This window comes from Papio anubis, chromosome 18, assembly GCF_008728515.1.
Source record: "Papio anubis isolate 15944 chromosome 18, Panubis1.0, whole genome shotgun sequence".
NCBI lineage: Eukaryota > Metazoa > Chordata > Mammalia > Primates > Cercopithecidae > Papio > Papio anubis.
The window spans coordinates 46258580-46328788 of NC_044993.1; the positions used below are offsets into that span (position 1 = coordinate 46258580).

The window sequence follows — 70209 nt, forward strand, 5'->3', positions numbered from 1 at the left end:
ACTGCACTCTAGCCTGGGAGAAAGAATGAGACCCTGTCTCAAACAAAACAAAACGACAACAACAAAAAACCCATACATAACTACATAAATAAAGTTACAAAAGCAACTTTAGTTCCTTACAAAGGACCTGAAGAGAGGGATTGAACTGCCCTGCAATGTGGAATGGGGCTGGAGCAGGGCCAGTGGGTCAGACACTCACCTATGAATATGCCGGGCAAAATGGATACATGGAGAAACAAAATTATAGTATCTCCATGTAGTAATAATAATAATAATAAAAGGGGCCGGGCGCGGTGGCTCAAGCCTGTAATCCCAGCACTTTGGGAGGCCGAGACGGGCGGATCACGAGGTCAGGAGATCGAGACCATCCTGGCTAACACGGTGAAACCCCGTCTCTACTAAAAATACAAGAAAATTAGCCGGGCGAGGTGGTGGGCGCCTGTAGTCCCAGCTACTTGGGAGGCTGAGGCAGGAGAATGGCGTGAACCCGGGGGGGCGGAGCTTGCAGTGAGCCGAGATCGCGCCACTGCACTCCAGCCTGGGGCACAGAGCAAGACTCCGTCTCAAAAAAAAAAAAAAATAATAATAATAATAATAAAAGGAATAATGGAATTAGCACACTTTTTAGGAATGTGAACCCACCAGTAGAATTGAGACTAGGAAAAGTTAAAAGCATTAGAAGTGGTCTCTTTCTGAGACCATGACTTGGTGGGGAAAGGGAAAGCTTATTGTTCATGAAAAACACTTCTGTGCTTATAACATGCATTAGCTTAGGAAATAGCACTTTTCTGTTTTTTTGAGACAAAGTCTTGCTCTGTCGCCCAGGCTGGAATGCAGTGTTGTGATCTCGGCTCACTGCAACCTCTGCCTCCTGGGCTCAAGAGATCCTTCTGCTCTGGGCCCTGGGATTACAGGCATGGGCCACCGTGCCCGGCCTGGTGCTTTTCTTTTTTTTTTTTTTTTTTTGAGACGGAGGCTCCCTCTCTCTCCCCGGCTGGAGGGCGGGGGCGCGATCTCGGCTCACTGCAAGCTCCGCCCCCCGGGTTCACGCCATTCTCCCGCCTCAGCCTCCCAAGTAGCTGGGACTACAGGCGCCCGCTACCGCGCCCGGCTAGTTTTTTGTATTTTTAGTAGAGACGGGGTTTCACCATGTTAGCCAGGATAGTCTCGATCTCCTGACCTTGTGATCCGCCCGTCTCGGCCTCCCAAAGTGCTGGGATTACAGGCTTGAGCCACCGCGCCCGGCCCTGGTGCTTTTCAATGAATAAATAAGTATGTAAACTTTTCTGACCAGACGGAAATTCCCCAGAGGACGAGGGTGGTGTGACTTGTCGGTGCTTTTTATGGGAAGAAAGGGCCCCTGGCCCCAAGCAAGCCCCAATCCCGTGGCCCTGGAGGATCAGAAGGGGTAACTGAGTGTCAAAGAAAAACATAGCCAGACATTAGTTATGGTGGTGAAAACAGATTTTATTCAGTAACTACCCGCAGTAGGGGAAAGAGCTGAGCTCCGTTCTGATTTGTGCAGAGGTGATTTGGGCATTTAGTTAATTAGTTTTTTGAGGGACAGGGTCTCCATCTGTTGCCCAGGCTTGTGCCTGTTGCTCAGATTGTGCAGTGGCACAATCACGGCTCACTGCAGCCTCGAACTCCCAGGCTCAAGCCAGCCTCCTACTTCAGCCTCCTGAGTTAGCTGGGACCACAGGCGTATACCACTGCACCTGGCTGTTTTTTTTTTTTTTTGAGACAGAGTCTCGCTATGTTGCCCAGGCTGGAGTGCAGTGGTACGACCTTGGCTCACTGCAACCACCACCCCGATTCAAGCAATTCTCCTACCTCAGTCTCTTGAGTAGCTGGGATTACAGGTGCGTGCCACCATGCCAACTAGTTTTTGTTGTTTGTTTTTGTTTTGTGAAACATGTGGTGTTGGTGTTGGCCAGGCTGGCAGGGGTCTCAGTAGGCAGGAGTCAGCTTTCAGGTACCCTCCCTTCTGGCCCTGCCCCGGGTTTCTGCCAGCTCCTGTGTCTACCTGGTGTGAGGAGCGGCCCTCCTGGGGCCGGGCATGATGACTCACGCCTGCATTTGGGGAGGCTGGGGACAGGGCATCAGGAACCAGGAGTTTGGGACAGCCTGGCCAGCATGGTGAAGCGCCTGTCTCACTAAAATACAGAAATTAGCCGGGTGTGGTGGTGAGAGCACCTATAATCCCAGCTACTCAGGGAGGCTGAGGCAGGAGGATTGATTGAGAACCCCCAGGGTCTTGGGTTGCGGTGAGCGAGGGTCGAGCCACTGCTCCAACCTGGGCGACAGAAGCTGAAAACTCCATCCTCAAAAAAGGCGGTGGCGGTGGCTCAGCCTGTAATCCCAGCACTTTGGGAGGCCCGGCGAGGTGGATCATGAGGTCAGGAGATGAGACCATCTGTAGCATGGTGGTGGAAACCCCGTCTCACTAAAAATACAACAGCAGTGGTGGCCTGTAAGTCCTGGGAGGCTGAGGCAGGAGAATGGTGAACTGGGGCTGAGGAGCTTGCAGTGAAGCCGAGATCGGCGCCCTGCACTCCAACCTGGGTGGCCTGGCGAGACTCGTCTCAAAAAAAAAAAAAAAACAAAAACCTGTGGGAAAGGGAACTGGGGCCTGGGGAGGTACAGCTGTGTATCCTCTCAGGAAACAGAGCAAACCTCTGGTGACCTCTGGTGACCTCTGATGACCTCAAGGCGGGGTGGGCAGGGCCTTCACAGCAGCTCCAGGCACACCCAGCCTCCCCGTCCCTGGCCTCATCACTCCCCTCTCTGCCCTCCACCCTTTGGCCTCCTTGCCTTTGTCCACAGTTCTGCAGCCTGCTACCCTCTTCCTTGTCTCAAACAGAGAAGTCTTCAGTTAATAAACATCATCCAGTGCCTACTGTGTACCAAGCACTTCGTGGGTGCTGGGGCACTGTGCAAGCACACACGCACAGCCGTGAGGCCATGGGGCTGGCGCTCCAGTGTGGGGAGAGTGACAGAAGCAAAATAAGAAAGTTCATTACATGGCGCATTAGAAGGCGAGAAGTGCTACGGAGAGAAAGCAAGGATGGGGGTTATAGTCCAGAGGGAGGAGGTGCGATTTTTTTTTTTTTTTTTTTGAGACAGAGTCTCACTCTGTCACCAAGGCTGGAGTACAGTGGTGCAATCTTGGCTCACTGCAACTTCCGCCTCTCGGGTTCAAGCGATTCTTCTGCCTCAGCCTCCCGAGTAGCTGGGATTACAGGCGCATGCCACCACGTCCGGCTAATTTTTTGTATTTTTAGTAGAGAGGGAGTTTCACCGTGTTAACCAGGATGGTCTCGATCTCCTGACCTCGTGATCCACCCACCTCAGCCTCCCAAAGTGCTGAGATTACAGGTGTGAGCCACCATGCCCACCGGGGGTGCAATTTTAAATAGGGTGGCCAGCTGGACTCGGTGGCTCACGCCTGTAATCCCAGCACTTTGGGAGGCTGAGGTGGGAGGCTTACTTGAGCCTAGGAATTTGAAACAAGCCTGAGCAACAAAGCAAGACCCCATCTGTATAAAAAATTTAAAAATTAGGCCGGGCATGGTGGCTCATGCCTGTAATCCCAGCACTTTGAGAGACCTAGGAGGGCGGATCACTTGAGCTCAGGAGTTCGAGACCAGCCTGGCCCACATGGTAAAACACTGTCTCTACTAAAAATACAAAAAACTGCTGGGCGCTGTGGCTCACGCTTGTAATCCCAGCACTATGGGAGGCCGAGGCAGGCGGATCACCTGAGGTCAGGAGTTCAAGACCAGCCTGGCCAACACGGTGAAACCCTGTCTCTACTAAAAAAAGAAAATTAGCTGGGCTTGGTGGTAGGCATCTGTATTCCCAGCTACTCAGGAGGCTGAGGCAGGAGAATAGCTTAAATCCAGGAGGTGGAGGCTGTGGTGAGCCAAGATCGCGCCATTGCACTCCAACCTGGGCAACAAGAGTGTGAAACTCCATCTCAAAAATACAAATAAAAATAAAAATACAAAAAATTGGCCGGGTGTGGTGGTGCGCAACTGTAATCCCAGCTACTTGGGAGACTGAGGCAGGAGAATCGCTGGAACTCGGGAGGCGGAGGTTGCAGTGAGCCGAGATTGTGCCACTGCACTCCAGCCTGGGAGACAGAGCGAGACTCCATCTCAAAAAATAAAAATTAAAAGTTAGACTGGCATGGTGGCACGTGCCTATAGTCCCAGCTACTTGGGAGGCCAAGGCGGGAGGATCTCTTGAGCCCAGGAGGTCGAGGCTGCAGTGAGTCATGATTGTACCAGTGCACTCAAGCCTGGGTGACACAGTGAGACCCTGTGTCTAAAACAAACAAATAACTAAGTAAATAGGTTGGCCAAGCAAAGCCATCCTGAGAAGGTGACATTTGAGCAAAGAATGAGAAAGGAGCCAAGTAACATCTGGGTGGGGAGCCCTGGGGTAGCCGCCACAGATGGCGCAAAGGCCCTGGGCTTGCCTTCTCCAGGGACACATCAGAGGTCCGGGTGGCGGACGTGGATGGCAGGGCCTTGGGTGGAGGGGCAGAAGCAACGTGGGTAAGAGAGGTAAGCAGCGGTCAGATCGGATGTGGCCGACTTGGCTTCTACCCTGAGTGGAGTGGGCATGGTCTCAGTGTTCCGAGCAGAGGAGGGGTGGGGTCAGATGTTTCATCCGGGTCCCTCTGGCTGCTGTATGGAAAACAGCCCGGAGGAGGATGAGATCTCACACAGGGAGAGCAGTCCAGGCCAGGGAAGACGGAGGGTCAGGCCAGCAGGCAGCAGTGAAGGGGCGAACAGGGATCAGATTCTAGATCTTTCTCTCTCTTTCTTTCTTTCTTTTTTTTTTACAGACAAGGTATCACTCTGTCACCCAGGGTGGAGTACAGTGGCGAAATCATAGCTCCCTGCAGCCTTGAACTCCTGAACTCAAGCGATCCCTTCTGGGTCTCCCAAAGTCCTGGGATTACAGGAGTGAGCCACTGCACCCAGGCAGGTTATACATTTTTTACTGGGAATACTACAGAAGCCAGGCACAATGGCTCATGCCTGTAATCCCAGGACTTCTGGAGGCCAAGATGAGAGGATTGCTTGAGCCCAGGAGTTCAAGACCAGTCTGGGCAACACAGCAAGAAGCCATCTCTAAAAAAAAAAAAAAAGAGAGAGAATACCAGCATGAGCCACCACACCCGGCCTGTTTTAAACTTTTTTATTATGGGGAATGTGAAAAGTGCAAAACACTAAAATGGATGAATACATGCTCGTGTAGACATAGACACTGTTAGGAATGTTTGTCTGGAGGTGATGGGTGTGGAGTCTTTTTGTGTGATATATTGGGTGTATCAAGAATGCCAGGTCCTGAGCACTTTTTTTTTTTTTTTTGGTTTGTTTTTTGAGATGGAGTCTCACTCTGTTGCTCAGGCTGGAGTGCAATGGCACAGTCTCTGCTCACTGCAACCTCTGCCTCCTGGGTTGAAGCGATTCTCCTGCCTCAGCCTCCCGAGTAGCTGGGATTATAGGTGCCCGCCACCATGTCCAGCTAATTTTTGTATTTTTAGTAGAGACGGGGTTTCACCCTGTTGACCAAGCTGGTCTCGAACTCCTGACCTCAGGTGATCCACCTGCCTCAGCCTCCCAAAGTGCTGGGCTTACAGGCATGGGCCACCGTGCCCAGTCGTTTATATGTATTAACTCTTAATCATCAAAACAAACTATGTGGTATTACCATAATTTATCCCCATTTTATACAAAGCAACAGAGGGATAAGGAGGTTAAGTCCTTTGCCCAAGTGCAAGAGGTAGGACAGGAACCCAGAGTCCTGTGCTGGTAACCGCTTTTCTGTGCACTTGACATTATCTCATTTAATCCTTGCAGTTACTTGATGAAGAAGGTGGTGGTCCTAGGGCATTGGAGAAGTTGTGTGACTTGTTCAAGGTCATGCAGCCGGAAGATGGTGATGGTAGGACAGGAAGTCCGTTGGGCCTGATGATGCAGCCCTCTAACCTACCCTCCTTTGCTCCTGCGTCCCTCATCCCTTCTGCAGAATGGGCACCCTGTTACCATTCCGAGCCACTGTGTGCAGAAAAGACAGCATGTTGGCCAGGCTGGTCTCGAACTCCTGACCTCAAGTGATCAGCCTGCCTCAGCCTCCCAAAGTCTTGGGATTACAGGCGTGAGCCACCTCACCTAGCCTCTGAACACTTTGTACTCAAGCCATTTCCCAGTGCTGTGTTTGCAGTGAGCACCCCTGAGGGATGAAGACATGTCTCCCTGTGGGACACTGGGCTTACCAGGGGCCCTAGAGGAGGGGACTCTCTCAAGCTCAGAGCTCTGTGGCTGCGATATAGGCCCACTATGTGCGCGGTGTCAGTCTGGGTCCTTCCATGTTGCCTCTGTGGGACTTGGGGTAAGGGGAACTGACGCAAACATCACGCTGCTGTTGCTTGGTGTGAGCAATTAATTCCTGCGGCTCTCACCCTGGAGTCTCATGTCTTTGGGTCAGACAAACTCATCAGCTTGTGGAAAGGGCACAGTCCCAAGGACCTGTTAGAATCTTCTATTGTGCACATGTTGCTCTTAAAATATACAAATCAGTTTTGATTTTAAAAACTTATGCATTTTTTTTTTAGTGACAGGGTTTCTGCTGTGGTGCCCAGGCTGGTTTCAAACTCCTGGGCTTAGGGGATCCTTCCGCCTCGGTGGGACTACAGGCATAATGTATCACCACGCCCGGGACTGATTTTCGTTTTTAAAGAACAAAAACCAAAGACATACACAAACCAAGAGTCAAAGCTTGCTAATTAGAGGAAAGTCAGGAAATGGGAACCATTCAAAGAAGAAAATGCCTCGGCCTCCTACTCTCACCTATCCAAAGACAATTAGGTGAATCCCTTAGTGGATATCTTTCCAGACACTTTTCCATATAGAGTCCCACATCTGGCCGGGCGCGGTGGCTCACGCCTGTAATCCCAGCGCTTTGGGAGGCTGAGGTGGGTGGATCACCTGAGGTCAGGAGTTCCAGACCAGCCTGACCAACATGGAGAAACCCCGTCTCTACTAAAAATACAAAATTAGCCGGGCACAGTGGCGCATGCCTGTAATCCCAGCTACTCGGGAGGCTGAGGCAGGAGAATTGCTTGAACCTGGGAGGCAGAGGTTGCGGTGAGCCAAGATCATGCCATTGCACTAAACTCCACTTCAAAATAAATAAATAAATAAAATAAAATAAAATAAAAACTAGAAAGAGTCCCATATCTTTACTAGTTTGCTGAAATAAGATCCGAGCATATGCAGTGTGTAGGAACCACCTTGGTTTAGCCAAGCCTCCCTGACTGGGGGCCACTGGGGTGACCCCCAGCTCCCCGTGAGGGAGTCAAGAGCTCACCAGCTTGCAAAGGTTTTCACGGCCCCCAGCCAGACTCGGGGGCTTCCTCTTGCCCTGCTACTTCCTGGGAGCTCTGAGGGCAGGAAATGGCACCACTCAGCTCCTGGCCTAACAGCTTGGGGACCACAAATGCAAAGGAAACCACCCTCCCCTCCCACCTCCTCCTCTACACCCTTGAGTTCTCAGGCTCATATTCCCACCACCCACCTCTGAGTCCAGCCATCCCTAGCATCACCCCTTCCATCCCATTCCTCAGCCAAGAGCCAGTAATCCAGATTCCAGATCCCGCACTTCCCTGCCTGCCTCAGGTGAGCCCCAGACCCCCAGACACCCCACTGGCCCCTGAAGGAGCAGGTCATGGTGCTGTCTTCGCCCAGCAGCTGTGGGAGCAGGGCGGGTGGGGCAGGATGGAGGGGTGGGTGGGGTGGGTGGAGCCAGGGCCCACTTCCTTTCCCCTTGGGGCCCTGTCCTCCTCAGTCTTGCCCCAGCCTCGGGAGGTGGTGGAGTGACCTGGCCCCAGCGCTGCGTCCTTATCAGCTGAGCCGGTAAGAGGGTGAGACTTGGTGGGGTAGGGGCCTCAGTGGGCCTGGAAATGTGCCTGTGGCTTGAAAAGACTCTGACAGGTGATGATGGGAAGAGATTTGGAGCCACTGGGCTGCACAGGGTCAGGGAAGGCCAGGAGAGGGTGGCCACTGCTGGAGTCTGAGCTACCGAGGCTGGAGGGAGCCTTGGGATGGGGCTGATGGGGGAGCTGCCAGCATCTGTTCCTCTGTCATTTCTGATAACAGTAAAAGCCAGGATGGAAAAAACCGTTAAACCGCAGGTTGGGCCTGGCCGTTGGTAGGGAAGTGGGCAGAGGGGAGGCCCGGCCAGGTCCTCCGGCAACTCCCGCGTGTTCTGCTTCTCCGGCTGCCCACCTGCAGGTCCCAGCTCCTGCCTGTTTGCCTGGAAATGGCCGTGCTTCTCCTCCTCCTTGGGGTGCTTGTGGTAAGTCCAGAGGCTCTGGGAGACACGACAGCTATGCAGACACCCATGCCCGGAGAGACTTCTGGTCCTTTGGTCTCTACTAGCAAATACCTGAGCATCGACTCAGAGATGTACACCGCTTCAATAACAAGTGACCCTAAGGCCGACAGCGCTGGGGACCAGACCTCAGCCCTACCTCCCTCAACTTCTGTCAATGAGGGATCCCCTCTTGGGACTTCCCTTGGTGCCAGCACTGGTTCCCCCTTACCTGAGCCAACAACCTTACAGAATGTTTCCTTCGAGATGTCATCAATGCCCCAGGAAAACCCTCATGCAACCAGTCATCCTGCTGTTCCCATAACAGCAAACTCTCCAGGATCCCACACCATGACAGGTGGAACCATGACAACGAACTCTCCAGAAACCTCCAGTAGGACCAGTGGAGCCCCTGTTACCGTGGCAGCTAGCTCTCAGGAGACCTCCAAAGGCACCTCTGGATCCCCTCTTACCATGGCAACTATCTCTCTGGAGTCCTCCAATGGCACCTCTGGACCCCCTGTTACCATAGCAGCTGGCTCTCTGGAGACCTCCACTGGGACCACTGGACCCCCTGTTACCATGACAACTGGCTCTCTGGAGCCCTCCAATGTGACCACTGGACCCCCTGTTACCATGACAACTGGCTCTCTGGAGCCCTCCAGTGGGGCCAGTGGACCCCAGGTCTCTAGTGTAAAACTATCCACGATGATGACTCCAACGACCTCCACCAACGCAATCACTGTGCCCTTTCGGAACCCAGATGAGAACTCAGGAGGCATGCTGCCAGTGGCCGTGCTTGTGGCCCTGCTGGTAGTCATAGTCCTCGTGGCTCTGCTCCTGCTGTGGCGCCGGCGGCAGAAACGGCGGACAGGGGCCCTGGTGTTGAGCAGAGGCGGCAAGCGTAACGGGGTGGTGGACGCCTGGGCTGGGCCAGCCCAGGTCCCTGAGGAGGGGGCCGTGACAGTGACCGTGGGAGGGTCCGGGGGCGACAAGGGCTCTGGGGTCCCCGACGGGGAGGGGTCTGGCCGGCGGCCCACGCTCACCACTTTCTTTGGCAGACGGAAGTCTCGCCAGGGCTCCCTGGCGATGGAGGAGCTGAAGTCTGGGTCAGGCTCCAACCTCAAAGGGGAGGAGGAGCCGCTGGTGGCCAGCGAGGATGGGGCTCTGGATGCCCCCGCTCCTGATGAGCCTGAGGCGGGAGACAGGGCTGCCCCTTAAGTGCTGGCGAATAGTAAGGCTGGAGGCCGGAATCTCAGCCAGCCTCCAGCACCTTCCCTCTCACCTTCACACTGCCCCCTCACTCCCACATTTCCACCTGGCATCCTGATCCTCACCCGAATCTCTCTCTCTCTCTCTCTCTTTTTTTTTTTTTTTTTGAGGCAGAGTTTCGCTTTGTTGCCCAGGCTGGAGTGCAATGGCATGATCTCAGCTCACTGCAACATCTGCCTCCTAAGTTCAAGAGATTCTCCTGCCTCAGCCTCCCGGGTAACTGAGATTACAGGCGCCCACCACCACGCCCAGCTGCTTTTTTGTATTTTTGGTAGAGACGGGGTTTCACCATGTTGGCCAGGATGGTCTCAAACTCCTGACCTCAGGTGATCCACCTGCCTCGGCCTCCCAAAGTGCTGGGATTACAGACGTGAGCCACCGCGCCTTGCCTCCTCACCCGCCTCTTCACTCTGAATCCTCATCAGGCCTCTCAGCCCTGGATTTCCTGCTGGCATCCTCACCCAGCACCTGCAACCAGCACCTGGGCAGGGCAAGGCCGGCACCTCTCAACGTCTGTGGACTGAATTAATAAACCCTCTTCATCCACCCCTATTTATCTCCATCAGAATTTCCCCCTCTTTCTTGTTCTTGGAAACGGCTGCTGAGTCTCCATCGGCCAAATTTGTCTGACCTGTGATTTCTTTGAGAATTCTCCTTTTCCCCTACACCCCACCCTTTTCCCCTACACCCCACCCTGGGTTGACCAGAGTCTGGGAAGAAGAAGGACAAGAGAACATGGCAAACTCCCTCCTAGGATTAACTTTGTAAAGCACCCTTGCCCCGTAGCTGCAAGGGCTGTGGAACCTGGGCAGCCCGCAACCACCTTTGGCTCTGGGTCCCCCAGGCCAGCCAGGAGCATGGCTGGGTGGGGCCACCGGCCCATGCTCTCAGGCAGGCCTGTGATCTTTCCCAGGGCACCTGGACTCGAGGCTGGCCCTGGCCCATGCCACCACACTCTCCCCACCCAGGGACAGAGGCAGCCAGAGGCTTCGCGGTTTCTCCTCTGAGTTTCTGTCTGGGTGTGTAGTTCTCAGAAACCCCAGTGCCTGCGTGCGTCCACTCATGGGTGTGGTTTGTGTGCAAGAGCTGAGGATTTGGCGATGCTTGGGAGGGGTAGTGGCGGGTACAGACAATGTGGGAGTGGGAAGTGGTGCAGAGACTGAAAAGGGTCAACCTGAGCATGGGGGCACAAGGACTGCTGAGAACATGTGTGTCATCTTTGCTCTGATGGGGTAGACAAAGCAGAAAATCTAATTCTGTCTATAGCCCCATACAGCACGCCAGGGTGACTACAGTGGCTGGTGCTTTTAATCCCAGCACTTTGGAAAGCTGAGTCAGGAGGATCGCTTGAGCCCAGGAGTTCGAGTCTGAAGTGAGCTGTGATTGCACCACTGCACTCCAGCCTGGGCAACAGAGCGAGACCCTGTCTCAAAAAAGAAAACAAAAAGGAAGCCAGGCTTCCTAGAAAGATTGTATGTGTGACCCAAATGTGAGTTCTTCAGCTCAACCATGGTAATCCCTTCCTTGAAGTCTCCCTTTCTGCAGTACACATGCATGTGCTCACTCTCTCTCTCTCTGTCACACACACACACACCCCCACACACCTACACATATACACGTGCACGCGCGAACAGAGGCAGGGGGCGAGGGGTCTGCCCTGGTCGTGGGGACTGGCCTTGCTGGCGCTTCTCCCCTGCACATTTCCAGGTTTAGTTTGTCTATCTCTCCTCTTCCATCCCAGGGGCTGAGCCCCTTCTATCCTCCAAGAGGAACCAGTGAGAGTGAGTGAAGCGGGCAGGCCCAGAGCCAGGGACTTCCCCTGTGAGGCCTGGGTGGAGAGGAGAGGACCCAATGGTGCTGCCTTTGAGACCAGCCCAGCCTACAGCCTGGGAGCACACATGGGCCAGGGCAGTTGGTATTTCCTGAGGGAAAGAGGAAATTTTCAAAGAGGAAGTTGTTGAGTTAGAGGTTGCAGTGGCTGAGAGCAGACAGGTTGACCTGCAAACAAAGACAGGGGAAGCATGTGAGCGTGACATCCTTGCTCTGTGGCCTGAGCAGGAGATGGGGAAAGGATCAGGTGGGAGATGGGCTCGTGCAGTGGGAGAGGAGAGGGAGGGAGGCGGCAGGAAGGCGCTTGCTTAGTGGGTGGGAAGAGCTGAGCTGGGATGGAACCGGCTTCTATCAGCCAGGCTGGGCACCCACTGGGCTGCATCTAGTGGCCTTTTCTGATTGCTATTTGGACTCACTGCAGCTGCAGAACGACAGAGGCCACGTCCAAAAGTCCCTTAGAGACACTGTTGTCTTAGAGTTGTTTAAATAAGTGCCCCCATATCAGGTTTAGAAAATACTGTCACTGAACGCCGCTGTCCTCAGTTCCACCTCCCTTTCCTTTGACAGATATGGTTGTTTTCTGAGCCAGGACTGGTTTTAGCCAGGTCCTGGGCGAATCCTGAAAAAAAGAGGTAGGGGTAAGGAAGGCACCCAACAAGGCTTTCACAATCCAGAAAATACCAAAATATAAGTGTTAAAAGAGAGGCACAGGCCGGGTGCAGCAGGTCACACCTGTAATTCCAGCACTTTGGGAGGCTGAGGCAGGCAGATCACGAGGTCAGGAGTTGAGACCAGCCTGGCCAATATGGTGAAACCTCGTTTCTACTAAAAATACAAAAATTAGCCGGGTGTGGTGGTGGGCTCCTGTAATCCCAGCTACTTAGGAGGCTGAGGCAGGAGAATCGCTTGAACCCGGGAGGCGGAGGTTGCAGTGAGCTGAGATCGTGCCATTGTACTCCAGGCTGGGTGACAAACTGACACTGTCTAAAAAAATAAAAATAAAAATAATAAATAAAAGAGAGGCAAAAACAGAGTGTTCTGAATGCACCAAGGAAAATGGTACATTCATAACTCTCAGGTGAAGCCTCCCAAGCCATGCGTGTGTGTACATGAGTATGTGTGTGCGTGTGCATGTGCGTGCGTGCGCATGCATGTGCCTGTGTGTGTATGTGCGTGTACGTGCGTGTGTGCATGCTTGTGTGCGTGCATGTTCGCACATGCATGTGTACTGCAGCAAGGGAGACTTTGAGGAAGGGATTCCAGCGGCCGAGAAGGACTCGCATTGCCCTGGGGAAAGGTTGGAAGGCTTCACCTGAGAGTGTGTCGTGGCCTTTGTCATATCCACTGCTTGATTCCTCCCTTTAAAAAGTATTTTTATTGGCCGGGCGCGGTGGCTCACGCCTGTAATCCCAGCACTTTGGGAAGCCGAGGCGGGCGGATCACGAGGTCAGGAGATGGAGACCATCCTGGCTAACACAGTGAAACCCAGTCTCTACTAAAAATACAAAAAATTAGCCGGGTGCAGTGGCGGGCGCCTGTAGTCCCAGCTACTCGGGAGGCTGAGGCAGGAGAATGGCGTGAACCCGGGAGGCGGAGCTTGCAGTGAGCCGAGATTGCGCCACTGCACTGGGCAACAGAGCGAGACTCCGTCTCACCAAAAAAAAAAAAAAAAAATTATTTTTACTTTTTCCTACAGATGAGCACCACCACATCTGGCTAATTTTTGTATTTTTTGTAGAGATGGGGTTTCACCATGTTGCCCCAGCTGGTCTCAAACTCCTGGGCACAAGAGATCCACCTGCCTCAGCCTCCCAAAATGCTGGGATTATAGGCATGAGCCACTGCATCCTGCCACTGCTTTATCCCTGGTGGCTGCTGTGCCTGGCATGTTGCAGATCCTTCATGAATATGCATTTGAATGAATGAATAAATGAATGAATGAATGAGATGACGTCTCAGCGATCCTTTTTTTTGAGATGAGGTCTCATTCTGTCACCCAGGCTAGAGTGCAGTGGTGCAATCATAGCTCACCACAGCCTCAGCCTCCTGGGCCTCCCAGGTAGCTGGGATCACAGGTGTACACCAACATGCCCAGCTAATTTTTTTAAAACTTTTTATTTGTAGAGACAGGGTCTTGCTGTGTTGCCCAGGCTGGTCTTGAACTCCTGGGCTCAAGTGGTCCCAAATGCTGGGATTATAGGTGTGAGCCACAGTGCCCAGGCTTGCCTCAGATATTTGAAGGCTGGGAAGGATTTTGTCAAGCTGGGAAAAGGAAAAGGCATTTCCAGCAGAGGGGATAGCAGGTGGAAATGCATAATTAAAAAAAAAAAAAAAAGTGGAGCACATCCGGCGCAGTGGCTCATGCCTGTAATCCCAACACTTTGGGAGGCAGAGCAGGAAGAATTGCTTAAGGCTAGGAGTTCAAGACCAGCCTGGGTAACATAGCGAGACCCTGTCAAAAACATAAAAAATTAGCCAGGCATGGTGGTGCGTGCTTATAGTAGCAGCTACTTGGGAAGCTAAGGCAGGAGGACTGCTTGAAGCCGGGAGTTTGAGACCAGCCTGTGCAACATAGTGAGACCCCGTCTCTACAAAAAGTAAACATTTGTATATATATTTTAAAGTGGAGCAGTTCAATGTAGTCTTTTTTGAACAAACATGAAATGGATGTCTTTTTTTTTTTGAAATGGAGTTTTCACTCTTGTTGCCCAGGCTGGAGTGCAATGGCATGATCTCGGCTCACCGGAACCTCCGCCTCCCGGGTTCAAACGATTCTTCTGCCTCAGCCTCCCAAGTAGCTGGGATTACAGGCATGTGCCACTAAGCCCGGATCATTTTGTGTTTTTAGTAGAGACGGGCTTTCACCATGTTGATCAAGCTGGTCTTGAACTCCCGACCTCTGCTGATCCGTATGCCTCGGCCTCCCAAAGTGCTAGGATTACAGGCATGAGCCACTGTGCCTGGCAGTAGATGTCTTTTAATTCTCTGGAGGAAAAAGCACAGCAAAAGAAGCAGTGGATATTTTAAGACTAAAAAGGAAAACAAAAAAGGGAGATAGAGGAGGCCGGGCGTGGTGGCTCATGTCTGTAATCCCAGCACTTTGGGAGGCCGAGGCGGGTGGATCACCTGAGGTCAGGAGTTCAAGACCAGCCTGACCAACATGGTGAAACCCCATCTCAAAATACAAAAAACTAGCTGGGCGTGGTGGCGGGTGCCTGTAATCCTAGCTACTTGGGAGGCTGAGGCAGGAGAATCGCTTGAACCCAGGAGGTGTAGGTTGCAGTGAGCCGAGATCATGGGTGCGGTGGCTATGCGGTGGTACTATGGGAAGCAGAGGTGGGCAGATCACCTGAGGTCAGGAGTTGGAGACCAGCCTGGGCAACATAACGAGATCCCTATCTTTACAAAAGATATGAAAAATTAGCCAGGTGTGGTGGTGTGCGCCTGTGGTACCAGCTACTCAAGAGGCTCAGGCAGGGAGGATTGCTTGAGTCCGGGAGTTTGAGGCTACAGTGAACTGTGATCATGCCACTGCACTCCAGCCTGGGCAACGGAGTGAGACTCTGTCTCAACAGAAAGAAAATGGCCAGGTGTGGTAGCTCACACCTGTAATCCCAGCACTTTGGGAGGCCGAGGCGGGCAGATCATGAGGCCAGTTTGAAACCAGTCTGGCCAAAATGGTGAAACCCTGTCTCCACTAAAAATACAAAAATTAGCCAGGCATGGTGGCATGCAGCTGTAATCCCAGCTACTTGGGGGGCTGAGGCAGGAGAATTGCTTGAAACCAGGAGGCAGAGATTACAGTGAGCTGAGATTGTGTCACTGCACTCCAGCCTGGGCGACAGAGCAAGACTCTATCTCGGAAAAAAATTTTTAAAAAGAAAATATAAAATATGGTATAAGATTAAATATATTAGTTATGAAAATAATTGTAAATGACTTATTGAACTTACAGTCACTAAAAGTCATGTTTTTGAAAGTTATGTAATGACTTTGGAAAATACCAGCAATATAATGCTAAGTGGGGAAAAAAGCAAGTTACTCCTCTGTAAATACATATGATTCTAGTTTTGTAATAAAAATTCCTAACCATATAGGCACTTATAGGGAAACAAAGGAACAATTCCAAATGTTTACCATGCTTATCTCGAAAGTGGTGAGTTTATGTGTGATTTTTATTTTGTTTATGCTCTTCTGTGTTTTCCGAATTTCATACAATAAATATCTGTTACTTTTACAGTATGAAAAAACAGTGGTCAAAAAGGTGTTCAAGGGGTCACCTGGGGTGTCTGGTTTGAGGAGAGTGGTCGGGGATGAGGTTGCAAGTGAAGGCTGGAGCCGTGCTATGAAAAGTCAAGAGTTTGAATTGAGTTCTGAGGTGGTTTGTTTGTTTGTTTGTTTGTTTGTTTTTTGAGAAGGAGTCTCGCCCTGTTGCACAGGCTGGAGTGCAGTGGCGCGCAGTTTCACACCATTCTCCTCAGCCTCCCGAGTAGCTGGGACTACAGGCGCCCACTAACACACCCAGCTAATTTTTTGGTATTTTTAGTAGAGACGGGGTTTCACCATGTTAGCCAGGATGGTCTCGATCTCCTGACCTCGTGATCCATCTGCCTCGGCCTCCCAAAGGGCTGGGATTACAGGCGTGAGCCACTGTGCTCTGCTGAGAGTTTGAATTGCGTTCTGGAAGTAGTGGTGAAGTCAACACACCTAAGTCTGCTCTTCTCCTCGCTTCTGGTCCCCAGAGTGGTGAGTAGCATCGTTCCGGTGGCCAAGGCAAAATGACTTAGGACCACCGTGCAGCCCCACTCTCTCCCCATTCCTGCTCTCCAGGTGCCAAGTCCCTGGCTCTTCTTTTACTGCCCCTTGCATCCCTTCCTTCTCTTCAGTCCTCATCACACCTCACCAGGATCCTATTGACACTTCCCCTCTGATTTCCTTCCACTCTCTGCTAGTGATGGTCCCAGGGACCCTTCTAAAAGGTCACTATGGGCTGGGTGCAGTGGCTCATGCCTGTAATCCCAGCACTTTGAGAGGCTGAGGGGGGCCAATCATCTGAGTTCAGGAGTTTGAGACCAGCCTGGCCAACATGGTGAAACCCCATCTCTACTGAAAGTACAAAAATTAGCCGGGCGTGGTGGTGTGCACCGGTAGTCCCAGCTACTCGGGAGGCTGAGACAGGGGAATTGCTGGCACCCGGGAGTTGGAGGTTGCAGTGAGCCAAGATCACGCCATTGCACTCCAACCTGGGGGACAGAATGAGACTCTGTCTCAAAAAAAAAAAAGAAAAAAAGCTGGCTATCGTGGCACACACCTGTAGTTCCAGCTACTCAGGAGGATGAGGTAGGAGGATCACTTGAGCCCAGGAGGTCCAGGTTGCAGTGAGCCATGATCACACCACTGCACTCCAGCCTGAGTGGCACCCTGTCTCAAAATATAATAATAATAAAATTAAAAATAAAATAAAATAAAAGACTGCTCTGTCTGGGTGATATTCCTGTATCCCCAAGGCTGTCAGAGTGGAACACTCCTTCCTTAGCATGGCAAATAAGACCCTTGGGACCGGACCCGATCTCTCCTCTGACCACCCCTGCCTGGTCAGCCCTTGGTACAGACAGTCTTTGCTATCCAGCCCCATCAAATTACTATTGCTCCCTAAATACGCTATGCACTTTATTTGGAGGTGAGGGGTGAAGAAGGGTAGTTTAACATGTTGACATATTTATTTTTTCCAGACAGTAAAATAACATTTTTTCCTGTTTTGCAAAAGTTAATTATCAGCACATTGCATACTTTTTTCTTTTTCTTTTTCTTTTCCTTTTTTTTTTTTTTTTTTTTTTTTTTTTGAGTCAAAGTCTTGCTGTGCCCCTCAGACTGGAGTGCAGTGGCACAATCTCGGCTCACTGCAACCTCCACCTCCTGGGTTCAAGTGATTATCCTGCTTCAGTCTCCCGAGTAGCTGGGACTACAAGCACGTGCCACCACGCCAAGCTAATTTTTGTATTTTTGGTAGAGACGGGGTTTCACCATGTTGGCCAGGCTGGTCTTAAACTCCTGACCTCAGGTGATTCACCCGCCTCAACCTCCCAAAGTGTTGGGATTACAGGCATGAGCCACTGCACCTGGCCAACAGAGTCTTAAATAACAGAATTCACACACACACACATGCACTGTATTATATTTCATCTTATACTTTAAAATGTTTCCATTTTTTTTCTTAAAAGTACACATTAAGATCATGTTTACAAATAAAGCCTTGTCATCCAAAGTGAAAAATCCAGATGGCAAGATTTGGATGGGGAAGGTCTTGAGAAATCTGTGAATGGAGTTCACTTTTGCAGACAGGAATATGGTTCTAAGGACATTCCATTTCTGAAAATGTACACTTCCACCCACTTTTCCTCTCCTTCTTCCCTTCCCTTCCCTTCCCTTCTTTCGAGACAAGGTCTTCCTCTGTCGCTGACGCTAGAGTGCAGTAGTGCAATTTCGGCCCATTGCAACCTCCGCTTCCTGGGCTCAAGTGATCCTCCCACCTCAGCTTCCCAAGTAGCTGGGACTACAGGCACACGCCACAGCACCCAGCTAATTTTTGTATTTTTCGTACAGATGGGTTCTCACCATGTTGCCTAGGCTGATCTTGAACTCCTGGGCTCAAGTGATCCTCTCGCCTCAACCTCTCAAAGTGCTGGGATTACAGGCGTGAGCCACAGAGCCCGGCCTGCATCCCCATTTGTGACCCCTGACCATGTTCGAGTGGGAAGGGGAAGCCGGGGAAGGGAGGATGGGCTACCTGAGGGCTGTGGATAGAGGTGACTCCTGTGTGCTCTGAGCCCTTAGCCCTTGGGCAGAGGGAACAGAACAGAAACAGACCCTATCTCTGAGCCACCAAGTTCAGACTCGTGTGGCAGGAGACAGATCACACAGCACTATCAACAAAACAACACAGGGCACAGTGGCTCATACCTGTAATCCCAGCACTTTTGGAGGCTGAGGTGAGAGGATTGCTTAACCCCAGGAGTTTGAGACCAGCCTGGCCAACATAGCGAGATCCCGTCTCTCAAAAAAAGAAAAAAATTAGCTGGGTCGGGTGATGCACACCTGTAGTCCCAGCTACTTGGGAGGCTGAGGTAGGAGGACAGCTTGAACCGGGGAGGTCGAAGCTGCAGTGAGCTATGATTGTGCCACTGCACTCTAGTCTGGGCAACAGAGCAAGACCCTGTCTTCCAAAAAAAAAAAAAAAAAAAGGAGAGAGAGAGAGAAGAATGTAATCAAAAGTTTCTAAATTCCCAAAGCGGTAACAAAAGCAGACCCAAACAAAAGTAGAGAGAAAATCTTCAAACCCTAAAAGGCTATTTAGGCTGAGGAGCCCACCCGGTGGTGACCAAGTTCTGGGAGGTTTGGGGCAGGGCCATTAGACAATGGAAACCCAGGTTATTTTGGAGACAGTCAACTTGCTCCCCAAAATGAGCTGCAAGCAGGTGCCTGTGTGCTCAGCCCAATCTGGAGCTCAGAGCCTGCCTGCCCCACTGCACCATCACCAGCCCAGCTGAACCAGGGTCCCAGGCAAGCCGTGCAGGCTCCGCGTTGGCCTTGGAGAGAATCACCGACTCTCCCTCAGTTGCCTGAGCTCTGCCTGAAGCCAGCCCTCCCCAAGCTGGCTGGCAATAAATGCCTTGACTTCCCGCCAACTCTTCCTCAACCGTTAAGATTCAGCTCAAATATCACCGGCTCTGTGCAGCTGCCCTCGCCGCCCCACCCCACGCAGACTTTGTGTTCCTTCTCTGCTCCTGCAGCGCCCCTTGCGACAGCATGAATAATCTGGCTGTGGTGATGTGAGGGTGTGAGCCCCTCCGAGGCCACGTGCCCTCTTTGTAGTTCCAGAGCCCAGGGCCCGGCACGCGGTAGCTACCTCATATGTGTTTACTGAATGGAGGGATGAATAAATTCATGTACAAAGAACAGTTTTATTTATTTATTTATTTTTGAGACGGAGTCTTGTTCTGTCGCCCAGGCTGGAGTGCAGTGGTGTGATCTTGGCTCACTGCAACCTCTGCCTCCCAGGTTTGAGCAATTCTCCTGTCTCAGCCTCCCAAGTAGCTGGGATTACAGGTGCCCGCCACCACGCCTGGCTAGTTTTTGTATTTTTAGTAGAGGCAAGGTTTCAACATGTTGGCCAGGCTGATCTCGAACTCCCGACCTCAGGTCATCTGCCTGCCTTGGTCTTCCAAAGTGCTGGGATTACAGGTGTGAGCCACCGCGCCTGGCCTTATTTGTTTATTTTCATAGAGATGGGGTCTCACTCTGTTGCCCAGGCTGGTCTCAAACTCCTGGACTCAAGTGATCCTCCTGCTTCAGCCTCCCAAACTGTTGGAATTATAGGCACAAGCCACAGTGCCTGGCCCAGTGCTGTCCTTTGAGTTGACCTTGTCATCCAGGAGGATGTTCTGAGGAAGTGTGAAATGATAATATTATTCTAACCCACGATGGATACAGTGGCAGTCTGGAAGGTGAAAGAGGTTGGGTTTGAAATAGATTTATTGGCTGAGTGCAGTGGCTCACACCTGTAATCCCAGCACTTTGGGAGGCCAAGGCAGGAGGATTGCTTCAGCCTTTAAACATGGCGAAACCCTGTCCCTACTAAAAATAGAAAAGTCAGATGGGCGTGGTGGCATGCACCTGTAGTCCCAGCTACTCAGATGGCTGAGGCAGGAGAATCACTTCAGCCCTATAGGTTGAGGATGCAGTGAGCTGTGATCATGCCAATGCACTCTAGCCTGGGTGACACAGTGAGACCCTGTTTCAAAAACAAAAACAAAAACAAAAAAAGAGCAGAGGCCTGGAGCTTGAGAGGGAACTCAGAATAGAAGATATAGATTTAAGAGTCGGCTGGTGGCTCACGGCTGTAATCCCAGCACTTTGGGAGGCTGAGGTGGGTGTATCACTTGAGGTCAGGAGTTTGAGACCAGCCTGAACAATATGGCGAAATCCCATCTCTATCAAAAATAACAAAAATTAGCTGGGCATGGTGGCGGGCAGCTGTAATCCCAGCTACTTGGGAGGCTGAGGCAGGAGAATCACTTGAACCCGGGAGGTGGAGGTTACAGTGAGCCAAGATTGTGCCACTGGACTCCAGCCTGGGTGACAGAGTGAGACTCCGTCTCAAAAAAATAAAAATAAAAATAAATAAATAAACAAATAAATAGTGATATAGATGGACAGATACATAAATTACATTATTCACTGGGTAGATTGATAAGAGAACTGTAGAGAGAATCTGAGTGTAATAGTCAGGGCAGGCTAACTGTTGTAACCAACAACCCCTCCACATCTCAGTGGTATAACTCAAAAGAAGGTCTTTCCTTCTTATGACAGTTATTTCCTGACATTTGGAGCATGACTTTCCACAACGTTATTCCGGGACCCAGTCTCCTTCCATCTAGTGGTTCTGTCATCCTCCTAGGGCCTTTGAGTGCTCTGCTTTCGACCAGTTGATGGGAGGGGAGAGGCAGAGTAGGATCCTGTGAAGAATTCTAGGGTCAGGTCTTGAAATATCTTTTGCTCACACTCCATTGGCCAGAACAAGACTGCCTCAGTGCAGAGGAAGCTAGGAAATGTAGTTTAGTAGGGTGCCCAGAAGGAAAAGAGAAGCAGTCCCTGCCACACTGAGACAACACCAAAATCTGAGGGTTGGATATAGGAAGCGCCTGCAAAAGATAGAAAAAAAGCCTTTAAGAGGATTGCTTGAAGCCAGGAGTTTGAGACCAGCCTGGGCAGCATAGCAAGGTCCTATCTGTACAAAAAATAAAAATAAAAAATTAGCCTAGGGTGGTGGCATGCACCTATAGTTCCAGCAACTCAGGAGGCTTGGGGCCAGGAGTTTGAGGCTGCCGTGAGCTATGATTGGGCCACTGCACTTCACTTAAGGCTGAGTGACAGAGCAAAACCCTGTATCCAAAAAAAAAAAAAATTAACCAGGAGAAAAATGACATTTGGAGATCCTGTCTCTAAAGAAAAAAAAAAAAGCTCACTGCATATAGCTCACTGCAGCCTCAGAAGCAGGCCCAGGACTAAATTAAGGCCAGCAAGGTGCTGGGGTGATAAGCAAGCCCGGCCAGCCTGGCCAACACGGTGAAACCCCATCTCTACTAAAAATACAAAAATTAGCTGGGCGTGATGGCAGGCGCCTGCAGTCCCAGCTACTCAGGAGGCTGAGGTGGGAGGATCACTTGAGCTTGGGGCGTGGAGGTTGTAGTGGGCCGAGACTGTGCCACTGTACTCCAGCCTGGGTGACAGAGCAAGATCCTGTCTCAAAAAGAAAAAAAGTGAGCTGCAGGGTGAAGCCTCCCTAAATTTTGTGCCTTGGGTGCCTTGATCCATCACCTGCCAGCAGTCAGGTGCGGCAGAGAAAGAAAAGGGAGAAGACTGGGAAGATGTAAGTGACTTTAGCAACTAGAAGTCCCTGCGAGCAGCTGTAGCAAGAAGGGTTTCCAAAGAAGAAAGGAAGGCCCTGAGCTGGGCGTGGTGGCTCACGCCTGTAATCCCAGCACTTTGGGAGGCCAAGGCGGGTGGGTCACCTGAGGTCGGGAGCTGAAGACCAGCCTGACCAACATGGAGAAACCCTGTCTCTGCTAAAAAAAAAAACCAAAAAACAAAATTAGCCAGTGTAGTGGCACATGCCTATAATCCCAGCTACTCGGGAGGCTGAGGCAGAAGAATCGCTTGAACCCGGGAGGCGGAGGTTGCAGTGAGTTGAGATCACACCATTGCACTCCAGCCTCGGCAATAAGAGCAAAACTCCATCAAAAAGAGACAAAAAAATAAAAGAAACGAAAAGAGAAAGGAAGGCCCTGGCAGTTCTTGGACAGGAACTTGCCTGAAGTCCCAGTCCCAGTGACTGGTGGTTTCCTGGTTTTCTGGTTCAGAAGCTGGGCTCTAAGCTGTCTGTGCGCTTAAAGTTCCTTGGAAAGAGGGAAGGGAAGGGAAGTGAATATTAGGTGAGTTCCTACTCTGCTTCATTTGCAGAGTTTTCTCATTGATTCTCAGTTGAACCCATGAAGTAGATGTTATGCCATTAAAAAAAATTTTGTTTCTTTAGGGACAGGGTCTCTGTCTGTCACCCAGGCTGGACTGCAGTGGCACGATCATGGATCACTGCAGCTTTGAACTTCTGGGCTCAAGTGATCCTCCCATCTCAGCCTACAGGTGTGCACCACGGTACTTAGCTAATTTCTTTTTCTTTTCTTTTTTTTTTTGGGAGAGATGGGATCTCTATACGTCTCTATGATGCCCAGGCTGGTCTCAAACTCCTGGCCTCAAGTGATTCTCCTGCCTTGGCCTCCCAAAGAATAGGGATTACAGGCATGAGTCGCTGTGCCCAGCCTGTGATGCATTTTTAAAATTAATTAATTAATTCAAGTGAGTCTCATGCCTCAGCCTCCCGAGCAGCTGGGATTACAGGCCCCTGCCACCATGCCCGGCTAATTTTTGTAGTTTTAGTAGCGATGGGGTTTCGTCGTGTTGGCCAGGCTGGTCTCAAACTCCTGACCTCAGGTGATCGACCTGCCTCCGCCTCCGCCTCCGCCTCCGCCTCCGCCTCCCAAAGTGCTGGGATTACAGGCGTGAGCCACTGCGCCCGGCCCTGTTATGCCATTTTAAAGCTCAGGAAACTGAGGCACAGAAAAAGGTAAAAAGGTACGTGAGATCAAAAAGGATGGAGTTAGGATTTGAACCCAGGTCCAGGGCCCGTGATTTTCCCAGCACACCATCCAAAATGCCTGCTTGCCCTCACCAGGGAGCACACGCTTACATTCACGGTCTTGGACCCTGGGTTAGGGCCAGGAGGGCTGGGTGTGGGACGAGAACAGGGCCTCCAGTTCTTTCACTGGCTGGGGCAGGGTTTCTGAGTTCCCCATCAGAGCCCCTCCTCTGACTTTCAGGGGCCGGCTGAGGAATCTGCAGGCCTGGCAGAGGACAGGAGGCAGGCCTGGGGAGCCTGGGAAGGGCTGGCTGACAGTTCTATGGGCCCTCCCCTCCTCCACAGTCCCACCCCCAGCCTGAGGCCTCTGGGAGCCCTGGTCCTGAGCAGCCAATGCACCAGCCCAGACGGCTGCAAGTCACCATGGACGCTGAAGGTAAAGGGACACTCTCCCCGCGGTGTCCCTGCACCCATCCCCCCACTGCCTACCCCTGCCCCCATCCTGGCTTGTCTCAGCCCCTCATCACCTCCTCTGGAGCCATCTCTCCTCTGGTCCTGCCATCGACTCCCTTACCTACCCCATGTCCCTGCAGCCTCGCTCAACCCCCAGAGGCCCCTTCTCACTCTTCTTTCTCCTGTGTTGAGTCCCCAAGGAGCTCTGGGGAAGGAAGGGGCTTAAGCCCTAGAAAAGGGGGGCAGGGCGGCCTGGAGGAGGTGGCGTCTCCTGGGGGCAGTGGGGGCAGGAAGTGGGAGGCTGGATGGGGGAGCAGCGTGGACTTCTGCTCTCGCTGGTAGCTGGGGAGAAGCAGAGACAAAGTCCTGTCCTTTCTGTAGCCGGGTGGGGGAGGGGGCTTGAGTCCCGTGATTCCCTGCCTGGAGGGAGCTGTATGCAAACTGTTGGGGTGATCAGCCCAACCCCTGACCATGGGTACCTGAAGTTCAGTGGCCACAAAGGAATGAGAAAAGACAAGTTAAGATTTAAAGCAGGTCCAGGGGGCCAGTTGCTAAAGTGAAGGCTGCAGAGCCCTGGTTGCCTGACAATTTATTGAGTACAAGCTTTTGATCTAAGAAGCAGATGGTACGGGGTGAAACAGTGAAGGCGGGGGTGCATGCGTCATTTGAAAGATGTATAGCAGTGATGGTTTATGTGAATTTCCTTTAAGCTCAAAGCATATGTCTAACTACTAAGATAATCTTTTTGTTGTTGTTGTTTGAGACGGAGTCTCGCTGTCTCCCAGGCTGGAGAGCAGTGGCGTGATCTCGGCTCACTGCAAGCTCCGCCTCCCGGGTTCACACCATTCTCCTGCTGGGAGATAGGCACCTGCCGCCATGCCCGGCTAATTTTTTGTATTTTTAGTAGAGATGGGGTTTCACCGTGTTAGCCAGGATGGTCTCAATCTCCTGACCTCGTGATCCACCCACCTCGGCCTCCCGAAGTGCTGAGATTAGGGGCATAAGCCACCATGCCAGGCCAACTAAGATGATCTTGAACTTACCGGGCTGCAGCTGGTGGGAGTGGGTTTTACAAGGAACCAGGATGTCTGGTCACATTCCAAAGATTCAAGGGTGTGTTTCAGCCCAGAGCATTCTGTGTAAAGCCTGTGTAGGACACCTATGGTGTTCCATAGGTGTCCTACACAGGGGTGGCTGACTCAACTGGCCCCCAATAAACCCTTCCACCAGCACAAACCCAGGGGGCCATGCTCTGCTCTCAGAAGGCTCCACCAGGGATGGGGCTGTGCGACCGTGGGTGGGTCCCGGCTTCTCAGAGCCTCATTTTCTTCCATCTGTAAAAGGACAATAATAGTTCCCTGCTCTGGTCGGGCACAGTGGCTCACGCCTGTAATCCCAGCACTTTGGGAAGCTGAGGCGGGTGGAGCACTTGAGGTCAGGAGTTTGAGACCAGCCTGGCCAACACGGAGAAACCCCGTCTCTACTAAAAGTACAAAAATTAGCCGAGTGTGGTGGTGTGCACCTGTAATCCCAGATACTTGGGAGGCTGAGGCAGGAGAATTGCTTGAACCCCAGTCGTGGAGGTTGCACAGAGATCGGGCCTCTGCACTCCAGCCTGCGTGACAGAGCGAGACTCCATCTCAAAAAAAAAAAAAAGAAAAAAAAGAAAAAAAAAGTTCCCTGATCACAAGGTTGTGAGGAGGACAGAGGATGGGAGGCACGGGTGCCTAGACCCTCCTCCACGTTTGGGGTGCCTGCTGGCACCATACACCCGGTCCCTCTGGCTCCACTGTGGAACCAGCTCTCGGGGGTCCCATGCAGGATGCATGCCAAACACATTCCAATCTCCACTGTGTCTTTCTCTTTTGTGACAATACCAACCTGGATGTGAATCCTGACTGCCACTCAGCAGCGGTGGAAACTCTGGTTTTCACCAGTTTCCACATCTGGAAGCCCCAGTTTCCACATCTGGACAATGGAGTTGGTGGCACTGGTCTCACGGGGTTGTAATGAGGATTAAATACCTTAGCAGATGTCAAGGAGTCTCGACCTGATTCCTTCAGAGCCAGGATTCTTTACTGAGGGATCATGGATGGGCTCTGGGGGAGTTCATGAACCCCAGAATTTGCACATGAAATTGCGTGTCTTTGTGAGAACACAGTTATGCATTTTTCTGGGAAGGAGATCCATAATTTTCATCAGATCCAGATTTTTTTTTTTGAGACAGTCTCACCCTGTCGTCCAGGCTAAATTGTAGTGGCATGATCTCTGCTTGCTGCAACCTTCACCTCCCAGGTTCAAGCGATTCTCCTGCCTCAGCCTCATGAGTAGCTGGGACTACAGGCATAAACCACCATGCCTGGCTAATTTTTGTATTTTTAATAGAGATGGGGCATCACCATGTTGGCCAGGCTAGCAGATCCAGATTCTTTTTTTTTTTTTTTTTTTTTGAGATGGAGTCTCACTCTGTCGCCAGGCTGGAGTGCAGTAGCGTGATCTTGGCTCACTGCAACGTTCGCCTCCCGGGTTCAAGTGATTCTCCTGCCTCAGCCTCACAAGTAGCTGCGACTACAGGTGCGTGCCGCCACACCCAGCTAATTTTTGTATTTTTAGTAGAAACGGTTTCACCATGTTGGCCAGGATGGTCTCGATCTCTTGACCTTGTGGTCCGCCTGCCTCGGCCTCCCAAAGTGCTGGGATTATAAGCGTGAGCCACTGCACCTGGCCCAGATTCTTAACAGAGTAAATGAAAACCTCAAAAAGTCAAGGATGGAAGCTGGGCACAGTGGCTCACGCTTGTAATCCCAGTGCTTTGGGAGGCTGAGGCAAGAGGATACCTTGAGGCAGGCCAGGAGTTTGAGACCAGCCTGGGTAACATAGTGAGATCCTGCCTCTAAAAAGAAAAGAACATGTCAGGGTTGCTCAGGGATGACATACCCACATTGTGGCTTTCCCACCATGTAATTCTTCTGTTGGGTTTTTGTTTTTTAGAGACAGGGTCTCACTCTGTGGCCCAGGCTGGAGTGCAGTGGCAGGATCACTGCAATCTAGAAATCCTGGGCTCAAGTGATCCTCCTGCCTCAGCCTCTTGAAATGCCAGGCTCAAACGATCCTCCTGCCTTGGCCTCCCAAAATGCTAGGATTATAGATATGAGCCACTGTGACTGGCCCACTGTGTAGTTTAGAAATGACCCTGGAGTCAAATGCCTGGGTCCCAGTCCCATTTCTGCCACCTGCTAGCTTTATGATCTTGGACAAGATGCTTAGCTTTGCTGTGCCTTGATTTCCTCATTGAAAAAGTGTGAGTGTGCCTTCCCATAGGATTGTGGTGAGGATTCAATGAGATGATATGTGTCTGGCACCTGACAGACAAAAATCACTTGGTGAGCCAGGCTCAGTGGCTCACGTCTGTAATCCTAGGACTTTGGGATGTCGAGGCAGGAGAATTGCTTGAACCTAGGAGTTCGAGACCAGCCTGGAAAACATGGTGAGACTCCATCTCTACAAAAAGATCCAAAAATAAGCCAGGCGTGGTGGCACATGCCTGTGGTCCTAGCTACTCAGGTGGCTGAGGTGGGAGGATCACCTGAGCCTGGGAGGTTGAGGCTGCTGTGAGCCATGCTTGTGCCACCACACTGTAGCCTGGGTAACAGAATGAGACCCTGTATTTAAAAAAAAAAAAAAAATTGTCACTTGGCAATGGTTTTGCTATTGATTTTATTGGCTCCTTACGTTTGTCTCTCCAGCTCTGAGCCCTCCCCAGGCTCCAGTTCTGTTCTGTTTTGTTTTCTTTTGAGACGGAGTCTAGCTCTGTTGCCTAGGCTGGAGTACAGTGGCATAATCTCGGTCACTGCAACCTCTGCCTCCCAGGTTCAAGCAATTCTCCTGCCTCAGCCTCCTGTAGCTGAGATTGCAGGTGCACACCACCACACCCAGCTAATTTTTTTTTGTAGTTTTAGTAGAGACAGGGTTTCACCGTCTTGGCCAGGCTGGTCTCGAACTCCTGACCTCGTGATCCACCTGCCTTGGCCTCCCAAAATGTTGAATTGCAGGCATGAGCCACCGTGCCTGGTTTCCAGTTCTGTTTTTAAAACCCCTGACTGTCCATTTCCACCTGACATCTCTCTGATGTGTCACATTCAAAATCCTCTCTTGCCACCAGCTTTTCCTTCTGACATCTCCATTTCTTTCTTTTTATTTTTCTTTTTAAGACAGAGTCTTACTCTGTCACCCAGGCTGGAGTGCAATGGCACAATCTTGGCTCACTGCAACCTCTGCTTCCCTGGTTCAAGTGATTTTCCTGCCTCAGCCTCCTAAGTACCTGGGATAACAGGCGCGTGCCACCATGCCTGGCTAATTTTTGTATTTTTAGTAGAGATAGGGTTTCACCATGTTGGCCAGGCTGGCCTCAAACTCCCGACCTCAAGTGATCTGCCCGCCTCGGCCTCTCAAAGTGCTGGGATTATAGGCGTGAGCCACAGCGCCCGGCCTGATGTCTCCATTTCTGTTCCTGCCTCACCAGCCTCCTACTCAGACTGGAAACCTCAAGGTCATCTTTGACCATTCACTCTCCCTTGTACCCCAGGATCCAAAGAGTCCCCACATATTCCTTGGACTTACTTTCATGGCATCGCCTGACCCTCTTCCTTTGTTTCCACACCTCCTCCCTCTGCGGGAGCAGCCTGTTTGAAGCCTCCTTCTCCTTGCTGCCTTCACGCACGTGACGACAGCTGATGCGGAACTCTGGGCTGGGCCAGGAGGGTTGGCACTGGGATCATGGAGCCAGGAGAGAAGAGACAAGCCCGGGGATGGGGCAGAGGCTGGGAAGTGACGGGTGAGTCCAGCGTGGGTACATACCAATGTGAGGCCAGTGGGCAGAGGCAGAGTGGTCCACCAGGGGCCAGGTGTGGGCAGCAGGGTCAGTCCCATCATCTTATGGGTATGGAGTCCAGGTGGCCTTTTCCTACACTTCACCCTGGCTCACAGCAGCTTTCCATCTTGTATCCATCAAGAACTCCAGACACAGTTTAAATGTTTAAATTTCTTTTTTTTTTTTTTTTTTTTTTTGAGACGGAGTCTCGCTCTGTCGCCCAGGCTGGAGTGCAGTGGCCAGATCTCAGCTCACTACAAGCTCCGCTTCCCGGGTTCACGCCATTCTCCTGCCTCAGCCTCCCGAGTAGCTGGGACTACAGGCGCCCGCCACCTCGCCCGGCTAGTTTTTTTGTATTTTTTTAGTAGAGACGGGGTTTCACCGTGTTAGCCAGGATGGTCTCGATCTCCTGACCTCGTGATCCGCCCGTCTCAGCCTCCCAAAGTGCTGGGATTACAGGCGTGAGCCACCGCGCCCGGCCTAAATGTTTAAATTTCAAAGTTGGCTGGCCATGGTGGTTCACACCTGTAATCCCAACACTTTGGGAGGCCAAGGTGGGCGGATTACTTGAGGTCAGGAGTTCAAGACCAGCCTGGCCAACATGGTGAAACCCTGTCTCTACTAAAAATACAAAAATTAGCCGGGCATGGTGGTGGACGCCTATAGTCCCAGTTACTCAAGAGGCTGAGGCAGGAGAATCACTTGAACCCCAGAGGCAGAGGTTGCAGTGAGCCAAGATTATGTCATTGCACTCCGGCCTGGGCAACAGAGCAAGACTCCATCTCAAAAAACTAAAATAAAATAAACAAATAAACTTCAAAGTTTTTTTTTTTTTTCCCCAAAGAGACAAGGTCCTTCTCTGTTGCCCAGGCTGGAGTGCAGTGGCAAGATCATAGCTCACTGCAGCCTCCAACTCCTGGGCTCAAGAGATCCTCCTGCCTCAGCCTCCTGAGTAGCTGGGACTAACAGGGGTGCCCCCACGATGCCCAGCTATTTTTTAAAAATTCTTTGTAGAGATGGGGTCTTTCTATGTTGCCCAGGCTGGTCTTGAACTCCTGGGCTCAAGCAATCCTCCTGACTTGGCCTTCTGAAGCGCTGGGATTACAGACGCGAGCCACTGGACCAGCTCAGTTCATTTTGATCATGTGACTTCTGATAGAAATTTTGTAGTGACTTCCCATGGCCTAGTGAGAGAAGCCTAACTCTTCCTCTCAACCACAGCCTGCTCAGTCTGGCCCCATCCTATGACGCGGCCTTCTTTCCCCATGCCCAAGACTGGGCACCGTCACCTGCGTATACCCTGTGCCTCTGCTGCCTGACCTGTGCTCTCTCTATTCTCTCAGCCTGGCGAGCCGTCCTCTCCTGTCAATTCCAGCCCATTCTCAGAACCAGGCTTTCTGGCTTCTCTTATCCATACTCAGACTCTGTGGCTCATTCTACCATATGTGTGCAGGGCGGTCACATTTGGCCATATTTGGAGGTCACTTCTCTTCTCCAGGGAGTGAACGGAGGGGAAAAGGACATTTATCCGGGACCTGAGGTGCTAACTAGCCTCTGTCTCCACCTGGTGTTTGCCAAATGAGTCAACAAATGAACCGATGGAAGAACAGAGCCCCCAGAGTCAGACCCCTGGGTTGAGGCTTCTGGCCAGGCACTGACTCAGGCGCTTTATGTGAATTGCCTCTTTTGGTCTTCCCAGCAGCCCTGGAATTTCCATGTGAAACTGACACTCAGGCAGGTTAGCGCCTTGCTGGAGTCACCCAGCCTGTAGGTTAGGTGTAGCATAGAAACACGATAAAGAGCTGAGCATGATGGCGTGCATCTGTGGTCCCAGCTGCTCGGGAGGCTGATGCAGGAGGATCGTTTGAGTCCAAGAGGTTGAGGCTGCAGTGAGCCGTGATTGCACCACTGCATTCCAGCCTGGGTGACAGAACGAGACCTTGTCTCTAAAAACAAAACAAAAACAAAAACCAGTAAACAACAACAACAATAAAAAATCAGTAAACAATCCAGAATAGAACAGCAACAGTGCCAGAGGGGGGAAAATCTTTATCTATTATGCCAGAGTTTTCAGTAATCTGTATCTTTACATGATTTGAAAAGAGAGAAGATGGCAAATAATATTCCAAGATACCCTGATCCCCTCTGAGCAGAGGTCCAATTTTTTTTTTCTTTGAGATGAAGTCTTGCTCTGTCACCTAGGCTCAACTCACTGCAACCTCCGCCTCCTGGGTTCAAGCGATTCTCCTGCCTCAGCCTCCCAAATAGCTGGGATTACAGGTGCCCGCTACCACACCTGGCTAATTTTTGTATTTTTAGTAGAGACAGAGTTTCACCATGGTGGTCAGGCTGGTCTCAAGCTCCTGATCTCAAGCGATCTGCCCACCTTGGCCTCCCAAAGTGCTGGGATTATAGGCATGAGCCACTGTGCCCAGCCTTAAATATGCCAATTTTATTAGAGTTTTATTAACTCTGGACAACCCATTAAGAAGGGATCGCCTTGAGGGATCAAGGTTACATCCCACAGAATAAAACTCTAATCTCTGAAGTCCAGGCATCTTGGGAGACCTTTTACATGTCCAATGTAAATGCAGCCTGCCTGGCATTTCTCTGATGGGCCAACTCTCTCCTTGCCAGCTGTAAAAGCGGCTTCCCCTCTCTGAAGTGCCTTTCAGTAACAGCTGCTAATTAGGGGAGCCCCGTATTTTCAAAGCTCCCCACAGGAATTCCTCTTGTTGGAAATGCATGAGAGAGTCAGGGCCTTAAAAAAAAAAACACCCAGATGTGTTTATTTATTTTTCACAAATAGAACATGGAATGTGTAACTGTTCCCCTCTCTATTAGACAGTCAGAAAGACTGAGCTCCAAGAAGGGGGAAAGAGGGGAACCCCTGCACATGGAAGCAGCTTTGAGGTTCTTTTTTTTTTTTTTTTTGAGACAGAGTCTCACTCTGTTGCCCAGGCTAGAGTGCAGTGGTGCGATCCGGGCTCACTGTAGCCTCAACCTCCTAGACTCAAGTGATCCTTCTGCCTCAGCCTCCCAAGAGTAGCTGGGACTACAACTGCATGCCGTCATGCCTGGCTAATCTTTTAAATTTTAATTTTATGTATTTGATTATTCTTTTTTTAGACTGCATCTCTCTCTGTTGCCCAAACTGGAGTGCAGTGGCACAATCACGATTTGCTGCAGCATCAACCTTCTGGGCTCTAGCAATCCTCCCGCCTCAGCCTCCCGAGTAGGTGGTACCACAGGTGCATGCCACCATGCCCGGCTAATATATATATAATACATATATATATATAAAAAATACATATATATATAGTATATATATATAAAATACATATATATATATATATATTTTAAGATAAGGATCTTGTCATGTTTGCCAGGCTGGTGTTCAACTCCTGGGCTCAAGTGATCCTCCTGCTTCAGCCTCCCAAAGTGCTAGGACTGTAGGCATGAGCCCCCATGTCTGGCCTCAGGAGCTATGATGTTCTTTTTCTTTTTTTTTTTTTTTTGAGATGGAGTCTCACTCTGTTGCCCAGGCTGCATGTACCACCATACCTGGCTAATTTTTGTGTTTTTCTGTAGAGATGGGGTTTCATCATGTTGGCCAGGCTGGTCTCGAACTTCTGACCTCAAGTGATCACCCACCTCGCCCTCCCAAAGTGCTGAGATTACAGGCATGAGCCACCGTGCCCCGCCAGCAGCTGTGATGTTCTACAGTACCCAACTATGGAAAGGGAGGACCTGGGCTCATACTTACCATTGTTTAGCTGCATCATTTTCTAGCTCTATTCTTTAGATAATTCCTCTTTATGTTTCTGAGCCATGGTTCTCCACCTATATTTTTAATTTATTTTTATTTTATTTTATTTTTTGAGATGGAATCTTGCTCTGTCGCCCATGCTGGAGTGCAATGGCGTGATCTCGGCTCACTGGAACTTCTACCTCCTAGGTTCAAGGAATTCTCCTACCTCAGCCTCCTGAGTAGCTGGGATTACAGGCGTGCGCCACTGTGCCTGGCCAGATTTTTGTTTGTTTGTTTGTTTGTATTTTTAGTAGAGATGGGGTTTTACCATGTTGGCCAGGCTGGTCTCGAACTCCTGACCTCAAGTGATCCACCCGCCTCGACCTCCCAAAGTGCTGGGATTACAAGCGTAAGCCACCATGCCCGGTCTTGGTTTTCCACCTATAAATACAAACGGCATCCACCTTGAGGCCCTGTAGGTGAGGTTTGGGAGGAGGTATGAGAAGCGCCAGGCACGCAGTAGACACCAATGCATGGTAGCTATTATTTTCTTCCTGTGGCTCAGAAGCTCTCAATTCTTTTACAAATCAGAATTATTTTGCCATATTTCAGACCAATTATATCAGAATCTCTAGGGATGGGGCCTGGAGCTCCCCCATATGATTCCATTGTGCAGCAGAGGTTGAGAACCACTGCCCTACCCAATGGTGTTATGATTTATAATAAGAAATATGTATTTTACTCTTTATCCTTGGTTCCTGGCATAGAGCTCCTGGAATCCTTGGAATTTCCTGAACAATAGAGGGGCAAGGAGAATCCTTTGTTCTAATAATTGATCTTTGTTTTTTTGTTGTTGTTGCTATTGTTGTTATTGTTGTTGAGACAGAGTTTTGCTCTTGTTGCCCAGGCTGGAGTGCAGTGGCGTGATCTCGGCTCACCACAACCTCCGCCTCCCAGGTTCAAGCAATTCTCCTGCCTCAGCCTCCCGAGTAGCTGGGATTACAGGCATGCACTATCATGTCTGGCTAATTTTGTATTTTTAGTAGAGACGGGCTTTCTCCAAGTTGAGGCTGCTCTTGAACTCCTGACCTCAGGTGATCCACCCGCCTTGGCCTCCTAAAGTGCTGGGATTACAGGTGTGAGCCACCGTGCCCGGCTGTTGTTGGCTTTTTTAAATTGAGACAGGATCTCACTTTGCTATCCAGGCTGGGGTGCAGTGGTGTGATCACGGCTCTCTGCAGTCTCAAACTCCTGGGCTCAAGGGATCCTCCCACATCAGCCTCCTGAGTAGCTGGGACTACAGGTGTGTACCACTGTACCCGGCTAATTTTTCTGTAGATAAGGGGTTTTGTTATGTTGCTCAGGCTGGTCTTGAATTGCTGTGCTCAAGTGTTCTGCCTGCCTCGGCCTCCCAAAGTGCTGGGATTACTGCCGTCAGCCACCATGATGCCTAATTTTTGAAATTTATGTAGTTGGCTAGGTACGGTGGCTCACACCTGTGATCCCAACACTTTGGGAGGCCGAGGGGGGAGGGTCACCTGAGGTCAGGAGTCTGAGACCACCCTGGCCAACATGGTGAAACCCCGTCTCTACTAAAGATACAAAAATTAGCCGAGCGTGGTGGCGGGCGCTTGTAATCCCAACTACTTGGGAGGCTAAGGCAGGAGAATCACTTGAACCTGGGAGGCGGAGGTTGCAGTGAGCTGAGACTGCGCCATTGCACTCCAGCCTGGGCAACAAGAACAAAAACTCCATCTCAAAAAATAAAATAAAACAAAATAAAATGTACATAGTGATAGAGTCTTGCCATGTTGCCAGGCTGGTCTTGAACTCCTGGCCTCAAGCGACTCCCTCTCCCCAGCCTCCCAAAGTGCTGGGATACAGATGTGAGCCACCACACTGGGCCTAATACTTGATCTTTGACCCAAGTTCCTGATAGAGCTCCTAATCCCTTGGAATTTCTGGCTGATCAGAGGGTCTTTTGTTCCAATGAGGTGATTCTTGGTGGGCTTCTGGAAGGGGGCCAGTCACCAGAGAGATACTACTGCAATGATTAGAAGTTTGGAACCCTCAGCAGTATCCTTCATCTTCTGGGAAGGGGAGAGGGGCTAGAGATTGATTTAACTATCATGCCTGTGACATGACACCTCCATAGAAATCCCTGAAATAAGACGTTAGGAGAGCTCCTGTGTTATAGGACAGATAAAGGTGCCAGGAGGAGGGTGGTACCCAGGAGAGGGCATGGAAGCCCCTTCCCCCATACCCTGCCCTATGCATTTCTTCCAGCTGGCTGTTCATTTGTGTCATTTGACAATGCCTTTGTAAGCCAGGTGTGGCAGCACACCTATAGTCCCAGTTACTCAGGAGGCTGAGGCAGGAGGATCACTTGAGCCCAGGAGCTCAAGAGTGCTCCTGTAGTGTGCTATCCTTGAGCCTGTGAATATCCACTGCACTCCAGCTGGGCAACATAGAAAGACACTGTCCAAAAAACAAAACAAGCTGGGCGCGGTGGCTCACGCCTGTAATCTCAACACTTCGGGAGGCGGAGGCGGGTGGATCACTTGAGGTCAGGAGTTCGAGACCAGCCTAGCCAACATGGTGAAGCCCCATTGCTACTAAAAATACAAAAATTAGCTAGGTGTGGTGGCGTGTGCTTGTAATCCCAGCTACTCAGGAGACTGAGGCAGGAGAATCGCTTGAACCTGGGTAGCAGAGGTTGCAGTGAGCTGAGATAGCGCCACTGCACTCCGGCTTGGGCAACAGAGTGAGACTCCGTCTCAAAAATAAATAAATAAATAAAAAACAAAACAATACGAAACAAACAAAAAAAAGTGTTGTAATACACCAGCAATAGTAAGTAAACTGTTTTCCTGGAATCACTGCTTTAGTAAAGATCAAATACAAGCAGGAGTCATGGGAATGTCTGATTTGTAGCCAAGTCACACAGCAGTTGTGGGTAGCCTGGGAATCTCTTACTACTTGAGGCTGACGTCTGAAGTGGGGGACAGTCTTGTGGGACTGAGTCCTTTTGCTATGACGTCTGCACTAACTCTGGTTATGGTCACAGTTGAAGTGAATTGTAGGACACGCAGCTACTGTTGGAGAATTGGTTGATGTGGGAAAAGAAATGCCACACCACTGGTCGCAGAAGCGTTCTGTGTTGAGTGAACATACAGAAAAGAAACACTGTTGGTTTTTTAATCTACATCACCCTAAAATAACGTTCCATGACCCAGTCTCAAGTGGGGACCCTCTCTCTCCTTTCCTTATTTTTCTCACTTTTTATTATAGAGAATTTCAAACATACACGAAAGTAGATAGAAAAGCATGGTGAACCCCCACGAAACCACCACCAACCTCAAAAAGCATCAATGTGAGGCTAGCCCAGTCTCACCCTCCCTCCCTCTACCTTCCAGTATTATCTTAAAGCAAACCAGTTCTCGAACTCTTTGTTTGTTTGTTTGTAGACAGAGTCTCGCTCTGTCACCCAGGCTGGAGTGCAGTGGCACAATCTTGGCTCACTGCAACCTCAATTCAAGTGATTCTTTCACCTCAGCCTCCCCAGTAGCTGGGATTATAGGCCCACACCACCACACCCGGCTAATTTTTGTATTTTTTTAGTAGATTTTTCACCATGTGTATTTTTCACAATGTATATTTTTCACCATTGCAGGTGTGAGCCACTGCGCCCAGCCTCTTTTGTTTTTTAGATGGGGTCCTGTTCTGTCGCCCAGGCTGGTTCGTGTGCAGTAACATGATCACAGCTCACTGTTCGTAGCCTCCAACTTCTGGGCTCAAGTGATCCTCCTGTCTCAGCCTGTGGAGTAGCTGGGACTACAGGCGTGAGTCACTGTTTTTTTCAGAGATGGGGTCTTGCTGTGTTGACCAGGCTGGTCTCAAACTCCCAGCCTCAAGCGATCCTCCTAACTCAGCCTCCCAAAGTGTTGGGATTACAGCCATGAGCCGCTGTGCCTGGCTCAAATCTTTTCATATGTGAACATCTCAGCGTGTTTTTCTTCTTCTTCTTTTTTTTTTTTTGAGATGGAGTTTCGCTCTTGTCACGCAGACTGGAATGCAATGGCGTGATCTTGGCTCACTGCAACCTCTGCCTCCTAGGTTCAAGCGATTCTCCTGCCTCACTTTCCCAAGTAGCTGGAATTACAGGTGCCCACCACCATGTCCAGCTAATTTCTTTACTTTTTTTTTTTTTTTTTTTAGTAGAGATGGGATTTTGCCATGTTGGCCAGGCTGGTCTTGAACTCCTCACCTCAGGTGATCCACCTGCCTTGGCCTCCCAAAGTGCTGGGATTACAGGCGTGAGTCACTGTGCCCAGACTCAGCATGTTTTTTTCCTAAAAGATAAAGACTTTTTCTTTTTACTACAACCACAATACTGTTGTCAAAACTAAGCTCTAAAAATTTCCGTGGTGTTATCAAACATTCAGTCAATGTCCAGATTCCAGTGGTTTCATAAATAGCCTAATTTGCTTTTGGTTTGTTTGAATTAGGATCTAAGTAGAATCTACACTTTGTGATTGGTTAGTATATGTTTTAACAGTCTTTGAAACTTTCTTTATTTTTTCAATTAAAAAATGTTTAATTTAGAGATACTTTTTGTCTGGCCAAGACTACCTCAGCCTTCTTTTGCCTCCCAATCTGTCTCCAGTTGGTGGCTGACCTTTCTGGAGTAAAACTATAATCTCTTTTACAATTCTGTGATGGGTCAGGCATGGTGGATCACACTTGTAATCCCAGCACTTTGGGAGGTCGAAGTGGGAGGACTGCTTGAGCCCAGGAGTTCAAGATCAGCTTGGGCAACATAGCGAGATCCCCCCATCTCTACTTAAAAATAATAAAATAAAATGAAAAAAAATTTTTTTTGAGATGGAGTTTCGCTCTTGTTGCCTAGGCTGGAATACAATGGTGGGATCTCAGCTCACTGCAACCTCCGCCTCCCGGGTTCAACCTATTCTCCTGCCTCAGCCTCCTGAGTAGTTGGGATTACAGGCACGTGTCACCATGCCCGGCTAATTTTGTATTTTTAGTAGAGACGGGGTTTCACCATGTTGGTCAGGCTGGACTCGAACTCCTGACCTCAGGTGATCAGCCCACCTCGGCCTCCCAAAGTGCTGGGATTACAGGCATGAGTCACTGTGTCTGGCCAATAAAATGAAATTTTATGATGGCTTCTGCGATCTGGCAAATTCCTCAGCTAAATAGTTTAGTTTTTTCTCCCTGTGGCCTCCTCTCCCACCATGTCACCTGTGAATCTCACACTGCCCCCCCCCCGCCACTGTCTGTGGGTGAACAGATCAGTTTTCTCAGCCCTAACTGTCGGCCCCACCCCACACCTCTGCCTGGCAAACATCACTCACCCGTCCTCAGAGACACCTAGTCATTTATTCTGTGAGTCCACCACACTTGAGAAACGTTTCATTTCTTAGTGAACACACCTACCCCGTGCTAGAGAGTGTTCCTAAGGGCTTTCAAATATAAAGTCTTTTGTTTTTTATTTCTGAGACAGAGTCTCGCTCTGTCGCCCAGGCTGGAGTGCAGTGGCACAATCTTGGCTCACTGCAACCTCCACCTCCCAAGTTCAAGCAATTTTCTGCCTCAGCCTCCCTAGTAGCTGGGATTACAGGTGCCTGACTAATTTTTTTTTTTTTTTTTTTTGTATTTTTAGTAGAGATGGGGTTTCACCATTTTGGCCAGGCTGGTCTTGAACTCCTGACCTCGTGATCTACCCACCTTGGCCTCCCAAAGTGCTGAGATTGCAGGCATGAGCCACTGCCCCGGCCACTTTCTTGTTTTTATAACAGCACGAGGAGGTCATTATTGTCATCCCTGTCACAGATGAGGAGCCCAAGGCCCCCGAGGGTTGAGTCTCTGGTCCACAATCACTTAGTGACAAGTGGCAGAGCCAGGGCTGGACCTGAGGTGTGCGGTCCCAGAGCCTGGGCTCTGATTCACTGTGCTATGCGACCTCTCTGATAGGTAAGTATCCTAGCTCGCATACTATGAAGCTAAACAATATAAAATTGCCAATATTTGGCCGTCTTGACCAATAAAAGCAGCAATGGTTGTATGGTTCAGTACACGAAGCGCTTGAATATAGTAGAAAACTCAATGGCCAGACACAGTCTTTGCCCATCGAGAGGAAACAGCTGTAGACTGTGATAATGGGGGAAGAACAGGAAGCAGAGAGGGACCAAGATCTAATATGGGGGGTGGGGTGTCTGTGAGGCCCCTGCTGAGGAAGTGATGTTGAAGGGAAGACCTGCAAGTGGAATAAGAGCTGAAGGGGGAGATTGGGGACAAGGGAAGGGACTTCCAGGCCGAGGTACAGTCCTGCAACAGCATAGGCTAAGCCCTGACAGGTAACAGAAAGAGCTGCCCACACTGTTGCCTTCATGCCTAGCAATTATTAACACCCCGCACAGTGCAGGTGCTGATGAGGATGTGTCAGAGAATCAGTGAAAAATGGAAAGAAGTTGCCAGGTGTGGAGGCTCATGTCTGTTAATCCCAGCACTCTGGGAGGCCAGGGTGGGAGGAAGACAAGGCCAGGAGTTGGAGGCTGGGCATGGTGGCTCACGCCTATAATCCCAGCACTTTGGGAGGCCGAGGTGGGTGGATCACTTGAGGCCAGGAGCTCAAGACCAGCCTGGCCAATATGGTGAAATGCTATCTGTACTAAAATACGAAAATTGGCCAGGCATGGTGGCACGTGCCTGTAATCCCGGCTACTCAGGAGGCTGAGGCAGGAGAACCCAGGAGGCGGAGGCTGCAGTGAGTCTACAGTTACTGCCAAAGCTCAGGGCTCCATCCCTTTTCCATCGCATGCCACTGCACTCCAGCCTGGGCAGCAAAGTGAGACTCTGTCTCTAGAAAAAGAAAAAGAAAAAAATGTTTAAAAGGCCAGGAGTTGGCCGGGCACGGTGGCTCAAGCCTGTAATCCCAGCACTTTGGGAGGCCGAGACGGGCGGATCACGAGGTCAGGAGATCGAGACCATCCTGGCTAACACGGTGAAACCCCATCTCTACTAAAAAAATACAAAAAACTAGCCGGGCGTGGTGGCGGGCGCCTGTAGTCCCAGCTACTCGGGAGGCTGAGGCAGGAGACTGGCGTGAACCCGGGAGGCAGAGCTTGCAGTGAGCTGAGATCCGGCCACTGCACTCCAGCCTGGGCGACAGAGCGAGACTCCGTCTCAAAAAAAAAAAAGGCCAGGAGTTTGAGACCCTGTCTCTACAAAAAATTAAAAAAAAAAAAAATTACCTTGGCATCGTGGAGCAGGTACTCAGGAGGCTGAGGTGAGACGACCACATGAGCCCAGGCTGCAGTGAGCCATGATTGTACCACTGCACTCCACTCTGTCTCAAAAAGAAAGAAAACAGTCAAGAGAACTGGAACTGAAACCGTGAAAGGTCAGTTTTCAGCAGGAGAGTGATCAAAGAAAACCAGAACTAGACAGTTGTTAAAATAACGAAAACATATTACATTCCAGACTATTACTGTAGGGGAAGAGTGACCTTAGATCAGAACTGGGCTGAACTCTGAGTACACCATGGGGGTTATAACCAACGAGCAGAGTGGGGGACAGTGAATGGGACATTACCACGAGAAAGCACTGGGGGCCGGGGGGATTCCGGCAAGAACCACCTAAAGGGATTCTTGCTGAAGGCAGGCCAAGGTGGTCAGACAGCGCCTGGGGGAGGGTGGAGGATGAGGACCCCCATCAGGGTTCAAGGGGCAATCAGATGTGGAGGATGAAGGACTGGCTAAGCTGACTTAGCAGGATTCTTGTTAAAATTGGACGATGCAGAGGTAAACACGGAAGTCCAAGGCCTAACTGGAAAAGAGCTGAGGGAACCTGAGTGAGGTTTGGCTATAAACAGAACCTCTCCGAGTGAGCCCATCAAACTTACTTTATTTATTTATTTATTTGAGACAGAGTCTCACTCTGTCGCCCAGGCTGGAGTACAGTGGCGCTATTTCGGCTCACTGCAAACTCTGCCTCCCAGGTTCAAGCAGTTCTCGTGCCTCGGCCTCCCGAGGAGCTGGGATTACAGGCATCTGCCACCACACCCAGCTAATTTTTGTGTTTTCAGTAGGGACAGGGTTTTGCCATGTTGGACAGGCTGGTCTTGAACTCCTGACCTCAGGCTAATTTTTTGTTTGTTTTTATTCTTTTTTTTTTTTTTTTGAGATTGAGTTTCGCTCTTGATGGCCAGGTTCACCGCAACCTCTGCCTCCTGGGTTCAAGCGATTCTCCTGTCTCAGCCTCCCGAGTAGCTGGGATCACAGGCACATGCCACCATGCCCAGCTGATTTTTGAATTTTTAGTAGAGATGGGGTTTCATCATATTGAACAGGCTGATCTAAAACTCCTGACCTCAGGTGATCCGCCTGCCTCAGTCTCCCAAAGTGCTGGAATTACAGGCATGAGCCACTGCACCCAGCCTTTTTGTTTGTTTGTTTTTTCTTTTCTTTTTTTTTTTTTTTTGAGATGGGGTCTCGCTCTGTCGCCCAGGCTGGAGTGCAGTGGCGGATCTCAGCTCACTGCAAGCTCGCCTCGGGTTTCATGGCTGCCTCAGCCTCCCCAAGTAGCTGGGACTGGCCCGCCTGCGCCCTAGCTAGTTTTTGTATTATTTTTTAGTAGAGCGAGGGGTTTCACCGTGTTAGCCAGGATGGTCGATCTCCTGACCTCATGATCCACCCGTCTAGAGGCCTCCCCAAAGTGCTGGGATTACAGGCTTGAACGCCCGGCCTTTGTTTGTTTTTTAAATTGGGACAAGATCTCGCTCTGGCCCAGGATGGATTGCAATGGCGCAATCTCAGCTCACTGCAACCTCTGCCTCCTGGGTTCAAGCGATTCTCCTGCCTCAGTCTCCCAAGCAGCTGGGATTACAGGTGCCTGCCACCACGGCTAGTTAATTTTTGTGTTTTTAGTAGAGATGGGGTTTTGCCATGTTGGACAGGCTGGTCTTGAACTCCTGACCTTAGGTGATCAACCCACCTTGGCCTCCCAAAGTGCTGGGATTACAGGCGTGAGCCACCATGCCCAGCCTTAAATTTAACTTTTAAGTTCAGGGGTATACATGTGCAGGTTTATTACATAGGTAAACTTATGTCATGGGGGTTGTACACATTATTTAGTCACCCAGGTATTAAGTGTAGTACCCATTAGTTATTTTTCCTGATCCTCTCCCTCCTCCAAACTTCCACCCTCTGATAGGCCCCAGTATGTGTTGTTCCCCTCTATGTGTCCATGTGTTCTCATCATTTAGCTCCCACTTATAAGTGAGAACATGTGATATTTGGTTTTCTGTTCCTGCATTTGTTTGCTAAGGATAATGGCCTCCAGCTCCATCCGTGTCCCTGCAAAGAACGTGATCTCATTCTTTTCTATGGCTGCATAGTATTCCATGGTGTATGTGTACCACACTTTCTTTATCCAGTCTACCACTGATGGGCATTTAGGTTGAATCACGTCTTTCCTATGGTGAATAGTGCTGTGATGTGTCTTTATAACAGAATGGTTTACTTTGGGTATATACCCAGTAATGGGATTGCTGGGTCGAATGGTATTTCTGGTTTTTGGTCTTTGAGAAATTGCTGCACTGTCCTCCACTATGGTTTAACTAATTTACACTCCCACCAACAGTGTGTAAGTGTTCCTTTTTCTCTGCGACCTCACCAGATCTCAGTGGTCAACTCCTCCCACTCCCCAGGTAACACTGATTTGCTCTGTGCCTACAGTTTTGCCTTTCCCAGGATGCTGCGTGAATGGGATCATACGGCCTTTTGGATCTGGCTCCTTTTAGTTAGAATGATACATTTGAGACAGGTCCCTATTGTTGTGTGTATCAGTAGTAGGTTTCTTCTTTTTTTGAGATGGATTATCACTCTGTCATCCAGGCTGCAGTGCAGTGGCATGATCTCAGCTCACTGCAACCTCCGCCTCCCTGATTCAAGCGATTATCCCGCCTCAGCTTCCCGAGTAGCTGGGATTACAGGCGCGTGCCACCACGCCTGGCTAGTTTTTGTATTTTCATAGAGATGGGGTTTCCCCATGTTGACCAGGCTGGTCTTGAACTCCTGACCTTGTGATCTGCCCACCTTGGCCTCACAAAGCGCTGGAATTACAGGCGTGAACCATGGTGCCCAGCCTGCATCACAGGTTGTTTCCCCAATACTTACCAGTTGCAGAATTCAAATTCACTTTTAAAAAAACAGCCTGAAAAAAAGAAAAAAAAAATCAGGCTGGCCAGGCGTGGTGGCTCACGCCTGTAATTCCAGCACTTTGGGAGGCCGAGGCGGGCAGATCACCTGAGGTCAGGAGTTTGGGACCAGCCTGGCCAAAATGGTAAAACCCTGTCTCTACTAAAAATACAAAAATCAGCCTGGCGTGGTGGTGGGCGCCTGTAATCCCAGCTACTTGGGAGGCTGAGGCAGAAGAATCGCTGGAATCCGGGGGATGGAGGTTGCAGTGAGCTGAGATCACACCACTTCACTCCAGCCTGGGCAAAAATGTGACACTCTGGATCAAAAAAAAAAAAAATCAAGATTGGCACAGTGGCGCACTCCTGTAATCCCAGGACTTTGAGAGGCTGAGGTGCAAGGATTGCTTGAGACTGGGAGTTCAAGACCAGTCTGGGGAATATAGTGAGACCCCTATCTCTACAACAAAACATATACAAAAATTAGCCGGGCATGGTTGCTGTGCGCCTGTAGTCCCATTTCCTCGGGAAGCTGAGGCGAGAGGATTGCTTAAGCCTGGGCAGTTGAGGCTGCAGTGAGTCGTGATCGCGCCACCGCACTGCACCTGGTTTGAATGCAGTGGGAGTGGGGGATTAGGCTCTCACTCCCTGCCGTTTGCTCCCAGGCCTTTTCCGTAGCTGGATGTGACCAACAGAGACAGCGCCCAGCCTCAGTACAGCTGGCTGTTAGTGGAGGAGCAGGAGCCGTCTGGGGCAGATGTGGGAGAGAACGTGGCGAAGGAGAGCCCGGTGCAGTCAAGGAGGCTTGTGGCTCGGAGGGGAGGTGGGGTGAGTGGAGACTCAGCAGCTTGGCTCTGGGGAAGTAGACAAGAGAGGGCCTGCTTCGTAGAGCACACCAAGCCAGGATGTCTGGCCTTCACTTCTACTTGGAGCAGAAGTGTGCTGTGTGCTCGTGTATGTGCGTGTGCGTGCACGTGTGTGCGCGCTAAATCAAACACCCTCGCTGGCTCTGTGTCTCCCTGAAGGGGAAGCCAAGTCCACGGACGGTGAAGGCCCATGAGGCTGCAGGTCTTCACCCCGCAGATAGATGGCGCTGTTGCACCGCGCCTGGGTTTGCCACTGCCCACAGCCATGCAGAGCCCATCACGGGCTATGCCTAGGGCGTAAGGGACCTTCCCCACGTCCACCATCCTTATTTAAAAAAAAAAAAAAGGGTGGGTATATAGTAGGTGTATATATTTATGGGGTGCATTTTTTTTTTTTTGAGACGGAGTCTTGCTCTGTCGCCCAGGCTGGAGTGCAGTGGCCGGATCTCAGCTCACTGCAAGCTCCGCCTCCTGGGTTTACGCCATTCTCCTGCCTCAGCCTCCCGAGTAGCTGGGACTACAGGCGCCAGCCACCTCGCCCGGCTAGTTTTTTGTATTTTTTTAGTAGAGACGGGGTTTCACTCTGTTAGCCAGGATGGTCTCGATCTCTTGACCTCGTGATCCGCCTGTCTCGGCCTCCCAAAGTGCTGGGATTACAGGCTTGAGCCACCGCGCCCGCCCGGGTGCGTATTGATAAAGCATGCAATGCATGATAATAACATCATGGGCCAGGCACGGTGGCTCACACCGAGATTGCACCTCTGCAGTCGCCAGGCCACTGCAGGCGCCACAGTGGCGACAGAGCGAGACTCTGTCTCAAATAAATAAATAAATAAATAAAAATCAGGTTAGGCCGGGCACAGTGGCTCACACCTGTAATCCCAGCACTTTGGGAGGCGGAGGCAGGCGAATCACAAGGTCAGGAGTCCGAGACCAGCCTGGCCAACATGGTGAAACCCCGTCTCTACTAAAAATACAAATTTTAGCCGTGTGTGGTGGCAGGCGCCTGTAACCCCAGCCACTCAGGAGGCCGAGGTAGGAGAATCGCTTGAATCCAGAAGGCTGAGGTTGAAGCCAGCCGAGATCACTCCATTGCAGTCCAGCTGGGCAACAAGAGTGAGATTCTGTCTCAAAAAAAAAAAAAAAAAAAAAAAATTACATCATGGAGAATGGGGTGTCCATCCCCTTAAGCATTTATCCTTTCTGTTATAATCCAATTGCATTCTTTTAGTTATTTTGAAATGTACAGTTATTGTTGACTATAGTCACCCTGTTGTGCTAGCAAATAGTAGGTCTTATTCATTCTTTCTATTTTTTTTTTTTGTACCCGTAACATTCCCCACCTTCCCATCATCATCCTTTTTTTTTTTTTTTTGAGACAGAGTCTTGCTGTGTCACCCCAGGCTGGAGTGCAGTGGCACGATCTCAGCTCACTTCAACCTCTGCCTCCTGTGTTCAAGTGATTCTCCTGCTTCAGCCTCCCCAGTGGCTAGGGTTACAGGCATGCCCCACTACACTCGGCTAATTTTTTTTCAGGTTTTCGCCATGTTGGCCAGGCTGGTCTTGAACTCCTGACCTCAGGTGATCCACCTGCCTCAGCCTCCCAAAGTGTTGGGATTATAAGCATGAGCTACTGTGCCCAGCCCCATCATCCTCATTTTATTTATTTTTTATTTTTATTATTATTATTTTTTAGATAGAGTCTTGCTCTGTCACCCAGGCTGGATTGCAGTGGTGTGACCTCGGCTCACTGCAACCTCTGCTTTCCAGGTTCAAGCAATTCTCTTGCCTCAGCCTCCCGAGTAGCTGAGATTGCAGGCGCCTGCCACCACGCCTGGCTAATTTTTGTATTTTTAGTAGAGACAGGGTTTTACCATTTTGGCCAGGCTGGTCTCAAACTCCTGACCTTGGGTGATCCGCCCGCCATGGCCTCCCAAAGTGCTGGGATTACAGGTGTGAGCCACCGCTCCTGGCCAGACTGATTTTTTTAAAAAGTGAATTTGAATGCTGCAACTCGTGAGTATTGGATAAACAAACTATGATGGGATTACAGGTGCCCACCCCCATGCCTGGCTAATTTTTGTATTTTTAGTAGAGACTATGTTGGCCAGGTGGGTCTCGAACTCCTGACCTCAAGTGGTCTGCCTGCCTCGGCTTCCCAAAGTGTTGGAATTACAGGCATGAGCCACCACACCTGACCAGAAGTTTAAATTTTTTTTTTTTTTTTTTTTTTTGAGACGGAGTCTTGCTCTGTCACCCCGGCTGGAGTGCAGTGGCACAGTCTCTGCTCACTGCAAGCTCTGCCTCCCAGGTTCACACCATTCTCCTACCTCAGCCCCCTGAGTAGCTGGGACTATAGGCACCCACCACCACGCCTGGCTAATTTTTTCGTATTTTTAGTAGAGACGGGGTTTCACCATGTTAGCCAGGATGGTCTCGATCTCCTGACCTCGTGATCCGCCCGCCTCGGCCTCCCAAAGTGCTGGGATTACAGGCGTGAGCCACTGCGCCCGGCCCAGAAGTTTAAATTTAACTAGGTGCCCAGTGACCTCGTCCAGCCCACAGCACTCCCCAATCCTCGCCCCCACAACCCCCCTTCCCCCCACACCCCCTTTCCTCCCTGCAGCCCCTCCACTGGAACCCCTAGATCTTGAAGCTGATGGGCCAGTGCCCAGTTTCACTGGTTGTTAAATATTTTGACAATGATCCCTGACAGCAGGAGAGGCAGCCAAACTCAACAGCTGTTCTCTGTTTCCCCCCAGGCCTGGCACTGCTGCTGCCGCCCGTCACCCTGGCAGCCCTGGTGGACAGCTGGCTCCGAGAGGACTGCCCAGGGCTCAACTACGCAGCCTTGGTCAGCGGGGCAGGCCCCTCGCAGGCGGTGCTGTGGGCCAAATCCCCTGGGGTACTGGCAGGGCGGCCTTTTTTCGATGCCATCTTTACCCAACTCAACTGCCAAGTCTCCTGGTTCCTCCCTGAGGGATCGAAGCTGGTGCCGGTGGCCAGAGTGGCTGAGGTCCGGGGCCCTGCCCACAGCCTGCTGCTGGGGGAACGGGTGGCCCTCAACACGCTGGCCCGCTGCAGTGGCATTGCCAGTGCTGCCGCCGCTGCAGTGGAGGCTGCCAGGGGGGCCGGCTGGACTGGGCACGTGGCCGGCACGAGGAAGACCACACCAGGCTTCCGGCTGGTGGAGAAGTACGGGCTCCTGGTGGGCGGGGCCGCCTCGCACCGCTACGACCTGGGAGGACTGGTGATGGTGAAGGACAACCATGTGGTGGCCGCCGGTGGTGTGGAGAAGGTGCTGGTCCTGCCTGTCCCTGGTCCAACCTCACCCTTAGCACACCCCTCCCCTCCCCTCCCCAGAGCCTCCAGCCATGACCTGGAGTCAGCAACACAAGACTCTTCCCACCTCAGCTCCTCCATCTGAGCTGGGCTCAGCTGAGCTCATCCAGCTAAGCTAAATGGGGAGCTGGGCTTGCTTTTCTTTTTCTGGAGATGGGGCCTCAGTCTCTCCAGTAGCTGGATATACAGGAATGCTCCACCCCACTGGCTAATTTTTGCTTTTTCTTTTTTGAGATGGAGTCTCACTGTTTCACCCAGGCTGGAGTGAAGTGACACAATCTCGGCTCACTGCAACCTCCACCTCCCGGGTTCAAGCAATTCTCCTGCCTCAGCCTCCCGAGTACCTGGGATTACAGGCACCCGCCACCACGCCCAGCTAATTTTTATATTTTTTTGTAGAGACAGAGTTTCAGCATGTTGGCCAGGCGTGTCTCAAACTCCTGACCTCAGGTGATCCACCCGCCTTGGCCTCCCAAAGTGCTGGAATTACAGGCCTGAGCCACTGTGCCCAGCTGCCTTTTTTTTTTTTTTTTTTTTTTTTTAAGAGATGGGGTCTCACTGTGTTGCCCAGGCTGGTCTCAAACTTCAGGACCCAAAAGATCCTCCCACCTTGGCCTCCCAAAGTGCTGGGATTATAGGTATAAGCCACCGCACCTGGTTTTGGAATTGACTCTTTATCTTTGTTCTGCTGCTGCGTGGTGTAATGTTCGAGAAGAAAGGACAACCCGGGGGAAGCCAGTGTCACTGGCACCACAGCCTTGAGCCCATCTCTCTAGCCCTCTGCACCTAATTTCCCATCTGTGAAATGTCCTTAAAGACCCCTTCTAATTTTAATATTCTGAGTCAAATTGAACTCAGGTCCAAATGCCAAATATTGCTGATATTCATCCGCTTTTTGACCCACAAAAGTGGTCATTTTAGTCTACAATAAAACATCCTGGCTCAGTGGCTCATGCCTGTAATCCCAGCACTTTGGGAGGCCCAGGTGGAGGGATTACTTGAGGCCAGGAGTTTGAGACCAGACTGGGCCATATAGCAAGATTCTGTCTCTACAAAAAATGAAAAATTTAGCCATGTTTGTGGGCAAGCCCCTGTAGTCCCAGCCACTCGGTGGCTCACGCCTGTAATCCCAGCACTTTGGGAGGCTGAGGCGGGCGGATCACGAGGTCATGAGTTAGAGACCATCCTGGCCACCATGGTGAAACCTCGTCTCTACTAAAAATAACAAAAATTAGCTGGGTGTGGTGGACGCACCTGTAGTCCCAGCTACTCGGAAGGCTGAGGTGGGAGAATCACTTGATCCCAGGAGGTGGAGGCTGCTGTGAGCTATGATTGCACCACTGCACTCCAGCCTGGGCGACAGAATGAGACCCTGTCTCAAAAACAAAACAAAACAAAACAAACCCAACCCAACGTCTGGTTTCCTTATTAACCCCAAACTCATGGTCCATCCGGAGCTTTTCAAATGCCAGTCCTGGCTCCCTGGGCCCCAGCTTCAGTGCTGGGCCCTATCCTCACCCTCGCCCTCCCGGCTCCCTGCGCCCCAGCGCCAGGCACTGGGCCCAGTCCTCACCCTCGTCCTCCCGGCTGCCCAGCAGGCGGTGCGGGCAGCCCGGCAGGCAGCCGACTTCGCTCTGAAGGTGGAGGTGGAATGCAGCAGCCTGCAGGAGGCCGTGCAGGCGGCTGAGGCGGGTGCCGACCTTGTCCTGCTGGACAACTTCAAGCCGAAGGTGAGATGGGCTCTGCCTCCGGGGAGGGGTCTGTGGTGGGCTCTCACCTCCCCTCCGCTTGTGTCCCGCAGGAGCTGCACCCCACAGCTGCCGCGCTGAAGGCCCAGTTCCCAAGTGTGGCGGTGGAAGCCAGCGGGGGCATCACCCTGGACAACCTCCCTCAGTTCTGCGGGCCGCACATAGACGTCATCTCCATGGGGATGCTGACCCAGGCGGCCCCAGCCCTTGATTTCTCCCTCAAGCTGTTTGCCAAAGAGGCGGCTCCAGTGCCCAAAATCCACTGGTCCTAAACCGGAAGAGGATGACACCAGCCATGGACCCTCCGGATCACACATCTCTCTTTTTTTTTTTTTTTTTTTTTGAGACGGAGTCTCGCTCTGTCGCTCAGGCTGGAGTGCAGTGGTGCGATCTCGGCTCACTGCAAGCTCCGCCTCCCGGGTTCATGCCATTCTTCTGCCTCAGCCTCCCGAGTAGCTGGGACTACAGGCATCCGCCACCATGCCCGGCTAATTTTCTGTATTTTCGGTAGAGACGGGGTTTCATCGTGTTAGCCAGGAAGGTGTCGATCTCCTGACCTCGTGATCCGCCCGCCTCGGCCTCCCAAAGTGCTGAGATTATAGGCGTAAGCCACCACGCCTGGCCCCGGTCACACATCTTTAGGGTCAGTGGCCAATGGGGCACACTTGGCATTAGCTTGAGCCCAACTCTGGCTCTGCCACCTGCTGCTCCTCTGACCCGGCAGGGCTGACTTCACCTCTGCTCATCTCAGTTTCCTAATCTGTAAAATGGGTCTAATAAAGGATCAACCACATGGGGTTCTGCGGTGATATGAGCACATAGTGAGGGGTCAGCAAATGTCAGAAGTTACCTAGGACAACCAGGCACGATGGCTCACGCCTGTAATCCCAGCGCTTTGGGAGGCTGAGGTGGGCAGATCACTTGAGGTCAGGAGTTTGAGACCAGCCTGGCCAACATGGTGAAACCCCATCTCTACCAAAAATAGAAAAATTAGCTGGGTGTAGTGGCATGTGCCTGTAATCCCAGCTACTTAGGAAGCTGAGGCAGGAGAATCGCTTGAACGCAGGAGGTGGAGGTTGCAGTGAGCTGATGGTGCCACTGCACTCCAGCCTGGGTGATAGAGTAACACTCTGTCTCCAAAAAAGAAAGAAAGAGAGAGAGAGAGAGAGAGGGAGGGAGGGAAAGGAAGGTTGGAAAGAAAGGAAGAAAGGCAGGCAAAAGCCCCAGACAGACCATCCTGCACCCTTCATGCACCCAACCCGAACCAAACACCAGCATGACCCGGCTCTGAATGCACAGCAGACGGAGGTTCGCTGGGCAGAGATGCTGGGCTGACCCGGATGCTGCCTTTGGTGATACCCTAAACAAAAGGGGCCAGTCCCACAGTAAGGAAGGAGACCACTACTCCTCCTGCTGCCCTCCTCCCCCAACCTTGCCTAGTTTATAAGACAGGAGGAAAGAAAGAAAGCAAAATGTTAGAAAAAAAAAAAATACAGAAGTAAGATAAATAGCCAGAAGACCCTGGCGCCACCACCCGGCCCTGGTAGTTAAAAAAAAGTAACAATAATAATATCAACCCCTGACTTAAACTACTTGTGTTATCTGTAAATTCCAGACATTGTAGGAAAAAGCATTCCAAAACTTTCTGTTCTGTTAACTGATGCGTGTAGCCCCCAGTCACACTCCCCACACTTGCTCAAAATATCATGACCCTTTCACGTGGACCCCTTAGAGTTGTAAACCTTTAAAAAGGCCAAGTATTTCTTTTTCAGGGAGCTCGGTTATTAAGACGCAAGTCTGCTAATGTTCCCAGCCGAGTAAACCTCTTCCTTCTTTAATCTGGTGCCTGATAAGTTTTGTCTGCAGCTCATCCTGCTACAACAGGACACAGCCCAGAGGTGCCACCTGTGGCTGCCCCGTTCCCTCTAATCCCAGCTCCACCCTGCCTGCTCCCGTCCTTCCTCCTGGGGAAACATGGACACGCTCAGGTGAACCCCAGCTTCTCATGCCTGAACTGGGGAAACTGAAGCCCCATGGGACCAGGGGCACCACTGGGCATCAAGGGAGGAAAGTTGAGCCCAGGGGTGATCTGGGAACCGGAAGGGAAAACGTGGGATCCAGGCAGGCATTGGGGCCTGATAGAGCAGAAGTGAGGAGTGGGTCCCAGGAGCTGCAAACTCAGTGCCTCCAGGACCCGTTTGGATAAAATAAATGGGTAGAACTGGAATAAAACAAAGTGGGCGTGAGCTGTGGCCAACTGGAAAATGCTCGTTGCAACCACAGCATTCCATTAAAAAAGCAAAAGAGGCCGGGCGCGGTGGCTCAAGCCTGTAATCCCAGCACTTTGGGAGGCCGAGATGGGCGGATCATGAGGTCAGGAGATCGAGACCATCCTGGCTAACACGGTGAAACCCCGTCTCTACTAAGAAATACAAAAAAAAAAATAGCCGGGCGAGGTGGCGGGCGCCTGTAGTCCCAGCTACTCGGGAGGCTGAGGCCGGAGAATGGCGTGAACCCGGGAGGCGGAGCTTGCAGTGAGCTGAGATCCAGCCACTGCACTCCAGCCTGGGCTACAGAGCGAGACTCCGTCTCAAAAAAAAAAAAAAAAAAAAAAAAAGCAAAAGAAACCTGCCTGGCTGAGTCTTAAGCTCCCCCTGAACCCAGAAATGGGTTAGCCTTCCAGGAACCTCCGGATCTGAGAGCTGGGGAGGGCACTCCATTACCGGGGGAAGAAGGAATGGATCTTGGGCACTCGAGGGCAACACACGCCCTCCTTGCAGGGAAATGGATTTCCAGGCAGGGGAGACGCATGGGCAGAGGCCCAGAGGTAGGAAACGGCTCAGATTGTCTACTGTAAGATTTGAGGCTGTGATCAGGAGGTGACTAGGAGATGGGCTGGGTTCAGACCACAAAATGGTAGGTCAGAGGATTTGGACTCTGTCCCAGGAGTGAGCTGGAAATCAAACTGGAAAATCAGATAAGCTTATTTGCAGCTTCAATCCAGTCTGTTGCAGAAGGATGCATTTGAGGGGGCTAGAGAGGCTGCAGGGAGGCCAGGAGGAGCTGTGGAAGAGGACTTGAGCGTGGGTCATGGCCATGGGGTTTGGAGAGAAGTGATATAGCATCTTCAGAGCCTCAGAAGGCAAGGGGAGTCCGACGGCTCAAGACAGTTGGAAGAGTTGGGTGTGACTAAGGGAGTGGGGAAATGGGGCGTGCATGGCACATGAGGACTCTCATGCATCACCTCCCAGTCCCTTGTCCATCTGGCTACACTTCCTCTTTGCCTGGTCAGCCTAGGACCAAGCTGGGATCATTTTCCCCAGGATGCCCCACACCCAGCGGCAAATGTGCCCATCCTAGCAGTTTGTTTAATGAAAATGATGTGCTGTTTTGAGTACATGATGTGCCAGCAATGCTGGCTACTGCATGAGACGGGAACTAGCAGGGAGCACCTTCATCCAAGGTGTGCAGGTCCCCTTCCCTCAGTTAATGCTCGTGGGGGTGGGCGTTAGCCTCTCCACTTACCCAAGAGGAAACTGAGGCTTTATGAATTTAAGAGAGCTGCTTAGAGTCACTTATCAATAAAGTGGTGGAGGCCAGGCACGGTGGCTCACACCTGTAATCCCAGCACTTTGGGAGGCTGAGGCAGGAGGATCACTTGAGCCCAGGAGTTCAAGACCAGCCTGGGCAACACAGTGAGACTCCGTTTCTATTTTTTAAAAAATTATCCAGCTGTGGTGGTGCACACCTATAGTCCCAGCTACTCAGGAGGCTGAGGTGGGAGGATCGCTTAAGCCTGGGCAGTTGAGGCTGCAGTGAGCTGTGATTGCACCACTGCACTCCAGACTGGGTGACAGAGGCCCTGTCTCAAACAAAAAAAGTAAATAAAAAAAATATACAAAGTGGTGGAGCAGTTTGAATTGTGTCATTCACTCATTCAATATTTAACTGAGCATCTACTATGTGCCAGGTACTATTCTAGACAATGGACATACAACGAGTAAACGGATAAAAATCTCTGTCCTCGGGGAGTCTGTATGTTGGGGTTGGGGTGGGAGCTGGGAAGAATAGACAATGAAAAAATACTTAAGGAAAATATGCAGACACCAATTGTCAACTCCTTCATGGCCACCAGAGGGCACTGCAACCACGCGACCCTCCGTTCCTCTCTAATTCCAGCTCCCTTTCCGGATTCCAAAGACAATAGCCAGAGAGGCTATGAATACCCTGCATAGCATCTACTTAAGAACGAATGCGAGGAGGCATTGGCAGCAATTTTTCCTCCACCCATTTTTCCAGCCTCATCCCCTCATCAGACCCCCATCCAACTGCCCCGGGTACCCCAGTGACTTTTCAAAGCCCCATGTACTCCAGATTCACCAGCGACTCACATTCACTGCCAGCCACCTATCCCCTCCCAAATACTGTAATACTGTCTGGGTTACCCACCAACCCCATCCATCCGCTCAGCTGATGCCTGTCCTCCTCCTCACCCACCCACCCGCGCCCCTTCCACCTGCTGTCCTGCCCACCTGAAACTGGCCAAATTGTCCCACAGTTTTTGTGGTTTTTTTTGGATAAACACAGAAATTGACCTTCCTGGTCCTAAAGCTTGAAACTTAAATTTGCCTTATCTGAGTTCCTTCCCCAGGAAACTGACCTTCAGGCCTCCTAGATATCATCAAGGAACTGAAGCTCCTTTTCTTTACCCCCTTCTAATTCCTGTTTTTCCACACGCAGCTACATTTGCTCCCCACTGTATAAACCCCCAACTGGAGTTTGTTGGAGAGATGGATTTGAGACTTAATCTCCTGTCTCCTTGGCTGATGTCACCTGAATAAAGCCTTCTTTCCTGGCAATACTCATTGTCCCAGGATCCCAGATCAGCTTTCTGTGTGGTAAGCAACGGGACCTGGACTGAACGCCTGGTGTTTCGGTAATACACCCATCCATCCTGTCCACCCCCAACCATCCTGTCCACCCCCCATCCATCCTGTCCACCCCCGACCCATCCTGTCCACCCCTTGTGCTTCCATCCACTCATCCCTCTTCCCACCCCTCCTCCCACCCACCATCCGATGTTACAGAAGCCCAGAGCTGGAGCACTCAGTCTAGAGGTCAAAGACGGCAAGAGGTCAAACCAGACTGACAGTGAGTCGCCTCAGTGGATATGAGTTTTAGTGTGCTGAGGCCATGAAAGGTAAAAGCATTTAAAAACATCAAGGCCAGGCACGGTGGCTCACGCCTGTAATCCCAGCACTTTGGGAGGCCAAGGCAGGTGGATCACCTGAGGCCAGGAGTTCGAAGCCAGCCTGACCAACATGGTGAAATCCCATCTCTACTAAAAATACAAACTTAGCTGGGCATGGTGGCATGCACCTGTAGTACCAGCTACTGCTACTTGGGAGGCTGAGGCAGGAGAATCGCTTGAACCCGGGAGGCATAGGTTGCAGTGAGCCGAGATCACACCATTGCACTCCAGCCTGGGCAACATGATCCAAACTCTGTCTCAAAAAAACAAAAACAGGCCGGGCACGATGGCTCACGCCTGTAATCCCAGGACTTTGGGAAGCCGAGGCGGGCAGATCACAAGGTCAGGCAATTGAGACCATCCTGGCTAACAATGGTGAAACCCCGTCTCTACTAAAATACAAAAAATTAGCTGGGCATGGTGGCGGGTGCCTGTAGTCCCAGCTACTCGGGAGGCTGAGGCAGGAGACCGGCGTGAACCTGGGAGGCGGAGCTTGCAGTGAGCCGAGATTGCGCCACTACACTCCAGCCTGGGTGACAGAGCGAGACTCCGTCTCAAAATTAGCCAGGCCTAGTGGCGGGCGCCTGCAATCCCAGCTACTCAGGAGGCTGCGGCACAAGAATCACTTGAACCTCAAAAGCGGAGGTTGCAGTGAGCTGAGATCATGCCACTGCACTCCAGCCTGGGCGACAGAGTGAGACTCTATCCCCCAAAAAACCCAAAACAAGCAAACAAAAAACACAACACCGAGACATTCTTAGCAAACCAACTATCTGCGAACAATTCAACGTCGGCTCTTTAAAAAAATTCCGCTGTGGCATTATGCTGTGGACACATACATTAATTTATGGCTAGCCCTTCAAGACAACCGGGTGGGTAAAATTATATAAATGTTCACCGCCTCTATACTTTGTTCCAGTGACTCCCTGAGTAATGGATTGTTTTGCCAATTACTCAGCAACATTTAAGACCTGCTTCCGGAGGCCCTAAGTAGCTCAGCATTGTAAGACTGAAGTACTGAAGAAAATCCGCCTGTGAGGCTGTGAATAACATCTCCATCCATCACTGTACACATCAGATTTAGGCCAGACAATGCAGGCTTTATTTATTTCAGGTATGCCTTGTGCTTCAGATCATGGGACCCTAGTACAGCACCCCCAGAAAATTATCAAGGGCAAAGAAATCATAATACATACCTCTAGTTCAGTGGGTCCTTGGATAACCTCTTTCCTCTCTCCTAGTTCTTTAGCTCAAAGATTCAGGAGCCTTAGCAACAAGAAGGAGCTATCCTACAAGTTGCATTATTCTAGATATTTGGATGCTTTTTTTTTTTTTTTTTTTTTTGAGACGGAGTCTTGCTCTGTCGCCCAGGCTGGAGTGCAGTGGCACAATCTCGGCTCACTGCAAGCTCTGGTTCCCGGGTTCACGCCATTCTCCTGCCTCAGCCTCCAGAGAAGCTGGGACTACAGGCACCTGCCACCACGCCCGGCTAACTTTTTGTATTTTTTAGTAGAGACGGGGTTTCACCTGTTAGCCAGGATGGTCTCGATCTCCTGATCTCGTGATCCACTCGCCTTGGCCTCCCAAAGTGTTGGGATTACAGGCGTGAGCCACCATGCCTGGCCTTTTTTTTTTTTTTTAAGCGATGGGGGTCTTGCTATGTTGCACAGGCTGGTCCTGAACGCCTTTCCTTAAGTGATCCTCTTGCCTTGGCCTTCCAAGTAACTGGGATTACAGCGATGAGCCACCGTAGCAGGCTTTTGGATGCTTTTTTTTTTTTTCTTTTTTGAGACAGAGTCTCTCTCTTGTCACTGTGGCTGGACTGCAATAGTGTGATAATGGCTCACTGCAACCTCTGTCTCCCGGGTTCAAAAGATTCTTCTCCCTCAGCCTCCCAAGTAGCTGGGATTACAGGTGTGAGCCACTACACTTGGCTAATTTTTGTATTTTTAGTAGAGATGGGGTTTCACCATATTGGCCAGGCTGGTCTTGAACTCCTGACCTCAGGTGACCCACCCACCACAACCTCCCAAAGTACTGGAGTTACAGGCGTGAGCTACTGTGCCTGGCCGGATACTTTTTAACCAAAGGAGTAAACAAGCTTCTTTATTGGAATAATATATCAATATATGCAGGTATTCAGACAATACCAGTCAGACAACAATGACTTCTTAAAGGTTGGATGCAGATCATGCTTTCCGCGTTAAAAAAAAAAAAAAAAAAGGCCAAGCGCAGTGGCTCATGCCTGTAATTCCAGCGCTTTCTGGAGGCCGAGGCAGATGGATAATGAGGTCGGGAGATCGAGACCATCCTGGCTAACACAGTGAAACCCCGTCTCTACTAAAAATATAAAAAATTAGCCGGGCATGGTGGTGGGCGCCTGTAGTCCCAGCTACTCAGGAGGCTGGGGCAGGAGAATGGCGTAAACCCGGGAGGCGGAGCTTGCAGTGAGCCGAGATCATGCCACTGCACTCCAGCCTAGGCAACAAAAAAGAAACAAAGAAAAAGAAAGGCTGGAGGTGGTGGCTCATACTTATAATCCTGGCACTTTGGGAGGCCCAAAAGGGAGGATTATCTGAGGCCAGGAGTTTGAGACCTGCCTGGGCAATATAGAGAGACCCTGTCTTGACAAAAAAAAATTAAAAATTAGCCAGGCATGATGATGTGCACCTACCTGTAGTCCCAGCTACTCAGGAGGCTGAGGTGGGAGAATTGCTGGAGCCCAGGAGGTTGAGGCTGCAACAAGCCGTGACTGGCCACTGCACTCCAGCCTGGGTGACAGAAAGATACTCTTTCTCAAAAATAATAAATTAAGGCCAGGTGTGGTGGCTCACATCTGTTATCCCAGCACTTTCGGAGGCTGAGGCAGGCCAATCACCTGAGGTCAGGAGTTCCAGACCAGCCTGGCCAACATGGTGAAATCCCATCTCTACTAAAAATACAAAAATTAGCAAGGCATGGTGGCAGGTACCTATAATCCCAGCTACTCGGGAGGCTGAGACAGGAGAATCGCTTGAACCCAGGAGGCAGAGGTTGCAGTGAGCCAAGATTGTGCCATTGCATTCCAGCCTGAGGAACAAGAGCGAGACTTTATCTCAAAAAAAAAAAAATAATAATAATAGCAATTATTAATAAAAATGTAAAAAGTCCCTTAACTGAGGCCAGGTGCAGTGGCTCATGCCTATAATCCCAGCACTTTGGGAGGCCGAGGTGGGTGGATCACCCAAGGTCAGGAGTTCAAGACCAGCCTGACCAACATGGAGAAACCCCATGTCTACTAAAAATACAAAATTAGCTGGGTGTAGTGGCACATGCCTGTAAGCCCAGCTACCCAGGAGGTTGAGGGAGGAGAATCGCTTGAACCCAGGAGGCGGAGGTTGCAGTGAGCAGAGATCACACCATTGCACTCCAGCCTGGGCAACAAGAGCGAAACTTTGTCTCAAAAAAGCCCCTTAACTATAATCTCACTAAGAATAAAAAAATATTTAATTTTTTTTTTGAGACGGAGTCTCGCTCTGTCGCCTGGGCTGGAGTGCAGTGGCGCGATCTCAGCTCACTGCAAGCTCCGCCTCCCAGGTTCATGCCATTCTCCTGCCTCAGCCTCCCGAGTAGCTGGGACTACAGGCACCGCCACCTCGCCCGGCTAGTTTTTTGTATTTTTTTAGTAGAGACAGGGTTTCACCGTGTTAGCCAGGATGGTCTCGATCTCCTGACCTCGTGATCCACCCGTCTCGGCCTCCCAAAGTGCTGGGATTACAGGCTTGAGCCACCGCGCCCGGCCTAAATATTTAATTTTTTATTTTTTGCATGATCTACTTAGTTTTCTTAATAAGCTGTGAACCAGAAGGGGAATTTGTTGCAGTTTGGCAGTCTTTTAGGTGGAGGATTATAGTGAATACATTTTTAGATTATTGGTATTGTAGCAGGACAAGCCTCAAACAAAACTCCTCAGACACCGAGTTAAAGAAGGAAGAGGTGAAGAGGTTTATTCAGCCAGGAACTTCAGCAGGACTCCTGTCTCAAGAGCTGAGCTCCCCGAGTGAGCAATTCCTGTCTCTTTTAAGAGCTCATAACTCTTAAGGGGGTCCGCATGAGAGGGTCATGATCGATTGAGCAAGCAGGGGTACATGACAGGGGCTGCATGCACCGGTGGTCAGAGTGAAACAGAACAGACCTGGAAATTTTACAATGTCTTTCTATTATCTATAGATAATATCAGTTGCTAGGTCAGGGGTCGAGTTTTAACTACCAGGCTTAGGTCAGGCAGGCCCAGGCCTGGTTTTGGGTCTGGTTCCTTGGTTTCAGGTCTGGTTCCTAGGGACCAGGCTACCTGCCTTTAATTTTGCTTCTCTTTCCTTTTCTGAGTATAAAACAACGAGAGGGCCTCTCTCTTCCCTCATTTCCCCCCTTTGAGACTCTCACTTTTTATTAGTGGGAGTTCTCACTCTTATTTTCACTACTTATGTCTTCTTGTGCAATAGACTGGTAGTGATTCATATAGTACACTTGTGCTGAAGCATTTTGGTGAACTAAGGTAGCGATGAAGCTTTTTACCATTTGAAGAAGTCCACAGGTAGCAAACAAGGGAGCAGTAAGCAAGTTCTTACTGCTATTATAACTTCTATTATAAGAGTTTTAAATCTTCCTAGTGCTGGGAACTAATTTCTAAACATGACCCTAGGATCTAATCCATGCCACACTTGCACGGGCACATGTGCCAGTTTTGTTATATCTTTAACTATGCCTTCAACTACTTGCCCTGATCATGTGTAGACATCATTTAGTAAGGTTAAATTTTCCATAAACCTTTCCTTCAGCTGCTAACAAATAGTCGAGAGCTAGTCTATTTTGAGACTGAGTCTGGCTCTGTCGCCCAGGCTGGAGTGCGGTGGCCGGATCTCAGCTCACTGCAAGCTCCGCCTCCCGGGTTCACGCCATTCTCCTGCCTCAGCCTCCCGAGTAGCTGGGACCACAGGCGCCCGCCACTTCGCCCGGCTAGTTTTTTGTATTTTTTTTTTTTAGTAGAGACGGGGTTTCACCGTGTTAGCCAGGATGGTCTCGATCTCCTGACCTCGTGATCCGCCCGTCTCGGCCTCCCAAAGTGCTGGGATTACAGGCTTGAGCCACCGCGCCCGGCCGAGCTAGTCTATTTTGATAGATGGCATTCGTCATCTGAGTTTCTTGCCAGGCTAGAACAGTCAAGGCTTGACCGGTTTTATTAGTGATGATTTCTAAAACAGCTTGCAACCATATGATTCGGTTGAGCATGTAAATGGGGGTCTGATATCCCTATGAGCCATCTTGTGCCTAAGTAGCAGGCCTATAGTATTGTATGATTCTCTTAGGGGGCTATTCATTATTTTTCCATTTTTTTATAGCTATGCTTTTCATTTTGCAGGAATCATAGACAGGGAAGCCCAGGAGTTTGCTTGTTTTTATGGGCAGTAGGAAGAAAGATGGTTTAATAGTGCTAATAACACAACTACCTGTCCACTGATCAGGCAGCTTAGTGTAGGTTGTATGTCCACATATCCAGTATTGCCTAGTGGGGGCCGTCTAGTCCCGGTGGGATTCTGGGTGGGCTTAAACAGTCTGCAAGTTTGGAAATTTACTGATGAATTTTTATCTGTGTGGTTTGAACTCCACCATGTAACTGTTTTTGTGGTACCATTATACAGTTTTTGTCCTAGGCAACTAAGTCATCCTACAGAATGAGTGAATTCTTTCCTTTTTTTAGCTATGCAATATTGTCCAATAATTGAGACTTTTAGAACCTAGAAATGATCAGGGTGATTCTTTAGGGCCGGGAATTCATCAGGAACTGGGTCTGTAGACACTGATTCTTGGGCTTCTTATGGCCATTGATCTCCTATTACAGTTCCTCCACAAACGTAACATTTAGAGACTGGGCTACATACCTTGGATAGAATAGCATTATACAAACAAGTTTCTTTTAGAGTCCCAGTACACTTATAATGACCATAAAATAATAGGACTGTAGCAATCTTTTGTCTTACCTCAGTGACTTGATGTATATACTGGGAACAGTCCTCAATCTGAGGAAGGTCAGTTGAAGTCCTTATAGTACAAGTCCAAGTTTTAAGGAAAATGAATACCGTGATGAGTTTCTTCATGCTTCGGCCGTGCGTGGACCAGTCAGCTTCTGGGTGTGACTGGAGCAGGGCTTGTCGTCTTTTTCAGAGTCACTTTGCAGGGGTTGGTGAAGCTGCTCCCATCCACGTACAGCTCCTAGTCTACTGATGTTTAGGGATGGTCTAGGAGGTTGGGCCTACTAGAATAAACTGAGCCTGATACCTCTACACAGTTATGTTTAACTGGGCTCTCTGATACCAGAAGTAAGGTGACTGGGTTTAGGGTGTTGCAAACTTCAATGGTTATGTGGGGATTTTCACAGAGCAAGCTTTGGTATCTAGTTAGTCTAGCATTCATTAGCTAATGATGTCCTTTGGTATTTATTAAAGTCACCACAGCATGGGGGGACTTTATGTTTAGGTTTTTTTTTTTGTTTTTTTTTTGAGACGGAGTCTCGCTCTGTCACCCAGGCTGGAGTGCAGTGGCCAGATATCAGCTCACTGCAAGCTCCGCTTCCCGGGTTTTTACGCCATTCTCCTGCCTCAGCCTCCCGAGTAGCTGGGACTACAGGCGCCCGCCACCTCGCCTGGCTAGTTTTTTGTATTTTTTAGTAGAGACGGTGTTTCACCGTGTTAGCCAGGATGGTCTTGAACTCCTGACCTCGTGATCCGCCCATCTCGGCCTCCCAAAGTACTGGGATTACAGGCTTGAGCCACCGCGCCCAGCCTATGTTTAGGTTTTGCCTAAGAGTTAGGTCATCTGCTTCTTGTGCTAACAGGGCCATTGCTGCCAGGGCCCTTAGATATGGGGGGCCAGCCTTTGGAAACCCTGTCTAGTTGTTTTGAGAGATAGGCCACTGGCCTTGGCCAGGGCCCCACAGTCTGGGTTAAAACTCCAACTGCAATTTTTTTTTTTTTTGACACATGGAGTGTAAAAGTTTTGTCAGGTCAGGTAGCCCCAGGACTGGGGCAGACCTGAGTTTTTCTTTTAACTCATGAAAAGCTTGTTGCTGTTGGTTGTAATAGATGTAGCTTATCTGATTTACATTTTTATTAACTGTTACCTACTAAAATATTGACTTAAATCCTGTAGCTATTTGATTTCAAACTTTAAATTGATCTGGTATTCCTCATGGGACTCCAATTGCTTCTAAATGGACGTGAGAGTTGAAAGACCTAAAAGGGGCTTCTCTCACTTTACGATGTCTTATTTTTCCTCCCTCTTGTAGATGAAATGCCAGGGTGAAAGGGATAGCCAATTGGACTAAAGTATAAGTGCCACTCCAGTTACTTGGCAGAGTGCCCAGTAAAGGTCCACCACAATACCACCACACATGCGCTTGGGGATGAACAAGGGCTGACTGATTGATAAATTCTTGAAAATTCTTAAGCTCATCACATCCCTTCAGGTCTCCAAGGAATGCTAAGTTTCCTCCCTGTCGTGAGAGACATGAAGTGAACTTAATGTTGGGAGATGAATTCTGGATGGCCCTTGGGGTCTGACCCACAGGGTGCCAGACTTTGGGATATAGCAGAGAGAGCTTGGCATGACTTATTACTCCAGGCTGTAGAATCCTGGAAAAGAGCTACCATGCAGCCCACACCTGGTCGACTGGAGGACCACCTTAGTGGAAAGGGGGACAATCAGGGCCTCTGGCTGCCATGTGCACAAGCATAACAACTGCTTTTGTTTAACGTGCGGGTGGAATATTTGATCCATTTCAACCAGGCATTTGCATCTTGGTATGCTGTCTTAATTGCCAAAGTTTGTTTTAAGTTTTTAACTTTTATGATTTTCTAGTAAAATGAATGTTTCCTTTAGCACCTATTTTTATTAGTTTTTAAACCAGAGAAAGCAAAATACCATTTTACATTTAACAATGCTTTTTGTATGATCTTTATACTAGACAAGCTAAATTTTACCTTTATATTAGTGTGTTATTAATGTTAAACTTAATTTTAATAAAACCTTATAGACATATTTATCTAATTTTTAATGTTTGACCATAAGGTAAGATTTTATAGACTCTTTTTAACTTTTTATAATTTTTGTTAAAGAGCAGGTTGGTGCTTTAAGAAAAACCTGTTGCGTTTTGACTTTAATGTCCAGTTCACAGAAAAACCGGATATATCTTTTTAACTTTAGCTAATATGTTTACACACAGAATTTACACACAATTAATGTTTTTAAAACTTGCTTAAACTTTTAAAACAAAATATACATATTTTTAACATTTTAATGTGGGTAAAAATCCACATTCTTACGCCTCCTTATAATCCTTTTATCAAAGGTACACTTTACTTTCCCTATACATCTTGCACATAAACTGTCTCTTCAATAGTTTACATTTAGGAGGCCTAATTACTTTTAAATTATACAATATTTCTTGCATAAATTATTTTTTAACACACTTTTTTTTTATAACTTTTTTTTCTTTCATGCCTTTACAGGCAATTTTTCGACATGCCTTAACTTTCTGACTTACTACAAACATTTCTTTCTTTAAACAATCAGTTAATTTATTTATTTCAGGACAAGAATTTACCATATAACACTCTTTTTTTTTTTGAGACAGAGTCTCGCTGTGTCGCCCAGGCTGGAGTGCGGTGGCGCAATTCGGCTCACTGCAAGCTCCGCCTCCCGGGTTCACGCCATTCTCCTGCCTCAGCCTCCGAGTAGCTGGGACTACAGGCGCCCGCCACCTCGCCCGGCTAGTTTTTTGTATTTTTTAGTAGAGACGGGGTTTCACAATGTTAGCCAGGATGGTCTCGATCTCCTGACCTCGTGATCCACCCGCCTCGGCCTCCCAAAGTGCTGGGATTACAGGCTTGAGCCACCGCGCCCGGCCAAACACTCTTTTTATATAAATCCCACCTCCCCTTTTTTCCCCCTTTTTTTCAAAGATGATAACCATTCTTTTCTAAAGTGAATCTTTTTTTTTTTTTTTTGTCTGTGGACTCGACTGTCTAAGGCCACAAGAATAGAAGTTACTATAATACATGTTACACTGTTAACTTTTACCAAACTTTACTTTTGTTGAAAACCTTACAAGTTTGTGATTTTAATTATCCTTTGCTATTAATAAGACCTTGTTTTGTCCAAATTAACTTAGAATTGGTATAGATGGCCTTTTTTTTAACTCCTTGTGTATCTCTCTCTCTTTTTTTGTCTCTGACTTTGTCTCCCTCTCTGACTTTCCTTTTGACTCTGTCTCTTCCTCTCTCTCTCTGCCTCTCTCTTTCTTTCTCTCTCTCTCCTTGACTCTCTCTTTGTCTCTTCCTCTCTGTCTCTCTCTCTTTGCCTCTTTTCCTCTCTGTCTCTTTTCTTTCTCTCTCTCTGCTGGTCTTTCCTTGCCTTTGCCAGCCGCTTATGCTGCTGTTCTCTCAACCACTGTGTGTTGGGGGCCGGGGGTCTAAAACCAGCTGTAACCAGTGTCTATGTATAGGAGCTGGTCTGGGTGTCCTGGCTTACAGGTTACCTTGTGCCATACCTTTGAAACAAGGGACCTGTCTAGGCTTCCTTTTAATGGCCAACCTATCTCTAATGCTGGCCAGTCTATCTTATACAAAGTTTTAAGTTTTCCTGGCGTCATAGTACTCCATAGTCTCCCTTAAATCCTTTTTTGAAATTTTTCAACATAGTTCCTAGGAGGGTGGGCTTATTTGTGACTGACCCATGCTTTTTCGAGACAAAACACCATGCTCACATCACATGCACAGCACAAAACAAAGAACGGGTGAAAAGGGCACATGCATACGTTTACAGTTTACATCAAACGAAAATCAAAACTAAAATAAGAGTATCCAGAAATCTAAGCCAGGTCAAAACCAAAACCAAAATATCAAGCAATCCAAGTCAAGTCAAAAACAAAAACCAAAGTGCCGGTACAGGCGCACCATGGGTGATCAGGCCACACTTCCACTCAAATGGAGTGGGCAAGTTCCTAAGACCGGTCCTGTCAAGCAATTCAAACCAAGTCAAAAGCAAAACCAAAACCAAAGTGTCAATAAAGGCATGCCGTGGGTGATCAGGCCACGCTTCCACTCAAACGGAGCGGGCAAGTTACAAAGACTAGTCTTACCAAGTTTTAGATATCTAGACTCCTAGTGCCCATTCCTTCCCGGTGTTCAGCCACTGTGTTGATCCTCCATGGGAACCTGCCACACACTGCTCTGGCGAGGCGTCCCGCTGGGGCAAATGCCTACCCGGGAGCGCTCTCAGGATCCGTGTCGCTCCGGCTGGTCAGAGTCTCCCACAGAGATGTTCCACAGGGCAGGCTTAAGCTGCCTAAGGAGCTGCCTTAACCATCGCCAATCACCTCGCTTCCCGATCAGGGAACCAAGAAATGTAGCAGGACAAGCCACAGACAAAACTCCTCAGACATCGAGTTAAAGAAGGAAGAGGTTTATTCAGTCACGAATATTGGCAGGACTCCTGTCTCAAGAGTCGAGCTCCCCGAGTGAGCAATTCCTGTCCCTTTTAAGGGCTCACAACTCTAAGGGGGTCTGCACGAGGGTCGTGATCAATTGAGCAAGCAGGGGGTGCATGACAGGGGCTTCATGCACCAGTGGTCAGAGTGAAACAGGACAGACCCGGAAGTTTTATAATGTCTCTCTATAATCTATAGATAACATCAGTTGCTAGGTCAGGTGTCGAATTTTAACTACCAGGCTTAGGTCAGGCAGGCCCAGGCCTGGTTTTGGGTCTGGTTCCTTGGTTTGGGTCCGATTCCTAGACACTGGGCTACTTGCCTTTAGTTTTGCTTCTCTTTCCTTTTCTGAGTATAAAACAATATGAGAGGGTCTCTCTCTTCCCTCAGTATAGTAACTTCCCCAACGGATGTAAAATTTTGAGGACTAAACCAAGTCCTGCACTTTCCATTCCAACCTAATTAATTCCAGTGAATGAAACATTCATTGGGGAAAACATAGAAGATGCAGAAGAGTTGCTTACATGACCTGAGTCAACAATTCAGTGACGCTCTGCATATAATAATCAAAATAGGGCCAGGTGCAGTGGCTCATGCCTGTAATCCCAGCACTTTGGGAGGCCGAGGAGGGCAGATCACAAGGTCAGGAGATTGAGACCATCCTGGCTAACATGGTGAAACCCCGCCTCTACTAAAAATACAAAAATTAGCGGGGTGTGGTGGTGGGCGCCTGTAGTCCCAGCTACTTGGGGGGTTGAGGCAGGAGAATGGTGTGAACCCAGGAGGCAGAACTTGTGTGAACTGAGATCGTGGCCACTGCACTCCAGCCTGGGCGACACAGCGACACTCTGTCTCAAAAAAAAAAAAAAAAAAAGTCATGTTTTACTGTTTCAGGAACTGCCACACTGGCTTTCCAAGCTGCTGCTTTGTACATTCCACTAGCAATGCACAAGGGTTCCTATGTCTCCACATCCTTGTCAACACTTGTTATTGTTTGTCTTTTTAATTATAGCCATCCTAGTGAGTGTGATGCCGTATCTAATTGTGGTTTTGATCTATGTTTTCCTGATGATTGATGATATTGAACATCTTTTCATGTACTTTTAGAAGTTATTAAAAAATTACTTTAGGCAGCTGGAGAGGAAAAGGGGTCCTTGGAAACTTGTTTATTTTAAATCAACTCCAGAAACATTTCTGGTTTACCAGGAAAGCCCCGGCTCTTAGAGCCCAGCCAGCAACCATTGATATGCAAATGCAGGCCATTAGAAACTGGGTCCCCCCAAACATGGTGATTCCCACCTTTGTCCTCTTGCCCTTGCCCCCACATGTGCCTGGCAACAGGGCTGCCCCCACTTATCCCCACCTGTGTAAAACATCATGGTGCCCTGCATTTGCATATTAAAAGGCTAGGGTGAGAGGGCCAGTTTTTTCGTGGGCTATGTGAATGACATGCCTGGTTAAACCAATCCTTAAGCCCTATGCAAATTACACACCACCTCCTCCAGCCTCCTCATACACCTGGCTGGTATCCCCGCACTTGGGGTCTCCTCTCTTGGCTTTGGAGCCCCCCTCCCCCTCTCTCTGTACAGGAGACCTTCTTCCTTTTTTCTTCTCCTTTCTTGCCTATTAAACTCTCCACTCCTTAACACCACTTCACGTGTATCTGTGTCATTTCATCCAATGCGTGTGAGACAAGAGCCCTGGTGTTCCTCCACTTATCAGAGCCGTATCATTTTGGTGGATGGTTCAGGAAAATGCAAAGTACAGCCTTCGTTGGAGTGGTGAGTTTGGGAGCAATCCTAAAATCTGTTCTATCATTGTGAGGCGCTCTTAGCCTCTATATTAAAATAAATTAAACGGACGTCCGTCAGCATAATACATACGCTTAGCATTGGCTGCGGTACTAAAGACTTGGATGTGAGGCTTGCTGGGGAGAACATGGAGAACCCCCCATTACCCATAGGTACTGGGAATGTTGGCCATGTTTGAAGTAGCTTCTTTTGTTAGGGATAATGCTCCAAATCCTAAGGAAATTGAACACTAGAACAAAGGATTCTTATCAAAGTAATTTTACTTCTGTGCAGAGGGTTGCCTCCTTGGCCAGTTGCCATGAGAGCACACCTGAACAAAGGGGCATAAGAGCCTTTACTCCTGACGCAAGTCCTGCCCCGTACCCTTTCCCCATTGGCCGGGATTGGGTCATACAATCTAAATTGATCCTGGTTGGCTAAACATTACTTTTTTTTTTTTTAGACGAGTCTCGCTGTCTCCCAGGCTGGAGTGCAGTGGCACAATCTTGGCTCACTGTAAGCTCCACCTCCCAGGTTCACACCATTCTCCAGCCTCAGCCTCCTGAGTAGCTGGGACTACAGGCGTCCACCATCATGCCTGGCTAATTTTTTGTATTTTTAGTAGAGATGGGGTTTCACTGTGTTAGCCAGGATGGTCTCGATCTCCTGACCTTGTGATCCGCCCACCTCGGCCTCCCAAAGTGCCGGGATTACCGGCGTGAGCCACCGCCGGCCCATTTCATTTTTTAAGATAGGGTGGGCTCCCAAAATCAAGTGGAGAGGAAGGGCAACGGGTGTCTGTAATGAGGTAGAAAGTCCTCTTTCCAAATAAGGAAAGGAATGTGAGCTGGTACTGATAATGCTTGGCGCTGTGGTGTGCCTGGGCATCTAACAAAGACAAAAAGGAAAAAAGGAAAAAAAAGGCGGGGAGTACTATGAATTAAAGAATAAAAGATTGATCAGATTATGTGAAGAGAAACCTCATCATATCCCACATTTTCGCGGGGACACGTTGCCATCATGTGAGGCTGGGAAAAGTTCTGAGGCAACTGGGAATTTCTGGCCAGGGCCCATCCTGGCATGATTCAAAGGCCTCTGGACCGGACGCAGCCTGCAACAGCCGGGTGTTGGCAGAGAATCTTCAACTATCCTGTGGCCAAACTTTCTGTCTCTATCCATGGTCTCTTACCCTCTCTGTGTGTCTAATGTGCAGGAGTCTTTACGGTTCAGGGAAACAGGTCTGTTAGAAGAGATCACGAATCACGGCAGCCAGTAACTCAATAAACGTCTCTCTACGGTTTCTCTGGCAAGCACGTGGTATTTCTTTTTTTTTTTTTTTGAGACGGAGTCTCACGCTGTCACCCAGGCTGGAGTGCAGTGGCGAGATCTCGGCTCACTGCAAGCTCCGCCTCCTGGGTTCACGCCATTCTCCTGCCTCAGCCTCCTGAGTAGCTGGGACTACAGGCGCCCGCCACCGCGCCCGGCTAATTTTTTGTATTTTTAGTAGAGACAGGGTTTCACTGTGGTCTCGATCTCCTGACCTTGTGATCCGCCCGCCTCGGCCTCCCAAAGTGCTGGGATTACAGGCGTGAGCCACCGCGCCCGGCCAAGCACGTGGTATTTCTAAGCCACCTAGTGGAAATAAAAATCCTCTTCATGAGACACATTGCTGGTTCTCTATGGCACATTGTAGCTTCACAACTTTTCCATTTTGCGCTTTTCTACTGCGACTTCTGTGAACGGGAAAGCTCTGCTTTTAACAGTTAGGAGTAAAATGTCTTCTGCAGCCAGATGTTCGTCCTAATATTGTCCCATCAATAGAAAAATGGCCATTTGGTTCCTACATTCTTTTAAGGCACCTATTCTGTCTCCAGTTAAGATAGCACTTCATTAGTAAGGAAATTTTAAGTCTGGAAGTTAACCAGAACCATTTTCCTATGGGTAAATGCTTTATCATAGGCCGTAACAGCAGGATATAGAGTTCAATCTAGCATGCCCTCTCCGTTAAAGGGTTCTTGCCCAATTACATGATTTTTCTTGAAATGCATTTTTTTAGGAAGGCGCAAAGACCACACCAGTCTAGGAGGTCAAAGGGAAACAAAAGGCAGAGGACTAAGACTGCTTGGGGAAAGCATGACTAAGGCCCGAAAGTTGAGTTCCTCTGGTGTCATGGCTTGGAGGGTCACATCTACAGTCACAGGTCACGGGCAGCACATTTAAATAGGTGCTGGGAATCCAGAAACCGTGGAGAGAAGGTAGTTGGGGGAACGCCCCCTACTGCTTTTGTCTCCATCCTGGATCACATACCGAAAGGAAGGAGACCAAAAGAACGCTTTTATTCTCACTTCTCTTTCTAGATGGGAAATAGATCGTGTATAACATGCACTCCCCTTGAGTGTATTTTAAAGCACTGGGACTCCTTCGACCCTGAAACTTTGAAGAAAAAGTGGCTTATTTTCTTTCACACAGGGCATGGCCTTTCTTTTTTTTTTTTTTTTGAGATGGAGTCTCACTCTGTTGCCCAGACTGGGCGCGATCTCGGCTCACTGCAACCTCCGCCTCCCAGGTCCACGCCATTCTCCTGCCTCAGCCTTCCAAGCAGCTGGGACTACAGGTGCCTGCCATCATGCCCGGCTAATTTTTTTTGTATTTTTAGTAGAGACGGGGTTTCACTGTGTTAGCCAGCATGGTCTCGACCTCCTGACCTCGTGATCCACCCGTCTTGGCCTCCCATAGTGCTGGGATTATAGGCGTGAGCCACTGCGTCCTGCTGGGCGTGGCCTTTTTACTAAACTTTTGCAAATGTTGCAAAATCAGGCCAGCTCTTTTAGCAATCACATCAGGCGGGCCCAAAGAGAATAATTACCCAAAATTAGAGAAGCCAGTTCCAGGGGAACCATCTGAGGATTCCTTTATTTGGGGTCCCTTCAAGTTCCCTTCTCATTATAGGACCTTAGGCAAGTAAAGGGAGACTTAGGCCGATTTTCTTTTTCTTTTTTGAAACATAGTTTTGCTCTTGTTGCCCAGGCTAGAGTGCAATGGCATGATCTTGGCTCACTGCAACCTCTGCCTCCTGGGTTCAAGCAGTTCTCCTGCCTCTGTCTCCCAAGTAGCTAGGATTCACAGGCATCCACCACCATGCCCAGCTAATTTTGTGGGTTTTTTTTTTTTTTTTTAATACAGACGGTTTCACCATGTTGGTTAGGCTGGTCTCAAACTCCTGACCTCAGATGATCCACCTGCCTCGGCCTCCCAAAGTGCTGGGATTACAGGTGTGAGCCACCACGCCCGGCCAATCTTCTAATGACCCTGATAGGTATACAGAAGGTTTCCAAAATTTAACTCAGGTATTTAACCTCTCATGGAGGAATGTTATGCTGCTCCTAAGCCAAACCCTAACTGTAGCTAAAACAGGCAGCTCTGCAAGCAGAAGAAAATTTTGGAGATAAGCAATAGGCCTCCTACAGTAGGCCAAAAGGGGAAAGAAAAAATAGGGAAGGCGAAGAAATAGGGGAAAGAGTATTTCCAACAGGAAAAGAGGCAATACCTCTTGGCAACCCTAATTGGAACTCCTTTCTATGGTGTTTTTCCTTCTTTCAAGGTTTAAAATGGCTTCTATCTCTTTTTTTTTTTTTTTTTTTTTTTTTTTTGAGATGGAGTCTTGCTCTGTCACCCAGGCTGGAGTGCAGTGGCCGGATCTCAGCTCACTGCAAGTTCCGCCTCCCAGGTTTACGCCATTCTCCTGCCTCAGCCTCCCGAGTAGCTGGGACTACAGGCACCTGCCACCTCGCCCGGCTAGTTTTTTGTATTTTTAGTAGAGACGGGGTTTCACCGTGTTAGCCAGGATGGTCTCGATCTCCTGACCTCGTGATCCGCCCGTCTCGGCCTCCCAAAGTGCTGGGATTACAGGCTTGAGCCACCGCGCCCGGCCCTATCTCTTTTATAATGTTCTTCCAACCTGGGAAAAGTTAATTTTCCAAACGTTAAAATGCTTGGCTTACAGTTGAGCTAGGGGGAAGGGAACACGAAGCCTGGTATGCTGGCAAAAGGGTAAACATTTTTTATCAGATGGGCTTTTGGCTTCTCTCTGTGCAAACCGGTAAAAGGGATAATAAGGATCATTGTTTATATTCTCTGTACATTTATAATTAATATAAAAGGATTTGTGAGGTTGGTCTTAAGCTGTAAACAATCTGGTGTGCTTTTCATGTCTTT

The 70209-nt window shown here is 49.7% G+C and overlaps 2 protein-coding genes across 5 annotated transcripts; both read left to right on the plus strand.

The window, feature by feature from the left end:
- Positions 1 to 7827: 7827 nt before the first annotated feature.
- On the plus strand, positions 7828 to 10988 carry SPN (sialophorin). Its single transcript, XM_017954552.3, has 2 exons — positions 7828 to 7931; positions 8310 to 10988. The coding sequence occupies exon 2, from the start codon at positions 8338 to 8340 to the stop codon at positions 9607 to 9609; it is 1272 nt and encodes a 423-aa protein (XP_017810041.1). The 5' UTR covers positions 7828 to 7931; positions 8310 to 8337; the 3' UTR covers positions 9610 to 10988.
- Positions 10989 to 23135: 12147 nt separating this feature from the next.
- On the plus strand, positions 23136 to 48753 carry QPRT (quinolinate phosphoribosyltransferase). 4 transcript variants are annotated; one of them, XM_031658322.1, is made up of 5 exons: positions 23136 to 23618; positions 28317 to 28469; positions 46104 to 46639; positions 48279 to 48413; positions 48485 to 48753. In XM_031658322.1, the coding sequence occupies exons 2-5, from the start codon at positions 28412 to 28414 to the stop codon at positions 48701 to 48703; spliced, it is 948 nt and encodes a 315-aa protein (XP_031514182.1). In that variant the 5' UTR covers positions 23136 to 23618; positions 28317 to 28411; the 3' UTR covers positions 48704 to 48753. The 4 variants fall into 4 exon arrangements, with proteins under 4 accessions (XP_031514182.1, XP_009197115.1, XP_009197116.1 ...); XM_009198851.3 differs by lacking the exon at positions 28317 to 28469 and having other exon boundaries at positions 23381 to 23618; XM_009198852.3 differs by lacking the exon at positions 28317 to 28469 and having other exon boundaries at positions 23415 to 23618; positions 48282 to 48413.
- The last annotated feature ends 21456 nt before the right edge of the window (positions 48754 to 70209 follow it).

Excerpts from the sequence above, each read along its gene's own strand:
- SPN (XM_017954552.3), top strand. The coding sequence starts at position 8,338 with ATGGCCGTGCTTCTCCTCCTCCTTGGGGTGCTTGTGGTAAGTCCAGAG.
- QPRT (XM_031658322.1), top strand. The coding sequence starts at position 28,412 with ATGGAGCCAGGAGAGAAGAGACAAGCCCGGGGATGGGGCAGAGGCTGG. Across the intron at positions 46,640-48,278 it reads CCGCCGGTGGTGTGGAGAAG|CAGGCGGTGCGGGCAGCCCG; the intron begins GTGCTGGTCCTG and ends CCGGCTGCCCAG. Across the intron at positions 48,414-48,484 it reads TGGACAACTTCAAGCCGAAG|GAGCTGCACCCCACAGCTGC; the intron begins GTGAGATGGGCT and ends TGTGTCCCGCAG.